Below are 72089 nucleotides of genomic sequence, written 5' to 3'. Positions count from 1 at the left end.
GCTTCCACAGCATATGGAGATTCCCAGGCTAGGGGTCTAATCGGAGTTGTAGCCACCAGCCTACGCCAGAGCCACAGCAACGTGGGATCCGAGCCGCGTCTGTGACCTACACCACAGCTCACGGCAACGCCGGATCGTTAACCCACTGAGCAAGGGCAGGGATCAAACCTGCAACCTCATGGTTCCTAGTCGGATTCGTTAACCACTGCGCCACGACGGGAACTCCCGAAGGTGTTTTTGAAATTCAGTTAACAGTTACCATTTTTTTTCTTGAAGTCATTTGGTTGTTCTTGCAAAATAACCGGAAGCTTCTACCTTTTCATATTGTTAATAAGTTAGTTTATTTTAGAAGCTGTGTGTATAAGGATGGAATATCCTGCTTCCAAATGTTGAAAGTAAGCAGATATGTTCATTTTTATAGGTGGCCCACTTACATAATTTTTGGCCTCCAAAAATCACATAACTCTGGAGAAATTTCCACTATCCTTTTTCAGTATAAACTCCTGCTCTCCAAAGTGTGAGTTTATTTTGAAAAGCTATGACTCTCATACTTTTTGACAACATAAACTTTGGCTCCAAAAGACAAGTGTATTTATTTTTCCCAAATATTTTTTTAGGTATCTTTTACTGATGCTGCCTTCATCATGGAAAAGGTCAGCAGATTTACAACACTGTATGTTTATTTTATTTTATTTATTTATTTATTGGTTGTTTTTTTTAGGGCTGCACCCACACATATGAAGATTCCCAGGCGAGGGGTCCATTTGGAGCTACAGCTGCTGGCCTATGCCACAGCCATAGCCACGCGGGATCCGAGCCGCATCTGGGTCCTACACCATAGCTCACGGCAGCGCCAGATCCTTAACCCGCTGAGTGAGGCCAGGGATCGGACCGGCAACCTCATGATTCCTAGTCAGATTCGTTTCCGCTGTGCCACGACGGAAACTCCAGAACATTGTATGTTTATAAAAGAAAAATTTATAACGTGTTAAGGTTGATGATTCATTTAAATACTTTGCCAAAAGGAAACTGTGTTTACTTTATCTAGTATTGATCACAAGATAAGCTCTATTTCCCATCCCCAGTTATTCTACATGTAGGAAGGGATTTGTATTCAAATATATAAAACAAAAAACCTTCATTGGGGCCTATGGATGAAATATATCTCATTTCCACTAGTGTAATTTTAAGCTGGTAGTGTGCTGTTAACTGTTTAACAATCAGCCATGTGAAAAGAAGAAAAGACGCTGGGGTTAAATATTTTTCACCATGGTCAAGTTCAAGCTACCAACACTGATTACAGATTTGGGAAGAGGCGCACAGCCGCCAACCTTTACTAACAAGTCCATCACCCAGAGGCAAGAGACATAAATGAGCTCCAGAATACATATAATAGCAAAGTGTAGTCAAATAATTAGAAAGTGATGACCGTGCTTAAGTATGTGTTGCTTTTGTTTTTTAAATATTTTATTAATAATGGCATATCAACCAGCTCTTAAAACTCTTCAGAATTTAATAATATGGGCTCATGACGCATTTATAATCCTGTTTCACACACCACTTTGACCTGTTTATGCTAAAAGAGCAGGGTCCTGCCTGAATATCTGTGTGTGCACCTGTGTGTTGTGTGCATGTTTGTGTGTGTGTTCCAAGCTGTTACTGGTGTTTACTTCTGAACAAATATTTTATGACACATTTCTGATTTTTTAAAATATATTAAAAATTAAATATTTAATTTAATTAAACATTAAATATTTTTCTGACAAATAATTGGTCAGGTTCTGACAAAAATGTTAATAATCTGTTTGGAAGTTACACTATGTGTATAGATTAAGAATAATGGGCATCTTTTCACTATTTGCTTCTAAGCTATAGTTGAGCCTATCTCCCCACTTATTCAAGTCTTTTCTTTGTGCCTCAATAAATCTCTGAAGTTTTCCTCCTCTTGGTCTTTCTAAAGAGTGCTATTTGGTAATACATAGTTCTGGTTACCATGGTTGAGAGAAATTATTTTTTTCCCTTTTATTTCCAAGTTGGTTATTGATGTTATACAGAAAAACCACTGATATTATATACAATAGCCATTGCTTTTTTAATATGTTTATCATGTAAGCAGAGTTCTTATTGAAAAATGTCTTGGAGTTCCTGTTGTGGCTCAATGGATTATGAACTCAACTAGTATCCATGAGAATGCAGGTTTAATCCCTGGCCTCGCTCAGTAGTTTAAGGATCCGGCATTGCCGTGAGCTGTGGTGTAGGTCACAGATGCAGCTTGGTGTGTTTGTGGTGTAGGCCGGCAGATGAAGCTCCAATTCAATCCATAGCCTGGGAACTTCCATATGCTGCAGGTGCAGCCCTAAAAAGCAAAGAGAAAGAAAGAAAGAGAGAGAGAGGGAGGGAGGGAGGGAGGGAGGGAGGAAAGAAGGAAGGAAAGAGAGAAAGAGGGAAAGAGGGAAAGAGAAAGAGAGAAAGAGAGAGTTCCTGTCGTGGCGCAATGGTTAATGAATCCGACTAGGAACTATGAGGTTGCAGGTTCAATCCCTGGCCTTGCTCAGTGGGTTAACAATCCGGTTGCCGTGAGCTGTGCTGTAGGTCGCAGACGCGGCTTGGATGCAGCGTTGCTGTGGCTGTGGCTCTGGCGTAGGCCGGTGGCTACAGCTCCAATTAGACCCCTAGCCTGGGAACCTTCATATGCTGTGGGAGCGGCTCAAGAAAAGACAGGAAAAGAAAAAAAAAAAAAAAAAAGGAAGGAAGGAAAATGTCTTTGACTTCTAAACAGTATGTAGCTGGGCTCTGGATTCCATGATCAGAATTTCAAGCAGCCTCCAGAATCCAGTGGTTCAGGTTGGAATCTTGGCTCCACACATCCACCCACCCACCACTGTAACCTCCTGGAACTTTAACCTCCTGAAACTTTGTTTCTTTCCCTGTAAAATAGCAGCAATAATAAATGTGCTTCACAGGAATCTTGTGAAGATTAATGATATACACGTCACTTAGTAGAGGGCCCCGCAGGCAGGAAGTACTTGGAGTATAAAAGTTATTTTATATTCTTGAGCCACTTGTATTTGCCATGTAGATCAGCACACCTTTAAACAGTAGTATTTGCACAGTCCTCCTTAACAACATTGACATCCTCTTCTCTCTCTTTTTTTTTAACCAAAGATTACTGGGTTCTTTTTATTTTCCTATTGAATTGAATTGGTCAAAAAAAATTTTATACTTAAATTTCTCATTTAATATATATCTTGGAGGTAATTCTAAGACATGTAATTTTAGGACTTAGATGCTGCCCTATCTTATTTATTTATTTATTTATTTTTCTGCTGTACAGCATGGGGACCAAGCTACACATACATGTATACATACTATTTCCTCCCATTGTTGTGTTGCAATGTAAGTATCTAGACATAGTTCTCAATGCTACCCAGCAGGATCTCATTGTAAATCCATTCCGATATCAGTAGTTTGCATCCATTAACCCCAAGCTCCCGATCCCTCCCACTCCCTCCCTCCCACTCCCCCCCTCCACCCCAGGCAGCCACAAGTCTATTCTCCAAGTCTATGATTTTCTTTTCTGTGGAAACATTCATTTGTGCTGTATATTAGATTCCAGTTATAAGTGATATCATATGGTATTTATCTTTCTCTTTCTGACTTATTTCACTCAGTATGAGAGTCTCTAGTTCCATCCATGTTGCTGCAAATGGCATTATGTCATTCTTTTTTATGGCTGAGTAGTATTCCATTGTATATATATACACCACATCTTCCTAATCCAATCATCTGTTGATGGACATTGGGGTTGTTTCCAGTTCTTGGCTATTGTGAATAGAGCTGCAATGAACATGCGGGTGCATGTGTTTTTTTTAAGGAAAGTTTTGTCTGGATATATGCCCAAGAGTGGGATTGCTGGGTCATATGGTAGTTCTATGTATAGATATCTAAGGTACCTCCATACTGTTCTCCACAGTGGCTGTACCAGCTTACATTCCCACCAACAGTGCAGGAGGGTTCCCTTTTCTCCACAACCCCTCCAGAACTTATGGACTTATTAATGATGGCCATTCTTAGTGGTGTGAGATGGTATTTCATGGTAAATTTGACTTGCATTTCTCTAATAATCAGGGATGTTGAGCGTTTTTTCATGTGCTTGTTGGCCATCTGTATATCTTCCTTGGAGAATAGTCTATTCATGTCTTTTGCCCATTTTTCCATTGATTGATTGGCTTTTTTTGCTGTTGAGTTGTATAAGTTGCTTGTATATCCTAGAGATTAAGCCTTTGTCCGTTGCATCATTTGAAATTATTTTCTCCCATTCTGTCTTTTTGTTTTCTTTTTGGTTTCCTTTGCTGTGCAAAAGCTTGTCAGTTTGATTAGGTCCCATTGGTTTATTTTTGCTCTTATTTCTGTAGCTTTGGGAGACTGGCCTGAGAAAATATTCATAAGGTTGATGTCAGAGAGTCTTTTGCCTATGTTCTCTTCAAGGAGTTTGATGGTGTCTTGTCATATTTAAGCTTTTCAGCCATTTTGAGTTTTTTTTTGTGCATGGTGTGAGGGTGTGTTCTAGTTTCATTGATTTGCATGCAGCTGTCCAGTTTTCCCAGCAATTCTTGCTAAATAGACTTCCTTTCTTCCATTTTATGCTCTTGCCTCCTTTATCAAAGATTAGTTGACCATAGGTGTCAGAATTTATTTCTGGGTTCTCTATTCTGTTCCATTGGTCTGTATGTCTGTTTTGGTACCAGTACGACACTGTTTTGATAAAACTGTCACTGTATGCAGATGACATGATACTATACATAGAAAACCCTAAGGACGCAACCCCAAAACTACTTGAACTGATTAACAAATTCAGCAAAGTAGAAGGATATAAAATTAACATTCAGAAATCAGTCGCATTTCTTTATACTAACAATGAAATATTAGAAAAGGAATACAAAAATACAATACCTTTTAAAATTGCACCCCAAAAAAATCAAATACCTGGGAATACACCTGACCGAGGAGGTAAAGGACTTATATGCTGAGAACTATAAAACATTAATCAAGGAAATTAAAGAAGATGTAAAGAAATGGAAAGATATTCCATGTTCATGGATTGGAAAAATCAATATTGTAAAAATGGCCATACTACCCAAAGCAATCTACAGAGTCAATGCAATCCCTATCAAATTACCCATGACATTTTTCACAGAACTAGAACAAATAATCCAAAAATTTACATGGAACCACAAAAGACCCAGAATTGCCAAAGCAATCCTGAGAAACAAAAACCAAGCAGGAGGCATAACTCTCCCAGACCTCAAGCAATATTACAAAGCCACAGTCATCAAAACAGTGTGGTACTGGTATCAAAAATTTGAAAATGTTAAATAATATTTGTATTATTGGCCTCTCAAGTCTTATTCTTGACTGTGCTAAGTAATGATTCAGCTTTCCACTGTTAAGTATGATGATGACTGTCCATTTAAGAAAGATGTCATTGATCTTATTTGTTTAAAAAGTTTTCTTGACTTCCTTATTTATTTACTAAGGTTTTTATTTTATTTTATTTTATTTTATTTTATTTTATTTTATTTTATTTTATTTTATTTGTCCTTTTGCCTTTTCTAGGGCCGCTCCTGCAGCATATGGAGATTCCCAGGCTAGGGGTCCAATCAGAGCCATAGCCACTGGTCTATGCCAGAGCCGCAGCAACGCGGGATCCGAGCCTCGTCTGCAACCTACACCACAGCTCACGGCAACGCTGGATCCTTAACCCACTGAGCAAGGTTAGGGATCAAACCTGCAACCTCATGGTTCCTAGTCAGATTTGTTAACCACTGAACCACGACGGGAACTCCTATTCACTAAGGTTTTTAAAGGAATATGTAAAAACTAGGTAGAAGATAATTTTTCTTTTTGGGCTATTAATGAAATGAATTATTATAAAATATTTTGATTCTTTTATTATTGCAGTTACTCAGGTAATTGATTATATTTTCATTGTAAAAATGTTAAACAGTACAGAACCATACAGAAAAGATAAAAGTTCCATTCTTTGGCCCCTCATATCTATATTGACCCTATTTCATCCCCAAAGTTATAACCTCAAATTATCTTCTATAGAACAATCTTCTTTATAATAGTTTACATACACATGTGTAGATGTGTATATAATTCTATTTTTTACATGAATGGGATCATTCTATAATATGATTTAGCCCACAAGGTTTTTGTTTGTTTCATTTTTTTCACTTAATGTGTCAAAGATTTTTCTGTTTCAGTATGTAGAGAGTAACACATTCTTTTTTAACAGCTGCCTCTTATTCTTTAGTATGGAAGTAACACTGTGATTTAGTCATTCCCTTACTGATGAATATTTAGGTTGTTTCTCTCTCTCTCTCTCTTTTAATTAAAAAACCCTGATATGGTCAACATTCTTGCAGACATCCTTGTGCCTATATGAGAATATTTCTTTAAGACACAGATAACTGTAAAAGGTAATGCTAAGTGACAGATCAGATAATTTCCAAATTTAATACATTATGTCAAGTTACCCTTCCTAAAAGCTGTATCAACTTTACTTCCTCCAATAACTTCTGATATTTTTCCATTATTGATTGTGCTATGTCTGCACTTGTAGAAAATTAAAAACCTCTACTTGTATTACTTTATTCTTCTGATGTGCTATTGAATTCAATTTGTTAGTATTTTTTTAGAATTCTTGAGACTATATTCATATCAAGATTGCAGTAGATTTCTACTACGAGTCTTGATATTAATTTTTAAAATGTTTTCTTTCTTTTTTTTTCTTTTTATGGTTGCACCTGCAGCATATGGAAGTTCTCTAGGGGTCAAATCAGAGCTGCAGCTGCAGGCCTACGCCACAGCCATAGCAACACTGGGTACTTAACCCTCTGAATGAGAACAGGGATTGAACCTGCATTCTCACAGAGACAATGACGGCTCCTTCAGCTGCTGAGCCACAATAAATGTGATATCAAGATCATGCTAGTTTAGTAAAATTAAGTGACATGATGCTCCACCTTTTTCTACACTCTTGAACAGTCCAGATCCCTTGGCAGTTATGTGCTCCATGAAGTCCTAATGGAATTAGCTTATAAAATCTAAGCATATTCTGTGAAGGCTTTGACGAGTTTTAAAATGTCTTTTATAGTCATGGGCATATTGATGTTTTCTTAGTCCTTAATAAAGTTTGATCATTTATGTGTTTAGAAAATCATTCATTGGAGTTCCCATAGTGGTGCAGTGGTTAACGAATCCGACTAGGAACCATGAGGTTGCGGGTTGGGTCCCTGCCCTTGCTCAGTGGGTTGACGATCCGGCGTTGCCGTGAGCTGTGGTGTAGGTTGCAGATGCGGCTCAGATCCCGCGTTGCTGTGGCTCTGGTGTAGGCTGGTGGCTACGGCTCCGATCAGACACATAGCCTGGGAACCTCCATATGCCGCGGGAGCGGCCCAAGAAATAGCAAAAGACAAAAAAAAAAAAAAAAAAAAAGAAAAGAAAAGAAAATCATTCATTTTACCCAGATTTTACAATATTTAGCTCTGAGTTCAACATAATAATCTACATATAAAACTTGTAAATCTGTCCTTTATCTATGATTATGTTCTTTTCCTCACTCAATACTGTTTTTTCCTCTTTTTTTTCCTTGATTAGCTTTGCAAAAAAATATTCTTTTTCTTGTGTTTGAAACAAATCTGTCTGACTTACCTAGCAAACTTACTGAGTTTCTCTTTTCTAAAAACTATTCTGCTTTAATCTTGATCAATTCCTTCTTCCTACTTTTCTTAGTCATATTTTCTTGGCTCTCTTTTGAACTTCTAGTTGAACAGTTTATTTAGATTCCTTTTTTCTTGTTTAATTATAAAAGCCTTTAAAGCTCCTAATTGTTCTACTTGTGCAACCTTGACCTTCTCACTTAGGTAATGTTCTTGTTAGTATTGTTTTCAAAATAATCTGTAATCGCAGTTTTGATTTCTCTTTAATCCAAAAGTTATGTAGGAGAGTGGGCTTCTCCCCGCCGCCTTCTTTTTAAGGATTTGGCACTAACATTTAGTTTCTCTGCATTTTGGTCCAAGATTGTAGCCTGCATGATTTCTTCTGCTTGGAATATGTTAAAATTTTTCTTGTGGACTAATAGCTGATCACTCTTAGCAAATGTTCCATGAGCTTGGAACAGAGGATAGATTTCTCTTCAGGGAACAAAGTGTGACATATATCTGTAGTTGGGAAAATATTTTGATAACAACCTGATTCAATTCGGTCCTCTGAATTGCCGAATAGAATTTTTAACTCAGAGAAAAGTTGTTTTTTTTTTTTTTTTTAAAGAGACATGCTTTCTTGAGCTTTCAGAAGAAGGAGAAGGAGGGACACAAAGGAGGAAGAGGAGGAGAAGGAAGGAAGTTAGGCTGCTCAGATTCCAGAAACTAGAGCTTAAGTATCAAGAGTCAAATTTGGAGGACTTGATAAACATAGGGGTTCATACTCTGGTTCATAGACTTGAGAAGACACAAGAAATGATAGAAAACAAGTTTTCTACACTGCAAGAGATAGTGTATGAGGCAGGAAGGAAGAGGATTGGAGAAAAGTAAGAAAGTGAGATATGGGTGAGTGTTTCTTAGGGGGACGCCGGTCCTGCCCCTTCTTAATGTTCAAACACTGAAAAGGGAAAGGAAGGATTCAGGCATGAGGGTGTGAAGAAAGCCTGCTTCTTCCCTGAGCCCCAGGAGGAAGGAAGTCTCCAAGTGTTCTATGCCAATACAGGGTGACCACCCCAAGGTAGAATGGGGAAGCACTGACCTAGACAAATCAAGGACCCCAGGGCAGCTCCAGTGACAACAAAGTGGGCTGGTGGGAGAGTTCGCCAGGGAGGGGTGCAGGAACCAGCATTAGACAGCCAAGGACTGGGTGCTCCAAAGTCACAGCCAGACCTTGGAGCCCTGCCAGAGCTGAAGTGAGGCCCCAGGCTCCTGGGAATCCTTGGGCACAGGCCAGGCCAGGAAGACAGGCTAGCTGTGACCCTTGGTTGCCAAGGAAGGAAGCCATCACCAAAGACCAAGCAGGACAATGCTATGCAGTAAAGGCCAGCCTTGTCTCACATCCCCAAAGCTATGATGTCACCTGAGCTTTTTAAACCCAAAAGAAATCCAGAGATATGCGAAAGGCAACCTTGGTAGAGACAAATTTCCTGCACATTTAGTATGTCTGGGATGGAATGTGAGTCATGGTCAGTAGCCTCTTACAGTTGCTCTCAGTTGCCACTTTGTAGTCATGACGTCATTGCCATTATCTACTTGTGTGTGAAGATTAAAAGTACTAGCTTTCTCTATTCACAATGGCCAAGACATGGAAACAACCTAAACGAAATAACCCAAATATTCATCGACAGACGAATGGATTAAGAAGATGTGATACCTATGCACACTCAAATGCTACTCAGCTATACAAAAGAATGAAACAATGCCATTTGCAGCAACACGGATGCAGCCACAGATCATCATGCTAAGCGAAGTCAGTCAGAAAGAGAAAGACAAATACTATTACAATGTCACTTATATGTGGAATCTAAAATATGACACAAATGAACTTACCTATGAAACAGAAACAGATTCACAGATATGGAGAACAGATTTGTGGTTGCCAGGGGAGAGAGGGGTGGGGGAGGGGTGGATTGGGAGTTTGGGATTAGCAGATGCAAACTATTATATACGGAATGGATAAACAGCAAAATCATACTGTATAGGACAGGGAATTCTATTCAATATCCTGTGACAAACCATAATAGAAAAGAACATGAAAAAGAATGTGTACATATATATATATATATATATGAATCACTTCGCTGTACAGCAGAAATTAACACAACGTTGTAAGTCAACTATACCTCAATAAAAAATAATAATAATGCTGTTTGGAAAACGGTGCTGACTCAGGTTTGCCACAAAACTTCAAGTTGTGAAAAACTGCAAAATTAAATGAAGCAAAGTCCATGTGTGCACACACACACACACACACACACACACAGACACACACACACACACAGTAACAGCTTCAAAACCCGCAGATTGATGACTGTCAACAGCTTGGAAGAAAATGTCAAAGTAATAGAGAAGCAGTGACCACTCTTTGGAATAAAGTTTTTTGTAGGAAGGAGTGAGAGAAACAATCAGTTAAATACTCCCCAAATACGAGCCAAAGGTAGATGTTGTCAGTTGGGTTCACCAGGAAGCCAACTCTGACGTGGAGATAACAATGCAGAAATTTTATTAGGAAGAGCCTTGGGTCAAACTATAGAAGTGAACAGAACAAGGCAGAGAGAAAAATTGGTCACAGTGAAGGCCTCAGCCAACCCAGGAGTTCTGAAGCTGAGCTGATCCTTATAGCAGTTCTAAGTTGGGGCAGAGGCCGGGGCTTTCTATCCCCGGGTCAGTCAGCTTTTGTTTATTAATTTTTTGGCCACACCCATGGCCTGTGGAAGTTTCTGAGGTAGGGATCAAACCCACAGCACAGCAGTAACCAGAACCACAGCAGTGACAATGCTGGATCCTTAACTCACTGAGCCACCTGGGAACTCCCCTGATTCAACAGGTTTTTTGTTTGTTTGTTTTGTTCTGTTTTGTCTTTTTGCCTTTTCTAGGACTGCTCCCATGGCATGTGGAGGTTCCCAGGCTAAGGTTCTCATGGGAGCTATAGCCACAGGCCTACGCCACAGCCACAGCCATGCGGGATCCGAGCCGCATCTGCAACCTATACCACAGCTCACGGCAATGCCAGATCCTTAACCCACTGAGCAAGGCCAGGGATCAAACCTGCAAACTCGTAGTTCCTAGTCGGATTCGTTAACCACTGCGCCACGACGGGAACTCCATCAACAGTTTTGTATTAAAACTTAATCTCAATGTCAAAATCACAGTCAGTGGTAGCTAGATTTTCCCCTTCTTTAGATTTACAATCAGTGTGGCATTTAGAAAGCTGTCCCACAGCCTCAGTGTCTCAGAAGAGGCAGAAACAATGGGGATAGGAGATGGTTTGGCTGTGAGGTAGGGGGTTCATGATGATGGGGATCTGGAATTTGGGGAGTAACTTTTGTGGGAAGAGACTCATTCCAAGTGGAAGTAGTGCCTTTCCAAGGATGGAGTTGGAGGCAGAGAAATTCCTAAAGTGAGTGCTTGACTGAGGTAGGAGCATCATAAGCATGGAGGGAGAACCCTTGTGGCTCAGCGGGTTAAAGATTCAGTATTGTCAGTGCTATGGCATGGGTTCCATCCCTGGTCAAGAACTTCTGTATGCTGCACACACAGCCAAAAAAAGAAAAAAGAAAGAACAATAGAGATGCATATTTTGGGTGCTCCTATGCTCAAGTTTCCTTGAATATCTTTTTTTAACCACACCCTCAGCACACAGACGTTCCCAGGCCAGGGATCAAACTCGTGCCACCATAGTGACCTGAGCCACAGCAGTGATAATGTTTGAACCTTAACCCACTAGACCACCAGGGAACTCCAGAATACATCTTTTACTAAACAGAGAAGGGTTCAGAAGTACAACTGAAGGTGAAGACTGACAACCCGTATTTGGTTATGTGATGGATTACATATGGTCACAAATTCTTTGCTAGTCTTCCCGATGAAAGACAGTCCCCTCCTCTTGAAATCAGGAGAATTCTGTTTCCGGTTTTGACCACTAGAATATGGTAAAGATTCCATCACTGTGCAACTTCCAAGGCTAACCCTGGAGGTCCCCATGCAAGCCTCTGGAAAGAGCAAGGTCATTTGCAAAAGCACCAGGGTCCTAGGGATGTGCTCGAAGCCAAACTTAGAGCTGAGTCCAGCCACCCTGAACATAGCTGAACAGAGGACCCTGACTAATTGACATCACCTGGAGCGGAAGGACCATTCTGCTGAGCCCCACCTGAGCTCCTGACCTATGACATAAGGAACTGTGAGCAAACCAAAAGGATTCCATTTGAACCTACTAAATTGGGGGATAGTTAATCATGCAGCAATGGTTAGTTTAGTGACAGAGAACTTTATGGAAACTGTAATTTCAGTGAGTATTCATAAGCCACTTTCATTAGAAATGACTTCTGCAGAGATCCCGTCTTGGCTCAGCAGAAACAAATCTGACTAGTATCCGTGAGGATGCAGGTTCGATCCCTGGCCTCTTTCAGTGGGTTAAGGATCCGGCATTGCCGTGAGCTGTGGTGTAGGTCACAGATGCGATTTGGATCCTGAGTTCCCGTGGCTATGGTGTAGGCTGGCAACTGCAGCTCTGATTCAACCCATAACCTGGGAACCTCCATAGGCAGTGGGTGTGGCCCTAAAAAGAAAGAAAAAAGAAATCCTCTGTAGTTTGAGTGAGAAGTAGCAGAGAGAGACTTCAGGGATGATGACTCAGGAAGTTTGTCTCTTTAAAGGATGGTAATTTTCTGTTTGGTTTCTCAAGACTCTCTGTCATAAAGGAGTGCTGGCATTATTATTAGAGCAGCTAACACAATTGAGCTCATATTTCTATATTCTTTGTCTACATGCTTCTCTCCTCACCAACCCTGCCCCACCAACAAAAACTCCTTCTCAAGGCTTATTCTGCAACTCCTTGGAACTTTTTTCCCTAAATCCAGTGTTGGATAAAAAGGAAGCCAGGATTTGCTGGTGAATGTGGGCTCTGGCATGGAAAAAAAAACTGACTTCTCCTCCCAGTTGCCTCGATCATGTCTGTGGCTTTGAGTGGGCCTCAGATTTCTCATCTTTTAAATGGAGGGTAATTCATCCAGCAAATATTTGTTGGCCCCCTACTATGTGCCATGTACTGTTCTGGGCATTGGAGATACATTGGCAAACAAAATAGACAAAACGCCTGATTTCTTGGAGTTTATGTTCAACTGAGGAGAGATAGATAATACACACAACAAATACATAAATTACGTAAAAGTTCTCATTGTGGTTCCAGCAGGTTAAGGATACAATATAGTATCTGGGAGGATGGGGGTTCAATCCCTGGCCTCACTCAGTGGGTTAATGATCCAGAGTTGCCACAGATGCTGCTCAGATCTGGAGTTACTATGACGGTGATGTAGTCTGGCAGTTGCAGCTCCAATTCAACTCCTACCCCAGGAACATCCATATGCTGAAGATGTGACCATAAAAAGCAAAAAAAAAAAAAATTATATAGCATGATAGAGGGTATTAAGTTCCACCCTCAAAGTAGAACACGGTGAGGAGAAAGACTGGGTGAGGGGAAGTTTGAGGGACTGGGTGACACCATATCTGTTAGGGTAGATCTCATTGAGAGAGTGACATTTACCCCAAGACGTGGAGGGGGAGAGGGGGGTGAGCCACCGGGCTATCTGGGGGAAGAGGGTCCCAGGCAAAGGCGAGAATGAAGGCAAAGGTCTCAACTGGGAATATGCCTGGTCAGTTGCAGGAAAAACAGGAAAATGATTGTGGCTGGTGAGGAGTGAGGGAAGGAGAGATTACTAGGAAATCAGACATGCATTAGGGGTTGGGAGATAAGGGCCTATTTCATAGAGCCTTTAGCCACTGTCAGGTTTAGCTTCACCCTGCCCTGGGAACCATTGGAGGGTTCTGGGCAAAAGAAAGACACACTCTGAGGTACATTTTAACAGGATCCCTCTGGCCTCTAATTTGAGAATAGGCTTATAGAGGACAAGGGGAAAAGCAGGGAGTCTGCAGCGCTAATCCAGGGGAGAGAGAAGAATCCACACCCTGTTGGTTTTGCCTATTCTGAGCTCTGTTGGGTAAATGGCACATCAGATTTGGGGGGAAGGATGTATATGATTTTTCTTATTCTCTTTGACATACCTACCCTGCCCAGGGCCATGGCTGGAGGCTGGACCGTCCCACTGACCTTTCTGGGGGGTTGTGGCTAACGTGATGGAGGTGTCGAGGGAGGGAGGGAGAGTGTTACCTTCCAAGGTTGTTGGCAGCCACCTCCTGACTGGTTGGCCAGGAGACATCTGATCCTGGCTGGAAGTGTATTTTGGGGAATGGCGTGCTCGTGCCCTCTCTGAACAGGAAACTCAGCCAGTCAGTCAATGATGGCTGGTTTTCAAGACGGAACATACCTCTCAACTAGTAGCGCTGGCATGCAGTCCCTTCTGAAAGGATGGAGGGAGAAGCTTACAGCCAAACACACAGCAGGACACGTGGACTGGGAGGAGAGTCAGTTCTCCCAGGTGTTTTGATGCTGCATTGTCACTTCCCTAAATGCAATGCAAGGAGAATCCAGTGCCTGCCACATTCAAGGAAGCAGTTCATGAATGCTAGAAAGAAAAGTGGGAGGTTTGGCCACGGTGCTGGATTCACCCAGAACATACATCAAATACCTTGTGACTCGTCTCATGATCGTCCCCAGACAAACCACTTCACCAAAGGTTCTTCTTGGTTGTGGTTTGCCAATAGAAGCTTGTTACAGTTTATGCTGATCTTCAGGAACCCTGAGGAAACTTGAAGAGTAAAAAGCCATAAGGCCATCTGTCCTATTTTCCATTACCTCTTGTCTACACATGGGACCTTCTCCTCTCCTTCTCCTCTCCTTCTCCCCACCTCAGCCCCAAGACTCTCACGGTCTCTTTCGATCGGCACCCCCTCTGGACAGAGCACTGAGCTCAGCTCTAGAAGGTCAGAGCCGAGTAATTCAAAACCCCTGCCCTTCAATTGCATTTGCTCTAGAAGGCAGAAGGGGCTGCACAGAACCCTAAGGCACTCTGAGTGAGGGCTCCAGCAAATTCCCCAGAGAAGAGCTAGCCTAGCCTCTGTGCTGGGTCTCAGAGCCTGAGGTGAAGAGAGAATTATATTGACAGCAGGGGAAATAATGGCTAATAATTACAAGTGGCTCTCAAAAAGAAACTATTTGAGTATTCATATAAAATTATTGTCAATTTTACTGATAGAAAAGATATGTAGCACACAATTCACAAATAATAATAAAATATACAATACTCCTTATGGCATATCCTATCAGTCAATTCTCACAAAATGCTTTTGCTGATTCTTGCTGAACTATGATATCCAGAACCAACCTGCTAGGTGGCTAGGCTGACACGAATGGATCCCAGTCCATCCTGGTTGGTGTCATTTTTCTCTTTCCCTCCCCCACCTTGACACTGACCAGAACATACCCAGAGATCCTCCCTTTTGTGGCTGAGAACTGTTAAGTTCCCAGCCTTATCAGGTCCAAGTAGAAGGTCAGAAAACAGAGCTGGGCTTTTCCAAACTGCCACACTGGTTGGCACAGGCACACCAAGACATAAGATGTGACCCCAAACAACCCAGGTTCATTATGTCATATTTGTGATAAATTAGCTTTGTGATTTTTTGCATCCCCTCATCCACAGTATTTTGCTTGTGTGCCAATGGGTAAGCACCGTACAATCGCTTCTCGGACTTTTTGGCTAAGGTCAAGTGTAGTAAGCACCGTGCACAAGGAGAAAAGTTATAAAATCTAAAGCTGTCAATCACCTTGTCAATCAAATGATGCAGGACACAGGGAGGGACTCTCCACTGCTCTGAAAGGAAATACTAGCAGCCCTCCCCTCACTGCGGGGCTGCTTTTGGTTTCTAGCCAGACAGCCTGCTCTCTTCTCTCCAGGAGAGTGCTTTAGCTTGCTTGGCTTAATAAAACTCCTGCTGCTTGAAATTGCTCTATGTCCCTTGTTTGAATTCTTTCCTTCAGGGAAAGGACCAAGGAATTGTAACAAATCTACCACTGCAACTCAGATGACTACTGGTTGATATTTTGTTTACTTTAATGAATAAGATAAAAAGTAAGTTGAGAATGCCTGTCAGAACTTCACTCATTGGTCAGTGACATAAGCAACTTCTTTGCTGAATCGGGTCATAGTTTTCAAATATTGGAAGGATATGTTCTTAAGTTTTGGGGCCGTTCACAATATGACAGCTACAGACATGACAAATCTTAGTCTGTATTAACAGCTCTCTATTGTTTTCTTAAGTCTAGACATTTAACACAACAGCAAATCAAGCCGTGATTTGTAGCGTCTGCTAATTTCTGTGGTGTAAATACTCAAGCCACCAATGTGACAAATAGAGGCACAATAACAAGTGGTCATACAGTGTTTCCAGAATATAGATACAATATATATAAACAACCCAAGAGCAAAATAACAGAAAACTGTGTTAAAATCATCAGAAGGTGATCATTTTGAGTATTTATTTCCTATTTTTAATATAACTTATTTAAGTTAATAAAATGTAACGTCTACTAATGGCTGTGTTTAACATCTGTCTTACAAAATTCCCAGAAATTGAAACATTGGCCCAAGCCATCTCCAGCATACTACTGGGCCCAGCACCCAGCAGGAATTCAATAAATGACAAATGGTTTTCTTTCTTTTATTAAAAAACAAAAAATAAGAATTAGCAGAGGCAAACTATTATATATAGAATGAATAAGCAACACGGTCCTGCTGTTTAGCACAAGGAACAACATATATTCAATATCCTGAGATAAACCATCATGGAAAAGAATATGAAAAAGAGGAGTTCCCGTCGTGGTGCAGGGGAAACAAATCCAACTAGGAACCATGAGGTTGCGAGTTCGATCCCTGGCCTCTCTCAGTGGGTTAAGGATCTGGCGTCGCCGTGAGCTGTGGTGTAGGTCACAGACACAGCCTGGATCTGGCATTGCTGTGGCTGTGGCCTAGGCTGACAGCAACAGCTCCAATTCAACCCCTAGCCTGGGAACCTCCACATGCCACAGGTGCGACCCTATAAAGACAAAAAAGACAAAAAAAAAAATGAAAAAGAATATATGCACACAATTGAGTCACTTTGCTGTGCAACAAACATTAACACAACTTTGTAAATCAACTATACTTCAATAAAAAATTTTTTTAACAAAGAATCAAAAAAATAGGAATGGATTAGCTAAGGTGGATAAAATCATGATTGGCATGAGTCCAGGAAGAAAGAGCTTCCCAGAAAGCACTGGCTTGCTGCCTTTTGTCTGAGTGTTTTCAGTGTCATTTCCTTCCGGAAGCGTCAGTTCCACTTGGCTCCATGAGGGAGGAAAGGCCCCGTGGAATGACCCACATATGTCAGGCTCCTCCTGAGCGGCCCAGCATGATGGGCGCCCCAGAGCACACAATGCTGAGGCTTTGTGTCCAGACAAGGGTGCTCACCCCCGCCTGACCTCACACACTGTGTCAAGTGCTCCGGACAGACTGTCTCCAGCGTCTCAGCCATCTTCATCCCCGGCAAGACCTGGAAACATCTGTGACGGCACCACGGAGAGGACTACTAAAGTGTCAATCAGGAAAGCACTCTATCCTTCTGAAACTCATGTGATGAAACCCACGGAGAGGATGCAGCTCACTTGGAAATAACAAATCCATATGTTCCCTGACAGCAGCTTGGGTTCTAAATACAGCTCACCATCTCTGCGAGCTGGTGGGATCGTAACAGCCTCTCTTCAAGACACCTCCTCCAAGCACCGGTGGGCTCGTTCTTGGGATGCAAGAGGGCCAAAGGGTTCCTAGCTGCGATGGGCCTAAGGGTTCTAGAAAATGTGACATCGCCTTTCATTTGAAACCCTAGCAAGGCTTCCTTTGCCTACAGACTGGAGAGTGGGGACAGGTCAAGAGAAACAGAAAGAGCTCAGATAGAGGCATGTCCACAAGCTCAGTGAAGAAAAGGGCAAGAAAAGGGAAAACACTTATTTGTGTTTTATCTTTTAGAGAAAGAATTTAGGAGCACCTTATTCAAATATATACATATATATATGTATGTGTGTGTATATATATATATATATATATATGGCACTGCAAAATAAATTTAACTGAATGATCAGTTGGGACACAGTGTGGATAAGAAAGATGTGGTGAATGCAGGTGTAAGAATAATAGAGCAAGAGCATGGCAGACACAGTTTAATGTGAAAGATATTCACCACAGCTTTGTTGACAATAATAAAAAACTAAATATATGCCATGTGAAGAAACAGAACAAATTACAAGGTGCCTGTTTGATGAGATATATAATAAAATCAGCTTAAGGACATTGGAAAATGCCCACAATATACTTTTTCATAAATAAAACAGAATGTGACAGATTTCCCTGGTAGCTCAGAGGGTTAAAGATCCAGTGGTGTGAATGGATAAGCAATGAGATCCTGCTGCGTGGCACTGGAAACTATATCTAGTCACTTATGTTGGAGCATGATAACGGGAGAAAAAAGAATGTGTATGTGTGTGTGACTGGGTCACTATGCTGTACAGTGGAAAACTGACAAAACACTGTAAACCAGCTATAATGAAAAAAAATCATTAAAAAAAGATAAATAAATAAATAAAAGATCCATGGGTGTTACTGAAGCAACCCAAGCTGTTGCAGTGGTGTGGACTCGATCCCTGGCCTGGGGACTTCCACGGGCCTTGGGCATGGCTTAAAAAACAAACAAACACACACAACCAGAGTGTGTGTTGCTGCAGTAATTTAAGGGAGGAAGGAACAAATCTCAGGCAACATATTCATGTGAAGAAACAGTACTTCTTTCATTTACTTCTTTCTAACTTTCAAGTGGTAGAAATCTCATCTCCTCACTCCCTGGAGTTCTCTCTGGATTCCAAAGATGCCAGGGCATCAGGGCTGACGGTGAAAGGGGAAGAATATTCTCCTCTGTGCTCTGTCTTCTACCTATATTGCACTGGCTCTGACAGCCTCATAGCCACACAATCTTGGATCATCGTGCAACACAGGCCTCTGCTGGGCCATCCTTGTCTAGACAACAAGAACACTTCAAGGCCACCAACTGCCTGCACCATCTCCCAGCCACTCCTGCATGTTCTAGAACCTTCTCTGCTCCTGCCCAGCCTCAGATCATGGAGAAGCATTGGTAGCAAGGGAGCAAGCTCACTTCCTCAGACGTTTCTTCTGATCATTCCCTTGATGTGTGCAAGAATGCCCCAAGTCCTTGCTGACCCTCCAGACTGTCCTGGGCAGGTGGTGCACAGGCTCTCCTCTGCTTCACTCCATCACTATCTCCCAGAGAATTCAGGAGGCAAGTCTCTCCCTTCGACACCCTACCAATGTATAAGCTCAGCTTCCTCATTTGACTCCCGATTTCTAACCTTACAGATCAGTTTTGTTTGGTTTTGACCTTGTATCAATGGAATCCCACAGTAAATACTGTCACAAATCCTGTTTCTCTCATTCAATGTTACATTTATAAGGCTCACCCACATTTTTTAATGTACCAGTAATGTATTCTTTGTCATGACTCTATAGTATCCCTTTTACCTCCAAGGCATTTTGCTTCAAGGATAACATAAGAGAGTCCCAGGGAAGGGGTCACAGCCTAGAATCTTCCTCTACAAATTCAGCTGCATAAAATGACATAATTTTATTTTTATAAAACCATGCCGAATTTCTACTTTAAGCCTCCATTCTAGCAAATCCTCCTTCTCAATTTTCTGAGATACACTTAATTTTCAAAGAAGGCACTTATCAAAGTATGGAAATGGGCAAGCCAATTACACTGACAAATCCATAAATGTCTCATCAATTTCCCATATAGTTTTGGAATGCCGCTCTATACCGGAAGAAGCATGAGTAAATATGCAGTTATATATAGAATAAAATACAGATACGCCCTCAAAATATCTGGAAGCATACTTAGAGTGGCAAATGACCACCCCCTTTTGAAAGATCACTTGGAATTGAGGCTGACTCAGTTAACAGTAGATTCACGCCTCCCATAACCAACCACACACACACACACACACACACACAGAGGTGTTTGAAAAGTGTTAGAAAGTATTCTCACTCTTTGGGTAGGGGCTCATCGTCCCTCCTAGACCATGAACACCTGTACAATGTACCCGGCAGACCTTCCTTCCCCAGTAATCATCCTTCACTCATTCACACACTGGATGACGGTATCATCCAGCTTCTTTTTTTGTCTGATTTTTGTTTTGTTTTCTGGCCACGCCTACAGCATGCATAAGCCATTTGAACAGGAATCAAACCTGAGCCACAGTGGTGATGACACCAGATCCTTAACCTGCTGAGCCACCAGAGTACTCCTGATACCCATCTTCTTATACGACAGCACAGCCACACTGTATTGGCTTATTTCATCGAAACTGTGACACGCTACGTCCTTAACTTACAGTTAGGAATGGGCCCATCAGAAAGCTTTGCCAAGACCAGAAACTGCTTGTGCCTGTTCCTCGTGGATGGCAGGAGACACAAGATGGAAAAATGAGTTGCCATCAACAGCCATCACATCAGTTAGCTATTGCTACATAACAAACAACCCCAGACCACAGTGGGGTCTGGTTCATGCTCCTCTGAGTCGTTTGGAAATCAGTTGTCCTTGGCTAGACTCAGGTGGGACATTCTGTTCCATATGTCTTTTATCCTCCTGCTGCGATAAGTGGACTGGCCATGGAATGCTCTTCTCGTGGAGGAGGGTGGAAGAGAAAGAAGGTAAGTAGAAGCCCCTGAGCCCTCTTGAGAGGGCTGAGAACCCGAACTGTTGTGAGACAATCCCCCATGGGTCTCTCACATTTCTGTAGGTGAAGGTGCTTCCTGCACTTTGTTCCAGACTTTGTATAGCAAACAGCCCTGGAGGCTAGAGATAATGTTATCCTGCAGAGAAGGGGCTGGTTTGCTTACAGCATTGGAAGATCAAGATAGAGTTTCTTCTGGAGCAAAGGGCAGGCAAGCTTACTGTTAGTATCATAAAGATAAGGTCTCCCTCTGGGAGAGAGGTCAGGCAGGCTTGTGGTTCATTTGTAAAGATTTGGGTTCCCTAAGCTTGGGGTTCTTCAGTTTGACACAACCTGCTGCTTGTGTAGCATCCATCTGGACCCTTGGCATTGTCTCAGTGAGACTTGGGGGTGGGGGCAACAGGAACAAATGCAAACGTGAAGTTCATGCTGCTGCCTGCTGTGCCCTGGGTAATAAAGTCCTTCTCTCCAGCAACAGAAATTTCATGTCTTCCAATAGCCAAGGCATAGAAGCAAAATAAGTGTCCATTAATAGATGAATGGAAAAAGGATATGGTGTATACCGCTGAGCCATAAAAAAGACCAAAATAATGCCATTTGCATCTACATGGATGGACCAAGAGATTATCATGTGAAGATTATCAAGTGAAGTAAGTCAGATCGAGAAAGACAAATATCATATGGTATCCCTTACATGTGGAATCTTAAAAATATATATATACAAATGAATTTATTCCCAAAACAAAAAGAGACTCACAGACCTAGAAAACAAGCAAACTTATGGCTACCAAAGAGCAAAGGGGGATGGGGGAGGGATAAATTAGGAAGTTGGGATTAACATGTACACACTACTATACATAAAACAGATAAACAACGAGGATCTACTGTATAGCATAGGGAACTATACTCAATTTTTTGTAATGACCTATAAGAGAAACAGACCTGAAAAAAAGGTTTTATATATATAATATGTATAACTGATTCACTGTTCTGTATACCTGAAACTATCATGATATTGTAAAGCAACTATACTTCAATAGAGAGAAAGCAAGAAAGAAGAAGAGGGGAAGGAAAGAAGGAAGTTGAACAAAGAGTAGTGCCAATATCTGAGAACTGGTTTCTTTTTTTCCTGCAAGGGTGGAAGCTCAAGCAGTGGGGTGTGTTCTCCTGCTTCAGAAAAGCCCGATTTCCTCGCTAGGCTTGGGCTGGTTTCCCCACTCAGGATTCGCCATCGGAAGAGGAATGTCGGTGCTGAGTTGACTCTGAAAAAGGAAAAGCCCTGGCCAACTCAAGGGAAGGAACACTGCCATTTCCAAGTTTTATTGATCATGGGCAGAGGGTTCCAGCCCAGGGAGTGGCCCAGAGAGTCTGCCAGGAAGGAAGTGCCAAAGGTCTAATGGCCAACAAACGGCACAACGATCAGTAACCGTGTCCCCTGTGCCACCCAAATAAACTGCTTTCACTCAAAGCCTTGCCACAGAGGCTGCTTCTGGGGGGTCCAAATGAAGACAGGAAGATGGCTCAGATCCTTCTCTTCTGTAGAGACTCTTACCTTTCTGATGAAATGAGCTCACAAGCTGGGCACCTTAAACACAGCAATTCATTGCCTGACAGTCCAAGATCAATGCCTCACCCCCAGCTGCCGGCAGTTTGCTGGCAAACTTCAATGTTCCTTGACCTGCAGGTGTATCACCCTGCTCTCTGCCCTGATGTGCCCCCTGGTACTCCCCCAGCATGCGTGTCTGTGTCCAAATCTCGCCTTGTGTAAGGACACCAGTCACATTGGATTAGGGGCCCACCCTGCTCCTGGATGGCCTCATTATCATGTAACTAATTGCATCCACAGTGACCCTATTTCCATATAAGGTCCTGGAGTTAGGACTTCAACCTATGGATTGGGGGATGGTTTGGGAGGAGCCCAAGCCCTGACGGTGAATCAGGGAGAAGTGTGGGATCATAGCCAAGGCTGGGAAATGAAACGGACTGGTTTTGAATTTTGACTGTGCCACTTCCTTGCTCAGTGACCTTGGGCAACCTACCTAACCTCTCTAAATTTTAGTTGCCTCCTGATATGGGTTCCAGCTGTCACAATGGTAGCAGCTTCCTCAGAGAACTGTGGGAGGATTAAATTCAGGGCTGACTATGAATACAAAGTAATTGGGAATAAATAACTCCTCGTATCGTTCATAGCTCGTTGCCCACTTGGCACTTCTCTCCTGGCAGACTCTCTCTGGGCCGCTCCCCCGGCTGGAACCCTCTTTCCACCATCAATAAAACTTGGAAGCGGCAGTGTTCCTTCTCCTGGGTCTTCCAAGAATTACCAGGGCTTTTCTATTTTCGGAGTCAAGTGATAGTTCTGACCTTCCTCTCCTGATGGCTGAGCCTGTGTGGGGAAGCCGGGGCCAAGGGGCATGGAAAGTGAAGCTTCCCGTCACAGGTGTGCCGGGAACTGGCACCGCCAGGGCAACTGGGGCTTAACCCTGGGGAGAAGCTGCAGGAAACAGGTACATCACCTGCCTCAGAGTCATCCAGGGAGGGGTGGAGGAGCCAGAGTGTTTATCAAATTCCCTCAATCCTGGCTGAGAGCTACTCCCAAGGAAGGTTAACGGTGATCTCCTGATGCTTCTGGCCTACAGTGTGGGCAGACAGAGAGGCCTCCCAGAGCTTCAAAGAAGGCCCTCAGGCAGGAGTTGCCAATACTGGCTGTTGAAATTCGGCCTGAGGCATAATGAAGGCCCTAAGGTTTTTTTTTTTTCCTTTGTTTGTTTGCTTTGTTTTTCTTTATAGGGGCCCACCTGTGGCCAGTGGAAGTCCCAAGCTTAGTGTTGAATTGGAGCTTCAGCTGCCAGCCTACACCGCAGCCATAGCAACAGCAGATGAGAGCCATGTCTGCGACCTTGTGGCGATGTTAGATCCTTAACCCACTGAGCCATGCCAAGGATCAAACTCTAATCCTCAGGGACACTATGTCGGGCCCTTAACCTGCTGAGCCATAATGGGAACTCCAAGCTCTAGGTTATGGTAGAGACACTCATACAGATTTTTCTCCTGGTCCAGTGCGTTGGTAAGCCAAGGTATGGAGAAAACTGAAGTTGAGCTTGAAGAGTGAATGATCCAGGGAGCAACAGCAGAAGAGCCACCAAGTTAAAATAAACACTTCAAGAATGCATTCATACCTTATCAGCAAGAGCACTGCTGCCATAACGGCAAATTCATTATCCGAATTGTCCGGGGAACTCCATGTAGATTTAGGAGAATTAATGTAATAAGCTCAGGGTGATGGACCCTTACTCACTGAAGGCAAAATCAGAGCTTGATATTATATCTGGGTGAATAAAGAGGCCTGGGCTAATTACAGGTGAGCAACCATCTTTTCTTTCTTTTTTTTTTTTTTTTTTTTTTGCTTTTTAGGGCTGCACTTGCGGCACATGGAAGTTACCAGGCCAGGGGTTGAATCAGAGCTGCAGCTGCCAGCCTACACGACAGCCACGGCAACTCTGGATCCAAGCCGAGTCTGTGACCTACACCACAGCTCACGGCAATGCTAGATGCTTAACCCACTGAACGAGGCCAGGGATTGAACCTGCATCCTCATGGATCCTAGACCCGTTTGTTAACTGCTGAGCCATGATGAAAACTCCCTGGGTAGCTGTCTTTATTATTTCTGGCATCCAGGGAAGTGCTCTGCTCACAATTTTCAGACCTGTGTTCGAATCCTTTCTTCAGGGCCTGCAGTGCCCTTTGATCTGTCCAGGGCCCGATCAAGTTCACCAGTCCTTGCTCATTGACCCTGCAGAAGGCACTTCATCTGGCCTTCCCCTCAGCACCCCTGTCTGCTCTGGAGGGTCAGCACGACCCATGTCTGGTTTGTCAGCCAGAGGTTGCCATACGGTCCAGCTAAGATGGGAAAGCCCTTCATACTAGCCCTATGTGTTATATTTTATGTATTTGAAAATCTGTTCTGGAGTTTGAGCCTTTAAGTGGCTCAGCAGGTTAAGCATTCAATGTTGTCGCTGCTGTGGCTCAGGTTAATGCTATGGTGGTATACAATCCCTGGCCCGAGAACTTCTTCATGCTTCAGGCATGGCCACCTCCACCCCCCCACCCCCCAAAAAAAAGAAAAAGAAAATCTATTCTGCAAAGGATTCCAGAGGCTCCCCTAGATTGCCAAAAGGATCCATGGATCAAGACCAAGACCACTCGTTCGACTATTACATTTAGAATGGATAAAAAAACAAGGTCCTACTGTATAACACAGGATATTAAATCTCTGGGACAGACCATGATGGGAAAGAATATAAATAAGAATGTAGATATGTGTATAACTGAATCACTTGGCTGTATAGCAGAAATTGGCACGTTGTTAATCAACTATACTTTTATAAAAAAATTAAATTAAAAAAAAAACCCTGTATGTAAGACTATAAGTACAAACAGCTTTCTGCTACTTTCAAGTAAAAGTTCTTTTTCTTTTGCCTCCTCCCCACCCCAGCCTAGCCTTTTTCTTCCAGTTTTGGGGAGCTTAGGTTGTCGTGACCTCGCAGAGGCTGCCAGGAAGACCCATGAGGGTACACTCAGAGCTCATTAGGGCCAGACCAGGCTGAGCCCCAAGGGACACGGAAGAAGGAGAACTGGTTCATATCTGATTCCTCCATCTCACATCAAATCCACCACATGCCTGAACTGTGGGGACACTCTTCCAGATGACCTGAGGGCATCCAAGCTGCTTTTCCATTTCATTTCAGCTTTCTTCTTTCCTCCCGGCAAGCGCAGCATTTTTCACAGGATCAGACAAGCTTTTGCAATGAGGTGCACAGGGTTGCTTTCCTCCTTGGCAAACACTGCCAGGCTTCTCCTTGCTTGGTTCTAGGAGATGCTAATAAGCGCTGTACATGGGGACCTAATTTGCATACTTTATAGATTATTTGTGGTTTGTAACTAATGGGGATCAAAGCTGGTGAAGATAACCCCACCGCGCCCACACCTGCAGGGGCCTGGATTACCCAGTCTGCTCCTCCAGGCTGGGTGAAAACAGGTTTATCAGGCCAGGGGCCGGGATGCCCCAGGAAATGGAATTAACACACTTCCCCCAACTCCTGTGTGACACAAAGGAAGCCCTTCCCCTGCGCCCGCTAGGGAGGAGGGCTGTGTGACACAAGGGCGCTGTGTGATTTAGTCCCAGTAGGAGATTTTTGCTGGCACCCCTACCCCCAAGCCATGCAATCACAAGCACACTGGCATTAGAATTCTGAAGAGGTTTTTTGGTTTTGTTCAGGGATTTTTTTTTTTTTTCTTCCCTCAAATCATAGCCTTTAAGTGCTCTTTGTGTTTATAATTAGCCATAAGCCCGGGATGGCTCAATTCGCATCCCCACGCAGGCGCCCGTCCCCCTGGCTGGCCCAAGTGCTGTTAATTAGCCCTGCAAAGATCAGCAAGCCTGATTGGCAGCCGCTTTTTGCAAAAGGCTCCCAGCCCTCTCGGCAACAAAGAAAACCCGTCTTAGCATCTTGGCATTATAACTGTCATCTGGATTCCTTGCTTTTTCCTCTCTGCCACTGCTGCGGATTTCATGGATACATTTATTTATTCTGCAATCTTAGCACTGATGTTTTGGTAGAAATTTCTAAGTCTTGCAGTTGAGAAAGAATGTCATGTTTGAGATTTGTCACAACTCTAAGAAGGGACAGAATGGGGACAGGACAATTCATTTTTAGATTAAGAAAAGGGTTTACAGTTTGGGAAACTGTCGGTATCACTAGAGCTAAACAAAGACATCCCCTATGGCCCAGCAATTCCACTCCCAGGTAATTCCCACAGAAGCATGCTTCCCCCTGCAAAATACTAAGATATGCCTTGTTCAGCCTCAAACTGGAAACCGCCCAAATGTCCATCAACGATACCGTGATTTTTTAAATTATTGTGAATTCACACAGTGGAACCCTATACAGCAGTGAGAATACAAACTACAACTGCATGTACAATATGGATGGATCTCAGAAATAGAAAGCTGAGGAGTTCCCTGGTGGACTAGGGGTTACAGACCTGGTATTGTCACTGCAGTGGGCCCAGGTTCAGTCCCTGGCCCTGGATCTTCCACGTGCTCCTGGCAAGGCCAAAAAAAAAGAAAAAAGAAAAAAAAATCAGTAAATGTTTAATTGAGTGTCTACAAAATCTAACATATATCAAGTAATTCAGTGTTTCTCAAACATTAATGACGATACAAAACATCTGGGGATCTTATTTGAATACAGATTTTGATTCTGTCCTTCTGGGGTGGAGCCTGAGAGTCTGCATTTCTCACAAGCTCCCAAGAGATATCAGGCTTCCCAGTTCATGGGCCACACTTTGAACAGCAAAGAAATAGTGAACTGCAGCTCAGCTTAATCCTCACACAGTTATAAATATAATAGAGACCAAAAACAAAAGGTGAAGATTTTATATTTACTTTCATAGTTGTTGTTTTGACTGAGCCAAAGACCTGGCTGGCCCCGATCAGCATGCCATCCTTATACCAAAGAAGGCAGCCGGGGATTTTTTCCACATATGTAGCTTGGCATATGGCTTTGAGAGGATTTGAACTCTTAATTAGAAGCTTCCCTTTGCCCAGAAATTATGGTGCAGCTGAGTGATAAGAATGAAATCAGCCAAGTCTGTTCTCAGGTTCCCAGAAACACAGAAAATAATCAGCCTGAACATGAAGCCTTGAAAGCCAGGGCTGAGATGGGGCTCACCAACCTGGTCCCTGAGGTCAGAGTCTCCTGCCCTCTCTCATTGCCAGATGTCACAAGGAAACCAGCTTCTGCTTTGCTCTGTTCTCCCAAGCTGAGGCCCCATGGCCCATACCTGGAGGAACAGTCCTGACCTTAGGTGAGAAGCATGGGGGGCAGTGTTCACTCAATATTCAATGATATACACCGAGCATATAGCATATGACAGGCAGGTGCTACACTGGGCGCTGGGCATATGCTAGTGAATAAAACAGATGCGGTTCCCACTGCCATGGAGACTGCAGCTCAGTGGAGGAGATGGATGATACATTCACAGGGACATTACAAATGCTGCACTTGCTCATGCCTTGGGGGCCTTTGCATGACTTGTCTTTTTCACATCACTCTTTTTTGTTTGTTTATTTGCTTTTTGGCTGTGCCCTCGGCATGTGGAAGTTCCCGGGCCAGGCATCAAACATGAGCCACAGCAGTGATAATGCCAGATCCTTGATCCACTGAGCCACCAGGGAACTCCTCACATTGCTCTTTAATAGTTTTGTCGTTAGATGTCAGCTTAAACTTAACCTCCTCATCTTCCCTGTTGCCCAATCACTCGAATACATTCCTCCTACTATGTTCTCTGTGTAGCACTTACTATTATCAGATATTTTCTTACATATTTATCGGTTTTTTATTCTCTCTCTCGGCCATAGAAAGTCAACTCCAGAAGAATGATCTTATCTCTCTTGTTCATTGCTAAATCTGGAGTCCCTAAAACAGCACCCAGCATGTACAAGGTGCTCGGGAAATTCAAATGAATAAAATGAACAAATGATGACATAAAGTTTAAGTGTTTCTGTGGCTCTGGCGTAGGCCGACAGCTGTAGCTCCAATTAGACCCCTAGCCTGGGAACCTCCATATGCCTCAGGTGTGGCCCTAAAAAGACAAAAAGACAGAAATAAATAAATAAAGTTGGCACCTCACCTTTCACCATTAAAAAAAAAAAAAAAAAAAAAAGATTTTCTGGAGTTCCTGTTGTGGTGCAGCAGAAACAAATCCAACTAGTATCCATGAGGATGTGGGTTCGATCCTTGGCCTCGCTCATTGAGCCAGGGATCTGGCGTTGCCGTGAGCTGTGGTGTAGATTGCAGATGCAGCTCAGAACCCAAGTTGCTGTGGCTGTGGTGTAGGCTGGCAACTGCAGCTCTGATTTGACTCCTAGCCTGGGAACTTCATATGCTATGAATGCAGCCCTAAAAAAAAGCCAAAAAAAAAATTTTTTTATTTTTGTGCAGATTAGCTGGTGATTTTACTTTCTCTTCCCCACCAAAAAAATAAAAGTGATCATTTGCACATTTTTTAAAAAGGACAAATACATACTACAGCCAATCACATCTGCTCCTCGTGAAAAAAAACTGGGTCGTCAGAGAAGGTTGACATGACTCCAGTCAGAAGCAATGCAAGTGGACATTTTAGTCAGGGGCGGGGTTAATCCAGGTCAAAATATATGATATACCATAGCCATTTGGAAATCTTCAGATTGGTGTACAGGCCCACATTACAACCGTCACAATCCCAGGTGGGCATGATTGACTTGAGGAGATCCCACCAAAATGCCAGAATTCATCCTCAAGCCTTTCAAAGTCATTGTCCATCTGGCCATCCTGGCATGGAAGAGGAGCTGTGCTGGACAGCCTCCGGGTGTCCAAAGACAAACAAGACAACAGTCTGACCTCGAGGTATTCAGACGCATTAAAAGAGACTGAGGAGTTCCCGTCATGGCTCAGTGGTTAACGAATCCGACTAGGAACCATGAGGTTGTGGGTTCGATCCTTGGCCTTGCTCAGTGGGTTAAGGATCTGGCATTGCCGTGACCTGTGGTGTAGGTCGCAGATGATGCTCGGATCCCACATTGCTGGCATAGGCTGGCAGCTACAGCTCCGATTAGGCCCCTAGCCTGGGAATCTCCATATGCTGTGGGTGCGGCCCTGGAAAAGACAAAGATAAAAAATAAAAATAAAAAAATGTAAAAATTAAAAAAAAAATTTTATAAAAAAAAAAAAAAGAGAGACTGAGCCCAAAATCAGAAATTATGTACTGAGAGTCACACAGTGATGGAGTTAGACAGAGGAACGCATTTAATACAGTGTGAGAGGGTCAGGCTGGGGGGCTGCCTGGAGAAGGTATCCTCCATTTTAAATGTTAAGGAAGGTAATGGGGACAGCTAGGCAAAAAAAAGACAAGAAGGGGTATGGGCACAGAGGGGAGAAACAGCTTGAACAATCAGAGAATGGTGGGCCCCTGGGGTTGCTGCAGCAGGGAGAGGGAGGGGGGAGGGGGGAGTTAGCCTGGCAGCAGGACCTGTTTGGACCCAAGTTCTGATGCTTAGATCCTCTCTTGTTCCTTCTATCCTCCACCCAGGACTTGGAACCTGCTGTGTAAGAGCCGGGATGCAGATTTGTGAAGAGCAGGTGAGCACATCTGTCACTCTTGTTCATTTCTTTGGGAAGAATTTTTTGCCTCCCTTGGAGAGTCTGAAACTAAGCATTTTTTTCTTGTGCTTCTTTTGCCCCAAGAACTACCTGCTTTTAAAAGGTCAGCAAATGACCACTCACTTTGAAAAACTGCAGTAAAGAAATCTAGGAAATTTCCATGGTTTGGACAACAGGAAAGAAGAGCAGCTTCCTCTCACGAGTGGGCAACAGTTGCGCCCACCCTGCAATTAGACAGAAGGACAGTCAGTCATTTAGAGGAGGAGGTTCACATTTCACGGAACCTGGGTTTTTTTTTCTGGTTTATTAGAAACCTCAGAGACCCAAATTCTTTTTTTTTTTTTTTTTTTTTTTTTTTTTTTTTTGCCTCTTTCACAGTGAAAATGTAAATGTTTCTTGTGATTTCATCGGCTTTGTTAATCAAAAAGGTTGGCCACTAAAATAGGATCTCTGATACTGTAAACTTGAAAGAGCAACTCTGGGAGAAGCCTTGCAGGGTAGATTTCCAGCTACCCTCCCAGGCTGCTCCCCAAGGGGCAGATGAAATTCCTTTTAACATGAACTGCTCAGCAAGAAATGTCTTGCCTGTATTTAAACCCATACACAGAGTTCCCCTGCAGTCCTCAAATCTGTCTGTCACGCTGGATTTACACACATTCACATCCATGGAGGCTTAGAGCCTTGGAAGCAGTGCTCCAGGGTGGGGGCAATTGCTACTGAGACGTTGGGGAGAGAGGTGTCAGGGAGACCTCAGGTGAATGTATGGCTTCTCCTGTCACCTGCTGCCCCTACAGCTGTCAGGGGCTGGGGGACTGAGGGCAGGGAGGAGAGAGCATGCAGAGAGGGCAGGATTAATACCAGGATCATAGCCATCAGAAAGGGAAAGAAGTCCCTCTGGTCCCACAGCAACATGACCCTCAGAGCTGATGACAAATTCTGGGATGAAATGGAAGTCTGAGAGATTGATCTTACAGTAGGGTTGCCAGATTTAGCAACTTAAAATGCAGAATTTGAAATCAAATTTAGACTTCGGGGGGGGGGGGAGTGGGATGGACTGGGAGAGTTTGGGGTTAGTATATGCAAACTATTACATTTAGAATGGATAGGCAATGAGGTCTTACCATACAGCACAGGGAACTGTGTCTAATCTCTTGGGACAGAACATGATAAAAGATAGTATGAGAAAAAAATACATATACAAGTCATATATATGTGACTGGGTCATTTTGCTGTACAGCAGAAATTGAGACAACCTTATAAATTAACCATAATTTGATAATTTTTTAAAAAAAATTTATACTTCAGGAAAAAAAATTTAGTATAAGTATATACCAAGCATTGAGTGGGATATACTTATACTAAAAAAAAAAAATTTTTTCCCCCCTCATTGTTTACCTGAAATTCTAATGTAACTGGATGTCCTGCATTTTATTTGGCAACTCTAACTCATAGGTCTCCAGCTCACCAGTTCCTCTACCTGGTGTCCCAGCCCACCTCTGCCCCTGGTGTTTTCTTTTCCCTTTCCTCCTCTTCTGGTCCTCTTTCTTCCTCTCATTCTTCCACGTTAATACAAGAGATGATCAGGGATTTCCTGCTGTGGCTCAGCAGTAACAAACCTGACTAGTATCCATGAGGATGCAGGTTCAATCTCTGGCCACATTCAGTGGGTTAAGGATCCAGCATTGCTATGAGCTCGGATCTGGGTGTTGCTATGGCTGTGGTGTAGACCAACAGCTAGAGCTCCAATTCGACCCTTAGCCTGGGATCTTCCATATGCTGCAGGTATGGCCCTAAAAAAAATAAAAATAAAAAAGACAAAAAAAAAAAATGCTAGAGGATCTGACAACAGGTCCCAAATGACTGAAGCTCATTCAATACCTACCTGTTCTCTCACCTCCCTTTGCAGGTTTATTTGTGGTTGTCCAAAGTTTGAAGACGCCATTCCCTGCTAAAATTTCTCCAAGTAATATACAACCAAGGAGGGGAGATACAGGGACAAGCAGCCCTTCTGAAATGCTGGAAAATGTGGGCCGTTGGCACCAGGCCCCCTACTTTGTCAGCACTTCCCTGCAGCCTCCGGATCCACTGTGGCCACCCAAGCCCATGGCCATTCAGGAGCTATCATCTAGGGAGCACGGAGAAAATATTGGAAAGAGGAGGCAGAGACCAAGCACCCAGCTATTGGAGGGTGAGACCCAGGATCGTGGTAATTGTGTTTATTCGAGTGTCAGAGTTTGTATGTGGGTGATAATTAAGTGGTAGGTGGTATCAGGGAAAACTTAACATGGAGGCTGATGATAGATACTAGCGACCCAAACTAATGAGAAGAGAAAAGTTAAATGGATTTGGCTGTGTCAAAGTAACACTAATTACAGTCATTTCGGTGAGCTTTCTACATGGATGCCTAATTACCATATGGTGCCATAATACTTATGTGTATCATTATATATGCCTTAAATTAACTTCTTTATAAAGTGTAATTTGATTTACAGGAGACTCAATATGAGTTGAATTGAGCCTTCACTGTTTTTTACTCATGCAGGATGGATCTCTGCTGCTCTGAGTCCAGGGCAGCCATGGGTTGAGTCCTAGTGAGGAGGCAGCTTCTGAAAAGGCCCCCAGTGACCCTCCACTTCCTGGTGTTCATGTCTTTTGTAATCTACCCCATTTGGGTACATTGGGGCTACTGACCTCCTTCTAACAAACAGAACACAGCAAAAGTGATGGGCTGTCACTTCTGAGATTGGGTATAAAATGCCTGTGCCTTCTGCTCTCCTTGTTGTCACTCACTCTTTCTTGCTCCAGGAAAAGCCAGCTGCCGTGTTGCAAGCTGCCCTAAGCACACTATGCACATGAAGGCACACATGGCAGGGACCCTGGCCGGACCTCTGACCAAAAGCCAGTAAAAACCTGAAACTTAAGGAGAGCCATGGGGAGTTCCCATCATGACTCAGTGGTTACCAAACCTGACTAGTACCTATGAGGCCGCAGGTTCAATCCTTAGCCTCGCTCAGTGGATTAAGGAGCTGGCATTGCCATGAACTGTGGTGTAAGTCGCAGATGCAACTCAGATTCCATGTTGCTGTGGCTGTGGCTACAGCTCCGATTCATCCCTAGCCTGGGAACCTCCATATGCCATGGGTTTGGCCCTAGAAAGACAAATATAAAAAGGAAGGAAGGAAGGAAGGTAGAAAGAGCGAGCCATGGGAGTGAGCTTGGAAAAGGACCTACCCCCAGCTGAGCCTTAAGATTCAGGCAGCCCAGAGTTCCCGGATTATGGCTCAGCGGAAACGAATCTGACTAGTATCCATGAGGCCATAGGTTTGATCCCTGGCCTCGCTCAGTGGGTTAAGGATCTGGCATTGCCGTGAGCCATGGTGTAGGTCGCAGAGGCAGCTCAGATCTGGCGTTGCTGTGGCTTTGGCATAGGCCAGCCGTTACAGCTCCAGTTTGACCCCTAACTTGGGATCCTCGATATACCATGGGTTTAGCCCTAAAAAGGAAAAAAAAAAAAAAAAGATCCAGGCAGCCTTTGTGTTAGCTTCATGCAAACTTGTGAGAAGCTCAGAACCAAAGGCTTGCTGACCCATGGAAACTGAGATAATAATTATTATTATTAATAAAAATTTATTAATAATAAATGTTAGTTGTTTTGCACAGCTTAACTTTGGTGTAATTTGTATGCAGCGACGGATTTAAAAAACAATCTCTTCCTGAGGGCTGAGCTTATGTGCTGTCATTGACAGAGTGGTTGAAAGTCTATCTGCTGTACTTGACAAGGCAGACAGACACAGCAACATAGAAGAAGGCTACAATGTATGTAGTGACAGGTGGGTGGAAGCTGGGGAAGAAGAAAAACAAGGAAACTGATGGTTTATTGCATCTACATTGCCAAGTTCTGGAGTTCCCACTGTGGCTCAGCATTAACAGCCCAGTTAGTATCCATGAGGATGCAGGTTTGATTCCTGGCCTTTCTCAGTGGGTTAAGGATCCAGCATTGCTGTGCCTGTGGTGTAGGCCAGCATCTGTAGCTCCAATTCGACCCCTAGCCTGGAAATTTCCATATGCCCCAGGTGCGGCCCTTAAAAAAAAAAAAAAAAAAAAAAAAAAAAGGACTGGCAAGTTCTCAGGAAATCTGGCAATGCAGCTCTAACAATGCTCTTGCCCGTCACTGAACATTCCTGAAATCCTGCTATCATACATAACTCTGATTCCTGTTTGCAAACTGAATACCCAACCACACGCCAGGCCCCAGAATTGTTGGCTTGCCTCTTCCTTTGATTTGTGTTCTTGCCCAGGTCACAGACCACTTCTGTCTGAGAGTCATCAGATATGAACTCTTTAGGAAAGGATGTCTCTTCTCTTGAATCCAAGCCTTCCGTTCTGTCCTCAACTGTGTGATACTGGGGGTGGCACTTCATGGACCAAACCTGGCTTTGTCAGTGGCATGCTGCTGGGAACTGCCCATAGGGGGCGGTAGAGGGCGTTGCAGGGCTGCAGGCAACGGAGCTGCTCCCTTAGTTTTCTTCCCGTTAGTCCTCCAAGTCATACTCCGCTCACCCCAGCTGCACCAGTCCCTGCAGCAGCAACTGAATCCAGTTTCTTATCGATTTGTTGGAATTCTCTATAAATTTTAATGTGTCCCCCAAGACAGGAGTACTAGGAATTACTTGAACCTTGAGAAATATTTTCAAGGATGGAGTTTAAAATTACCAAACCAAACCAAGCAACCTAGAAAGAAAAGGGGGGAGGGAGTGGGATGGACTGGGAGTTTGGAGTTAATAGATGCAAACTATTACATTTAGCATGGATAAGCAATGAGGTCCTACTGTCCAGCACAGGGAACTATATCCAATCTCTTGGGATAGAACATGATGGAAGATAGTATGAGAAAAAGAATGTATATATACATATATATGTGTGTGTGTGTGTGTGTGGGTGTGTGTATGACTGAGTCGCTTTGTGGTAAAGCTGAAATTGACACAACACTGTAAATCCACTAAAATTCTGAAAAAATTTTTAAAAGAAACATAAGAGAAACCAGTTAACCTCATTAGTAGAAAAACAACAACAACAACAAAAACCACAAAAAAATACCCTGGAAAGTATTTTTAAAATAACAAAAAGATTAACAACATATTACATAGGCTCTTTGACTTCTTGGCTAAAAATTCCCAGGATCAGAGATCCAACAGAACTTAGGACTCTATTGCCAGTAAGATGCTGTTTACATAAATCCACAGTGCATAGAGGTTCTATTTCATATTTTCTTTCTACTGAAAGGAAATGCATCATTTAACTTGAGCAATGGCTTCCCTTTTAAACATTTCCTAGATTAGTCCAATGAATTACTGTTCTTCCTAGTAGTGAATTTATATTGCACTAAGAAAAGACAGACTCCTTTAACCCCTGAAGAGTCACATTTCTTTCACTTGGGTCACTTGATAGGGCCATTATAGACTCAGATAAGACATGTGGGACTCTGTTTAATATCTGGCAATTTTCTTGTGCCTCTTCACTTATTAAAAGAATGTGTCCGTTAGCAGTCATTAGTACGTTCTGTCAAGATAGGGGCTAAATTATCCTCAACAGCGTAAGAGAATGCTTTTTCAAGAAAAATAATGGCCCTAATTGCTCAGTGGAATAGATACGGCTTTCTTTGTCATAACCTCTTCTCCTCCCTGCAGAATCGGACACTGCTCACCTCGGTCAAAGATCCAGGCCATTTCCTTGCTACCCTGTGAGTCAGCCCTCGCTCCAGCCTGTGGCCTTTCTGGTGGTGGGCTGCTATCCCCAGGAATAAACAGAGCTCCTCAGCCCATCTCAGGGAGGGGCCTCAGCCTGATTCCTCCTGCCCTCTAAACCATCAGGGGAGAAAGAGGAAATGAGGCGCTCACCGAGCAAACCATCTCATTTGGAGAGACTCTTTTAGCAACAGGAGCACATCACGTTAGCGAAATAATCACCGCCTTGGAACTCCACACTGACACCGATCTCCTTTCTGACCTTTCATTTGAAACATATGCTCTATGGAAAATGTGGTTCACAGGAGAGGGGTTGTAGATGGTTGTGGGGGGGGGGAGGTACCTTTTCATGATTAAAACAAATTTTCAATGCCACTTATTTATGTGAAACCATGAAGTTCAGTGACAAAATTCTACCTCCAGAATACGTGTACATTCAGGCTTTGTCTTTTTCTTACTCCTTCCCTCAGTCACTCTCACAGGCATTAATAATTACATCTCTAACAGGGAAAATACCTTCAGATGAAAAGAGCAGAATACCAACTAACAGACAAATAACAGAGACCTTACTGTCACAAGAAGTCTGGAGGTTGGCAAATCCAGACTGTGTTCAGTAGATCAACGAAACAACCAGTGCCCAAACTTTTTACCATCTTTCTACTTTGTCTCCATCAGCGTGTCTGCCACACACCTCAAAATGCTGCTCTAGCAATCCCATTCCCTCCTGACAGGTCACAAGCAGGAAGGAAGGAGATGCAGGCAAAGCAGGCCTTTTCTTCATGGAAAAAGGAAATCCTTCCCAGGAGCCTCTGAGTCTCATTGGCCAGAACCAGGTCACATGGCTCACCCCTGGGCCAATCAAAGGGAAGTGAGGTACCACATCTGGACTCAGGCCAATCATGATTTATCATCTCTGTCAGGACCCTGGCAACCCAAGCACAGGTGGGATGCTTCTGTAAAGGGAACAACAGCTCCCAGATCCTTATTTCCAGCCCTGATTGTTTTCTCCTCTGATTGCATCCTTCCAACTGCCTTGTGGGCAGCACTCTCATTGTTCTGTCCCTTGAAACTCAATCTGTTAGGAAAAAAAAAATTCCTTTTCCTATCTCTAACACTGGCTCCTTTTTCTGCATTTCTTGATTTTCCAGTGGTAGTTTCATTCATCCATCCATCCATCATGGAGGCTGCAACTCTCAAAATCACTACTGATGCTCTCTTTTTGGCTGGACTTCCTCATCCCGTTGGTCCCCAGAGCAGTTGAATCTTCATTTTCCTAACATCTCCCATGCTGGCTCACCATTTCTGCTCTTCTTTCCATTTCTTCAGTCACACTGTTCCAGATGAACACTGACACCTTCATTTCATCTGAAATGGGCCCCAGCCTCTAGGGCCATGCACTCTGTCACCAGACTCACCTTCTGAAAGCCTGCCGTCTTCATCTCTCCCTGATCTAGGATGAGGCTTCCGTATTGCTACAGGAGGAAACCCCACAACTCTTAGTTTCGATTTTACAATTCTCTGAACATTACCTTTTGAAAAGGATTCACCATTATTTTCTGCTCCAGCCAGACTGGCTGAGTCTTTGGTCCCTGAAGTATTCTTTAGGCTTTCCCATCACCACACATTCATCCACACTATTCCCCCAGATAAGAATGTATTTCTGCTTTCTCTCTTCTCCCAAATCCTACCTGGCCAACTCAGGTCTCACTGCTGAAATCTTCTTAAGTATCCTAGTGTTTTCTCCTCTTAAATCCTACATGCCTGTGGACTCATGAATCAATTTTTTAAAAGAAACTTTAGGGTTCAATAATTCAGCAAGTGTAACTCTGCTATCGCTATATTGCCAGTGTTTGATTGTGTGCCACAATTCACGTAAATAATGATATAATACCCATTGTTCAATATTGAGGAATATTTTTTAAAGATTCCATTCTGATTATTGAACTTCAGAAAATTCAGAGTCCTGGAGTTCCTGCTGTGCAGCAGTGGGTTAAGGATCCAGCTTGTCTCTGTGGAGGTGCCGGTTCAATCCCTGGCACAGCCCAGTGGGTTAAGGACCCAGTGTTGCTGCAGCTGCAGAGTTTGCAGCACCAGCTTGGATTCCATCCCTGACCGTGGAACTTACATATGCCTTGAGGACCTCTGAGAAAGGAGAGAGAGAGAGAGAGAGAGAGAGAGAGAGAGAGAGAGAGAGAGAGAGAGAGAGAGAGAAAGAAAGAAAGAAAGAAAGAAAGAAAGAAAGAAAGAAAGAAAGAAAGAAAGAAAGAAAGAAAGAAAGGAAGGAAAGAAGGAAAGAAGGAAAGAAGGAAAGAAAGAAAGAAAGAGAAAGGAAGGAAGGAAGGAAGAAAAAGTTGAGTCTTTTTAAAGATAAAGGTGGTAGCACTATTAAAAAAAAAAAAACTGCATAGGAGTTCCCGGTAACTCAGTGCTTAATGGACCTGACTAGGATCCATGAATATGCAGGTTCAATCCCTGGCCTTGCTTAGGGGGTTAAGGATCTGGCGTTGCCATGAGCTGTGGTGTAAGTCACAGATGTGGCTTGGATCTGGCGTGGCTGTGGCTGTGGTGTAAGCTGGTGGCTACAGCTCCGATTCGACCCCTAGCCTGGGAACCTCCATCTGCCATGGGTGCAGGCCTAAAAAGACAAAAAGCTCCCCCCCCCAAAAAAAAAACCTGCAGCAGATTCTTCAAGAGACTGCTAGTGAATCTATGCAATCTGATGTCATCTATCAGTGGAAAGACCTTTCATTCATTCATTCATTCATTCATAGTCAGGAGACTGCGATTTTATTGCCTGACAACTGTCACCAGAATTCTTGGCAGGAGAACTTTCTATATTTAGGAAGATATTTTGACAAATTGCTTGGGGATGGAGAGTGAGATTCAGGCAGAATTTGATTACACACACTGTGTGTGTCAGGGTGCCATGCTCATTTCTAGGGGATTAAAGGATGTATCTTCTTAACCATTTCCTCGTAAAGAAATGCCAAACCACTTAAACGAAAATAGCATAGTTATCAAGACAGATGTTATGTAGAAAACCAGAAGACACACAGAACTGTATTCTCTTCAAATATTTCACAAGAACTACAGTAAAAGAGAGGAGGCTTTGGACTTAGCTGTTAAGATTAGTGAAGGTGGATCTGATACCAAGTTGACCATAGGGCTTCTCTGAAGGAATGTGTCCAAGTATCACTTTCTGTTGGTATCTAGGACTTTTCCACTTATTCTGGTTTTGCCACTTAGAAGTTTGTCAAAACTCTCTGAACTTTCTTTCTTTCTTTCTTCCTTTTTGTCTTTTTAGGGCTGCGCCTGCGGCACATGGAGGTTCCCAAGCTAGGGGTTGAATTGGAGCTGTAGCCACTGACCTACACCACAGCCACAGCAAGGCCAGATCAGAGCTGTTTCTGCAACCTACACAGAGTTCACGGCAATGCTGGATCCTTAACCCGCTGAGCAAGGCCAGGGATTGAACCCACAACCTCATGGATTCAGGTCAGATTTGTTTCTGCTCAGCCACGACAGGCACTCCTCTCAGAACTTCTTTCTTTCTTTCTTTCTTTTTTTTTTTTATCTTTTCGCCATTTCTTGGGCCACTCCCGTGGCATATGGAGGTTCCCAGGCTAGGGATCAAATTGGAGCTGTAGCCACCAGCCTACGCCACAGCCGCAGCAATGTGGGGATCGGAGCTGCATCTGCAACCTACACCACAGCTCACAGAAATGCCGGATCCTTAACGCACTGAGCAAGGCCATGGATGGAACCCAAAACCTCATGGTTCCTAGTTGGATTCGTTAACCACTGATCCACGATGGGAACTCCAGAACTTATTTCTTCATTTGAAAAATAAAAGAGGTAAGTCTACACTATCTCCAAGCCTGGTCCATATGTTAGTTTTCTATAGGTGCACATATATTTATCCTTCATAAGACTGAGTTCTCATTTTTTGTTTCACCTTTCTTTGGTAATATTGTCTATATTGGTAGTAATGCTTTTGACTGCAAGTAAAAGAAAACTCTATTTCAACTGGCCTATACCCTAGGGGAGATTTATTGTTTCATGCAACTGAAAAAGCCCATTAGGTGTAGTTCTGTAAGGTTCCCTTCACCCCAGTCTGCCTCTCTATGATTTGTTTGCCCCCCTCCTCTTTTGTGGGTTGGCAGCAAACTCAGGCTGACAGCAAGGTGACTATAGCATTTCCTGGCCTTGCAGTCTGACCATAACAATGTCCATAAGAAGAGGGGTCATCTCATCCAGCAGCTCCACTCTTAGGATCAGAAACATTCCTGACCAGAAACTCCTAACCAAACCTTTCTTTTTGTCTCATTGGCTGGAATTTGGTCATGTGCCCACTTCTAAACCAATCCCTTTGGCCTGAGACACGCCACACACTGATTATCTAAGCTCCAGATTCTTAAGCCAAATCTCTGACAAGGGAGTAGGATTACTCATGGATCAATCAAGCCCACATTGCAACCGGAGGTGGAGTCAGCTTCCCTAAACCTCAGCCTGGGGACACAGTATCCCTGAGCAAAAAGCAGGATGCTGCCAGAACTAGACAAGAGGAAATGGATGCTGGGAAGGCATCTTCAAAACTTGTTCTGTACAAAACTTCATCCTGGAGGTCTCAGTAAGATTCGGCCATGTCTGATAACCAAAGGCTGTAATGCTCACAGAGTTCAAGTCTGCCAGATCTTTATCTAACAAAGTCTAAGAATGTCCACAAGGAAATGGGAAACATGTAAACAATCAGAGTTGTGTGGGTAACTGGATACCAGCATACGTGAAACCAATTGTTTCCAGTCCATATGGGATACAAATCATCTTGATTACATGAAAAAAAAAAAAAAAAACCCTCAAGAACCCAAACTGCTCCAGTGTTTCATCAGAGGAAAACAATAGGAGCTGAAAAAACATTCTTTCTTCAAACAGAAAAACACGTAAAATTTTGAAAAGGAACAATCAGAAGTGAAGTGGTCTTTAATTGCTTTTTTCCCCCCAAGCCTGGTCCAACATAAAAAGAGCTGGAAAATATACTCTCTTCAGGTAGAAAAATACACATAATGTTGGAAAATATCAGAGACGGAGCAGTTTTTCATGGCCAATCATTAATATTCATTTTTACTCTGCCACCAAGGTTATACTCAAAATTTACTTAATGCTTTCAAAGTACTGTTTATCAGTTGGGTGGGTATGGTGGACAGTCTGTCTCTTCTAGCTTTGGGCTCAAATTGACTTAGAAGCACAGTTGAGCCATTCTTCCAACAAACATCTATTGAGGGCCTCTGACGTGCCAGGCTGCCCTGTGCTCATAGCACCGTCACGTGGTTAGCAAGCTGCCCTCCTTCCCTTTCAGAGGAAGGGGGTTCCTTGGAGGCAGTCATCCAATGTCCCTGGTGACATTAGACCTTCATTTTGAGGAGACTTGATCCTTCCTCTGCCCTCAGCTCAGATGGGTCCCTGACTTATTGGGCTCCCACTACCAAGAAAGGGCTGTACAGAGTGCTGCGTGGGAAGGTAAGAGGGAAATTACTGCCATAGCTCTTGCTCCGGAGAACCTGACAACCTTCCTGGAGATCGAGCTTCCCCAGGAAAGAAAGAAAAGCACTTACATATCGAAAGTTTGAGGAATTGAGACCCAAAGGGTAGACAGTGCAGAAGGGTGGTATGTCTGTTTAATTCCCAGGTTAGCACGGGGTGCGTGCAGGATGGAAAGGGAGGCTGCGCGAATAGAGAACAGTAGGAATGAGTGAGTAAAGGCTACATCGTAGGAGGCTTTGGAAATCAGGGTTAGAATTAGACCCAGTGAGCTACAGAAAAGGGAAATGATCTGTGTCTCAAAAGAAGCGGTGTGGTGTATAGTACGTGTTCTGAGCCTATAACTGTGTATCTGTTTGTCTCTAAGAATGAAGTTACCAAGCTCACCCCGTAACGGAGACCACATTAACTGGATGTTAACATGAACACACACATGCACACACATGCACTCATACAACTCTGGGGAAAACTGGAAATGTTGGTCCTGACAGATTGAATATTTCACCCAGGGTTTTCCAATCTTTTAGGACATAAGGACCTCTTTTTCTGATGGTAAACATACTTGGACACCTGTGCTACTCTCACCACTTGTTTATTAAAATCTGTTGTTTGAGAACATATGTAGTCCCACAGAGCCCCTGCTGTACGTATAAGCCTTTATGAACTCGAGGTAAAATAAGGCCTTCTAGACCGATCAATTAGAAAATGGTGCCACTTCTTTTCAGGGCTGGCTCAGCCCCAATGGGGGATGACTGGTCCATGGAAGAGAGTTTGGGTTGGTTTACAGCCCTCGTATGAGCCCCCTCAACTGGGCGCCCTTGGCCAGAGAACAACCATAGGGAGGCCTGATAACCACAAGACACTATGGGTTCAGTAAGGCTTTAAAATAGATTGTCTTTCGTTCATAACAATGGTATGGGGATGAACTTGAAAAATAGTCATTCTTTATCCTACGGACAAAGCTTTGGGAGTTGAAAGGGAATCACATACTTCTTGCCATGACTTTACTCCTCCCCAAGGGGTCTGCAGTCCATAGAGAGTGGTTCAGGCCACTCAAGGTTGTGTCAGTGGCCACAAGGGGGCAATAATCAGGAGTGGTCAACGTCCCTCTCTGGCCAAAACTCACTTCACAGCTGCAGAACAAGAATGAGAATTGGGGAAGAAGGTAGATGGCACTTAGCACTTTGCCCTAACACACAGATCACAGGATTTAGTGCTAAATAAATCCCTTTACATTTTGTTCACACATTTTAGTGTGTGTGTGAAAAACAAAATGCCTACAAATGAATAATCTTAAAATTCTGAGTTATTAATAACCCTTAGTTTTAGCCATGAGTTAATTTTTTCACTCAAGTGTTCAGCATAACCAAAATATGCCACCTTAAATGTTGCTTCAGTGTATCAAGTTTTCCCCTCAAAAGGCATAGATTCCACAGATGGACATTGGAACACTGTCCTGTCTCTCTTCAGATCCAGCCAAACACTGAGGTCAAGGAAAAAGCGAAATACTCCTTTCTATCTGTCTACTGTTCTCTTGAGACTATACCATCCTTTGTCACAATGCCTTGTGTTTATATAAGGTATTCATTTTTAAGCCTTCTTATTAAACCACAAATCATAAGCCACAGAACAATTTTTTTAAGTTAAAATGAATTTTGTGTTCACAATAAGCTTATGGGCTAACAGGGCAAGCATTATACTTTTACCTGCTTGAGATATTGGGAATATTGAGCGACAGAGATGATGTTCTCAAATTATTAGCAGAACCAGTCAATGCAAAGCTCTCTCCCACTACATGAAGCGGCTTTATATAGGGCAAGGCTAATTCACAAATACCATATTTTTCAACACTTTAGTTAACCCATATCAGTGGTGTAATGGTACTGTTTTTTTTTTTAGTATTTATTTTATTGAAATTTTGTTGATTTACAATGTTGTGTTAATTGCTGCTGCACAGAAAAGTGATTCAGATATATATATATATATATAATTTTGTTTATTCCCATGTATTTTTCCATTATGGTTTATCACCGGCTATTGAATATATCCTATTTCCTGTGCTATGCGTTAGGGCCTTGTTGTTTATCCTTCCTCTATACAGTAGTTTGCTTCTACTAGTCCTAAACTCCAAATCCATCCCTTCCCCACCACACCTTGGCAACCACAAGTCTGTTCTCCATGTCTGTGAGTCTGTTTCTGTTTTGTAGACAAGTTCATTTCTGTCATATTTTAGATTCCACATATAAAGGATAGCATATGGTATTTGTCTTTAGTTTTCTGACTTACTTTGCTTAGTATGGTAATGTCCTGGCATTATTTCATTCTTTTTATCACTAAGTAATATTTCATTGTAAATACCACATCTTCTTTATCTATTCATCTGTTGATGGACATTTAGGTTTTTTTCCTATGTTTTGGCTATTTTGAATAGTGCTGCTATGAACATAGGGGTTGCGTATATTTTTTTAAATTATAGTTTGTTCTGGATATATGCCCAGGAATGGGATTGCTAGATCATGCGGCAACTCTGTTTTTAGCAGGGGTGGGGTTGTTGGGTTTTTTTGGTTTGTTGTGGGGTTTTTTTTGTTTGTTTGTTTGTTTTTTGTAAATGGCTACACCCACAGCATATGGAAGTTTCTGGGCCAGGGATTGAATCTGAGCCCCACAACTGTGACCTATGTCACAGCTGTGGCCACGCTGGATGCTTTAACCCACTGCTGGGCTGAGGATCAAACTTATGCCTCTGCAACAAACTGAGCCCCTCCAGTTGGATTCTTAACCCATTGCGCCACAGCAGGAATTTGTATTTTTAGTTTTTTAGGGAAACTCCATACTGTTTTCCACAGTGGCTGCCTCAATTTACGTTCCCACCAACACTGTAAAAGTAGTCCCTTTTCTCTGTACCCTCTCCGAAATTTTTTACTTGTAAACTTTTTTTTTTTTTTTGGCTGGGCTCATGGCATGTGGAAATTCTTGGGCCAGGAATCAAACCCATGCTACAGTTGTTGGATCCTTAATCTGCTGCGCCTCCAGGCAACTTCCATTTGTAGACTTCTTAATTATGGCCACGCTGACCACTGTGAGGTGGTACCTCATTGTAGTTTTGATTTGCATTTTTCTAATAATTAGCAACAATGAGCATCTTTTCACGTGCTTATTGGCCATCTGTATATCTTCTTTGGAGAAATGTCTATTTAGGTTTTCTGCTCATTTTTCACTTGGGTTGTTTGTTCGTGAGTTGTATGAGCTATTTGTGTATTTTGGAAATAAAGCCCTTGTTGGTCACATCATTTGCAAATATTTTCTCCCATTCTGTAGGTTGTCTTTTTTGTTTTGTTTATGGTTTCCTTTGCTGTGCAAATCTTGTACATTTAATTAGGTCCCATTTGTTTGTTTTTGCTTTTATTTCTATTGCCTTGGGAGACTGACCTAAGAAAACAGAGGTACAATTTATGGGAGAGAATGTTTTGCCTATGATCTCTTCTAGTTTTATGGTGTCAAGTCTTACATTAAAATCTTTAAGCCATTTTGACTTTATTTGTGTGTATGGTGGGACAGTGTGTTCTAATTTCATTGACTTACATGTGGCTGTGTAACTTTTCCAACACCACTTGATAAAAAGACTTTCTTTTCCCCACTGTATATCTTGCCTCCTTTGTCAAAGAGTAATTATCAGAGTTCCCATCATGGCTCAGCAGTAACAAACCCTACTAGTGTCCATGAGGATGCGAATTCTATCTCTGGCTCCGCTCAGTGGGTTAAGGATTCAGCATTGCCATGAGCTTTGTTGTAGGTCACAGAAGTGGCTCAGATCCCACATTGCTGTGGCTGTGGCTGTGGCATAGGCTGGCAGCTATAGCTCCAATTCGACCTCTAGCCTGAGAACTTCCATATGCCACAGGTGCAGTCCTAAAAACACACACACACACACACACACACACACACACACACACACAAAAGTAATTGTCCACAGGTGTGTGGGTTTATTTCTGGGCTCTCCATTCTGTTCCACTGATTCATATGTCTATTTTTGTGTCAATACTGTGCTGTTTTGATTTCTGCAGATTTATAGTATTGTCTGAGGTCTGGGTGGGTTATACGTCCTGCTTTATTATTTTTCCTAGGAACTGCTTTGGCAATTCTAGGTCTTCAATGGTTCCATATAAATTTTAGGATGATTTGTTCTAGTTCTGTGAAAAATATCATGGGTAATTTGATAGGGATCACTTTAAATCTGTGGATGGTTTGGGTAATATGGCCATTTTAACAATATTAAATCTTCTAATCCAGGAGTATGGGAATCATGCCTTTTCTTGAATCAACTTCAATTTCCTTTATTAATATTTTGTATTTCTCCACATACAAGTCTTTCACCTCCTTAGTGAGCTTTATTCCTAAGTATTTTATTTTTTATGTGATTTTAAAAGGGATTACTTGCTTTCCCTCTCTGAAATTTCATTGTTAGTATAAAAAATGCAACCGATTTCTGTATGTTAATCTTGTATTGTGCTACCTTGCTGAATTCGCTTATCAGTTCTAGTAGTTTTTATGTGGAGTCCTTAGGATTTTCTATATAAAGTATCATGTCATTTGGGTATAATGATGATTTTACCTTTTCCCAATTTGAATACCTCATTTCTTTTTCTTGTCTGATTGCTGTGGCTAGAACTTCCAATAATATGTTGAATAGAAGTAGTGAGAGTGGGCATCCTTGTCTTGTTCCAGATTTTAGCAGGAAGGCTTTCACCATTGGGTATTATATTGGCTGTGGGTATGTTACAAATAGCTTTCTAAGTTGTGATATTTTCCCTCTACCCCCAATTTGTAAGAACTTTTATCATAAATGGATGTTGACTTTTATCGAATGTTTTTTTCTATATGTATTGAGATGATCATGTGATTTGTGTCTTTTCTTTTGCTGTTGTGATATATCACATTGATTCATCTGTGTATGCTCAACCATCCTTGTGACCCTGGGATAAATTCAACTGGTTGTACTGTATGATCTCTTTTATGCATTATTGGATTCAGTTTGTATTTTGTTGAGAATTTTTGCATCTATATTTATCAAATATATTGGCTTCTAATTTTCTTTTTTGATAGTGTCTTTGCCTTGTTTTGTTATCATGGTGATGGTGGCTTCATAGAATGTCTTTGGGAGTCTTCCTTCCTCTTCAATCTCTTGGAAGCATTTAAGAAGGATCAATATAAGTTCTTCCTTTTATGTTTGGTACAATTTGCCTGTGAAGCCATGTAGTCCTGAACTTATGTTTGTAGGGAGGTTTTTGTTTTTTGTTTTTTGTTTTTTGTTTTTTGTCTTTTTTTGCTATTTCTTGGGCTGCTCCCGTGGCATATGGACGTTCCCAGGCTAGGGGTTGACTCGGAGCTGCAGCCACTGTCCTACGCCAGAGCCACAGCAACGCAGGATCCGAGCCTCGTCTGCAACCTACACCACAGCTCACGGCAACACCAGATTGTTAACCCACTGAGCAAGGGCAGGGACCGAACCCGCAACCTCATGGTTCCTAGTCGGATTCGTTAACCACTGCGCCACAATGGGAACTCCTTTTTTTTTTTTTTAATTAGAGTTTCTATTTCATTTCTAATGATTGGTCTGCTCAAATTATCTGTTTCTTCTTGATTCTGTTTCTGTGTGTTTCTAGAAAGGTGTCTATTTTTTCTAGGTTGTTGAATTTATTGGTATAAAGTTGTTCCTAGTATTCTCTTGTGGTTTTTTATTTCTGTGGTACCAATTGTGATTTCTCCTCTTTCATTTCTTGCTTTGTTTATTTGGGTCCTCTCTCTTTTCTTCTTGGTGAGCCTGGCCAGAGGTCTATCAACATTATTTACCCTTTCAAAGAACCAGCTCTTGGTTTTATTGATTTTTTTTCTAATTTTTTAAAAATCTCTATTTTATGTATTCTCTATTTTATGTGTGTCTCTAATCTTTATTACCTCCTTCCTTCTGCTGAGTTTAGGTTTTGTCTGTTCTAATTTTCCAATTCTTCTAAGTGGTAGGTTAGGTTATTTGAGATTTTTCTGGTTTCTTAAAGAAGGCCTGTATCACTATGAACTTCCCTCTAAGAATGGCTTTTGCTGCCTCCCATAGGTTTTGTACGGTTGTGTTATTGTCATTTGCCTCAAAGTATATTTAATTTCTTCTTTGATTTCATTAATGACCTGTTGGTTTTTTAGTAGCATGTTGTTTAGTCTCCATGTAATTTTTTTTTTCTCATTTCCTTTTCTGTGGTTGGTATCTAGCTTCATGCTGTTGTGATCAGAAAAGATGCTTGAAATTTCTATCCTTTTGAATTGTTGGGGCTTCTGTTGTGCCCTAGTATGCAGTCAATGCTTAAAAAAATGTCCCATGTGCACTTGAAAAGAATATGAGTTCTGGGTTTGGGGGGGTGAAAATATCAAAATATAGCTGTTCTGTTGTATCATTTAGGGTATCTGTTTCCTTACTGATTTCCTGTCTAGAAGATCTGTCCATTGATGTGACTAGTGGTATTAAAGTCTCCTACTATTATTGTATTCCTATCAATTTCTCCCTTTATGTTTCCCTTATTGTTTTATATATTTGTATACTCCTATATTGGGTGTATATTTGTTGATGAGTGTAATATCTTCTCCTTGAATTAATCCTTTTATCATAGTGTCCTTCTTTATCTTTCTTCATAGCCTTTGTTTTAAAGTCTATTTTGTTTGATATGGGTATTGCAACACCTACTTTCTTGTCATTTTCATTTTCATGAATGTTACATTTGTTTTTAAATATAATTTATTTAATTGCAAGGTTCTATAATTTAATTTTTAATAATGGCTGTATTTAATAAGCAGTTCGCCAAATTCCTGAAAATTGAACTGGTCTCTCACCAGTCTGTAGGAACAAACACTGCATGCCTCTGACCCAAGTTTTCCTTTCAAGTGCTTTGAAATTTAAAATAAAATAAATATCACCCCCCCAGGGGACACAGTTAGTTGTGGGCCTTATTCAAGGCTATCCTCAACTAACACACATATTTTGAGAACTTTTGGATTGTACAGGTTAATGAATAGCCATTTGTGGATGGTCTGGGCTAAAACTCAAAGTCCTGGAGCCAGTGGGCTAAGGTGCAATTAAGGTATAAATTGACTGAGCATTGTTCATGCCACCTTCCTGAAGCACAGAACAAAGAAAATCCACCCTCCTATTGCAGAAAAAGAGAGTACTTCGAGTCTGAATTATTCAGCTCAGCTGTTGACCAAACTCAACTGGATAATTATACAAGTCTTACTTTGTCTAGTCCTATATTGGCCTAAGCCTTAGGTTTGGGACATAAAATGTTGGTACTGGGAAAGATACTAAACAATCAAGCCCACCTCATTATTTTACAGGTAAGGAAATTGAACAGACCCAGAACTAGAGTAAGGTGAAGGAGACACTTGCGGCGGGGGGGTGGAGGGGGGCAAAATTGAAGGGGGCAATATTCTCAGGATGGAGTAAGTACAGTCAGCCCTGAGCTACCTCCTTAAATTCTTTGCCCTCATTTGACTCATTCATGTTCTTGTCCTGAAACTGCTCCCAAAAGGCCAAATTCACCTGACTAGTTGGCATCAGAGCTGAAACTAACATGGATCCTCTAACCCCTGATCTGGCACTTTCCCCTACAGCAGGCTGCCTGCAGCTTTTCTGGCTCTTCTGAGGAAAAACCTTCAAAGCTAAGAAGTAAGTTTCCTACAAAGCTGGGCCAGTGCTTCTCAATCTAATCTTATATATCCTGAGGGAGTTTTAAACATTCTAACTCCTGGGTTCCCCTCTCTGAGATTTTAAATCAATTCCAGGATTGGCCCTGGAAACATTTTTGTTTCTTTGCTTTTAAAGCTCCTCTATGATTATTATATGCAGCCAAGTTTGAGAACCCTGCATAATAACAATATCAACAAAAATAATAACTGTGCTAGTAAACAATCGAGTTAATTGAGGAGCAGGTTGTATTTATGCTAGGGTGTTGAACAGTTGTGTTTGTGTCTTTTTCCATCATTATTGTTAATTCAGTATATTCTCTGTATCCATAAAGCACTATCTTGTTTAAAAAACAAAATCAAAACTAAAATCAGTGGGGAGCATCTCAGCCTGGCTTAAGACATTGGGCAGGATTTCTGAGAACTGACTGTTAAATTACTGCCATAATTAAAAATTAAATTATCTGGGGGGGAATAAATTAGGAATTTGGAATTAACATATACATACTACTATACATAAAATAAACAACACGGACTTACTGTATAGCAGAGCAAACTATATGCAATATCTTGTAATAACCTATGATGTAAAAGAACCTGAAAAAGTTTTTATATATACATATATGAATATATATGTATGTGTATATAACTGAATCGTTTTGTTGTTACCTGAAAGTAACACAACATTGTAAATCAAGTATACTTCAATTTTTAAAAACGAAAGTACATAAACTTATGCCTAAATAAATATTTTTAAAAAGATAATAACTACTCAAAATTTCCACTTCCCAATTATTTACTACACTTCACTATTTTCTATGCTTTTTTTTTTTTTTTTTTTTTTTTGGCCGCATCTACTGCACCATATGCAAGTACCAGGCCATGAATCAGGAATCAAATCCAAGCCACAGCTGTGACCTAAGTTTCAGCTTCAGCAATGCTGGATCCTTAACCCACTGTGCCACAGCAGGAACTCCCTTATGCTCTTGAGTTTATTTACATCTATTGTATATGGATGGCAGAAACCCTATAAAACGACGTGCTACTGCCCATCTCTCCCCAAGATCATATTCAGTGATATCAAGTTGGTAGCTTAAAATAGACCATGTGAAAGTATTTACATAACAGAAATGAGCAATTTCTACAAACAGGGAACCCCCATCCTCCCAAAGTCCCTCCCCCATCTCTTCTTATACATTTGCCATCTTGCCACTGGTTATATTTCCCACAAAAGCTTCCAATAAGCAATCTTTCTTCAGCGGCAGGGGTGGGGGGGAACAACCCAGAATTCTCCAGAAAGCAGAATCCTCTTCTCTCAGTTTCTAATGTTCACTTGTGTAAATTCCAGGTGGACAAAACCACCAGTGAATTAACTGGATTTTTCTTTCTCTCCCCCCAGTGGTTTGCTAGTGTGCCGACAGCTGGTGTTTAACGCCATCAATCAAATGGGTTTCGACACCACCGCTGATGGCTTGTCCCCCAACCACCACCCTGCAGCCTCTTCCACTGGGTTCTTCTGAGGAAAAGTTTAGATTTGTGAAAATCACTCATAATTATTTAACTGGGTCAGCAGCTGAGCTCGTTGCAAAACATGCGTCTGGATAGGAAACGTGGGTATAAACTGCCAGACTTTAAAGAATTTTTAAAAACAATGTATATGGTAAATGTGGAAGAGTAGGATTATTCCCTTTGAAAGCTGCAGTGCCAGCCAGATTCTTCTCCAGATCCCGTTCCTGCTCTGCTCTCAGATGACGCAATTCCTCTCTCCACTGGAGTGCATTATGTTCTCCTTAAAGACTCCAGCTAATGGAATGCTGAGAAAATCAATCCCTTCTTATTATGCAGGCCTGCTATTTGGTAAATGGAAAGCAAATTCTTTCTTCTTCTAAGTAGGCAGAAATAAGCCCTGGGGGACACCTTGATTTTATCCTCCACATGTCCTAAATGAGAGTCCAACACACTATATCTGTGCGTAAGATGTATTTAATTCAAAAAGACCAGGTCCGGAGTTCCTGTCTTGGTGCAGCAGAAACGAATCCGACTGTGAACCATGAGGTTGCGGGTTCGATCCCTGGCCTCTCTCAGTGGGTTAAGGATCCCACATTGCTGGGAACTGTAGTGTAGGTTGCAGATGTAGCTCCAATCTGGCGTTGTTGTGGCTGTAGTGTAGGCCGGCAACAACAGCTCCAAATAGACCCCTAGCCTGGGAACTTCCATGTGCCATGGGTGCAGCCCTAAAAAGACCAAAAAAAAAAAAAAAAAAAAGGCCCAGGTCCATATCCACTCACAACTCAATGGAGAGACAACTCTCTTGCTCTCTCCCACTCTACCCTCCCCTTTCTTCTCTGAAGAGGACACATATCATGTAGTGCTTTTCTAAGAGATATATTGCCATCTAACATCCACAACAATACCTACCACTTATTAGGCATTTACTAGGTGCCAGCTATCATTTTTTTCACAACTTCATAAGGTAGACTGTATTTTTATCCCTATTCTACTGTTGAGCAAACTAGGTGAGATCAGTGGACCAAGGTCACTGTGGAGCAGAGAGTGGTTTTAAACCCAGCTCTCTTTGACTCTACACCTAGGGCCACAAAACACTGTTCCATGCTGGAGGTCAAGTCTCAGGACAGAACCAAGTGAAAGCTGTGGCCCATTCCAGGCTTACCATAAAAATCGTTGCCAAGAGTAAGAATGTACTGCCTTGCAAGAAGGTAATAAGCCCCTGGCGTTGAAAGTATTCCAAGAGAAATGGGAAGAACACTTCCTAAGGTAGGCTTCCCAGGACAGCTGGCTTCTTGTTCAGGGAAGAATAACTGATCAAATCTGCTGCTTCCCAGAGCTAGTTGTTCACCAGGGAAACAGACAACATATTTTTGGTCAGAAAGCAGATTTGGGGAGTTCCCATTATGGCTCAGTGGTAGCGAACCTGACTAGTATCCATAAGGCCTAGCTCAGTAAGTTAAGGATCTGATGTTACCATGAGCTGTGGTGCAGGTGGCAGAGGAGGCTAGGATCCCAGGTTGCTGTGGCTGTGGCGTAGGCCAGCAGCTATAGCTCCAATACAGTCCCTAGCCTGGGAACCTCCATATGCCTGGAATGCAGCCCTAAGAAGCCAAAAATAAATAAATAAATAACATTTCAGAAAAGTCACTTTGAGCCTGAGCTAATGATGATTCTTTTCTTTTTTCATATTATTGTTGTTTTTAATAGCAGCATCAACATTAGAGCACTAAATGCACAGCAAAGTTGATATAGGTGCTGCATTTACAATGTTTTCCAAGTATTTCCAAATAGATTTGAAATACAGAAACAACTTTTAAAAATCTGGAATAAAAGTTCAGCTGTATAGAAATCACATACCCCCACCCCACCCCAATATATCATGTCATTTCTATTTATTGACATGATTATGATATGCATTTTTTAAAAAGCACAACAATTGGAGTTCCTGTTGTAGCTCAGCGGGTTAAGAGCCCAATACAGTGTCCAGGAGGATTTGGGGTTGATCTCTGGCCTCAATCAGTGGGTTAAGGATTGGTCATTGCCACAAGCTATGGCATAGGTCACAGGTGTGTCTGGGATCCAGTGTTGCTGTAGCTGTGGCATAGGCCAGCAGCTGCAGCTCCAATTCTACCCCTAGCCTGGGAACTTGTTAATGCTGCAGGTGCAGCCCTAAAAAGAAAACAAACAAACAAACAATATACTATAAACTATAATAGTTTGCACCTTGGTTTGAAATCTGTTATCTTTACCAGTATAGTCTGGGTCCAAGTCCTGAGACAGCTTCTCTCTCAACTCCACTGCCTGTACACCATCCTGTCTGCACCCCATCTCCCCAGGAGACATAGTGGCTTCTCATTCTCTCCCTGCTACCAGGTTCCTGCATCTCGCCATCCCTCCTCAATTCAGGGATGTTCATTACTCCTCCTCCAGGACCTACCTCCTCCAGGACCTACCTCCTTGTTAGTCTGTAATAGACCCATCTCTCATGATCTCATCCTCCTCAGAATTCCTCTGCCCTTAATGATCTGCCATTTGGCAATATCTAGGGAGAAGGTAATAGGTAAGAAAACAATGCAAATTTTAGAAAGGCAAACAGATGGGATTCAAATCCCAGCTGAGTCACTTTCCAGTATGTGATCTCAGACTCATCCACTCTGGGCCTAGTTTCTTCATATTAAAATTTTTTTTAAAAATGTTCAGTATACCTCATAAATCACTGTAAGCATCCTAAGTTAATGTTTACAGAATGACCATCATTTAAAAAAATCTATAGGGAGTTCCCGTCGTGCGCAGTAGTTAACGAACCCAACTAGTATCCATGAGGATGTGGGTTTGATCCCTGGCCTTGCTCAGTGGGTTAAGGATCCAGTGTTGCCATGAGCTGTGGTGTTGGTTGCAAACACGGCTCAGATCCCACGTTGCTATGGCTGTGGCATAGGCCAGTGGCTACAGCTCCGATTCAACCCCTAGCCTGGGAACTTCCATATGCCATGGGTGCAGCCCTAAAAAGACAAAAGACAAATGTGTGTGTGTGTGTGTGTGTGTGTGTGTGTATACACACAAATAACAAGTGCTGCAGAGGGTGTGGAGGAAAGGGAACCCTCCTAATTGTTGGTGGGAATGTAAATTGGTGCAGTCACTATAGAAAATAGCATGGAGGTTCCTCAAAAAACTGAAAATAGAGATACCATATGATCTGGCAATCCCACTCCTGGGTGTATATCTGGACATAACTATAATTTGAAAATATACATGTACCCAGTGTTCATACAGCACTATTCACAGTAGCCAAGACATGGAAACAACTTAAATGTCCACCAACCAATGAATGGAGAAAGAAGATGTGGCACGTATATACGATGGAATACGATTCAGCCATAAAAAGAATGAAGTAACGCCATCTGTAGCAGCATGAGTGGACCTAGAGATCATCATACTAAGTGAAGTTCAGAAACAGAAAGACAAATGCCAGATGATACCACTTAGCTGTGGATTCTAAAATGTAATACAAAGCAACTTATCTATGAAACAGAAACAGACTTATAGACATAGAGAACAAACTTGTGGTTGCCAAGGGAGTGGGGTAGGGAGAGAAAGACTGGGAATTTGGGATTGGCAAATGCAAAGTATTATATCTGTGATGGATAAACAATAAGGTCCTACTGTATAGCACAGGGAACTATATTCAATCTCCTGTGATAAACCATAATGGAAAAGAATGTGAAAAATAATGTATATGTAGGGATAACTGAATCACTGTACTATACAAAAGAAATGAACACAACATTGTAAATCAACTATATTTCAATAAAATAAATATTTTTTAAAAGTTAATATGGGATTTCCCACTGCGGTAATGTGGCTTAAGGATCTGACATTGCCGCAGCTGTGGCACAGGTCATAGCAAAAGCTCAGATTCGATCACTGGCCTGGTGAACCTCCATATGCTGTGGCTGGGGCCAAAAAAAAAAAAAAGAGCTAATATCTACAAAGCACCCAATATGCATTAGGTACTTAATAAATGCTGATTCCTTCCCTAACTACTTTCCCTCATCCATAATTCCACTGTCTGAATTGGCACTGTTTCCTTTCCCTACTGCCTTATTATACTAAAATGTTATTTATAAATATATATTAGTAATACATTTATTCCCAGCCCTATCAACCCAGGTTAGAACACAAGATAATGGGAACCCCTTTCTCATTATATGTCTACTTGGATGTGCATCAAAATCACCCCACAATTGTCCACATTAATTTGTAAAACTTATTTGGCTGTTTTAAAACATAATCTACAGTAGAAGAGGATAATACAATGGGCCTTTGTATGCCTGCTATCCAGTTCCAATAGTTGTCTATTTTTAGCCAGTTGTTTTATCTACTCCCTACTCTTAATTTTTTTCTGAAGTATTTTACAGCAAATTTCACACCTCATATTGCTCCGCTCAGAAATGATTCAGTAGCTATCCCTACTATGGGAAGACTTGTCTTAGTTTGCCAGGGCTGCCATAACAAAATGCTGTACACTCAGTGTCCTAAACAATAGAAATTCATTTTCTCACAGTTCTGGAGGCTGGAAGTCCAAAATCAAGGTGCCAGCAGGTTTGGTTTCTCTGGAGGCCTCTCTTCATGGCTTTTTGCTGTGTCTTCACATGGCTTTTCTTCTGTGCCATGTTTCTCTCCCTCTTCTTAAAAGGACTCCAGTCTTACTGGATCAGGGCTCCACCCTTACGCCTTATTTAACCTTAATTAGCTCTTTAAAGGCCCAGACTCCAAATACAAGTCACATTAGGAGTTAGGGCTTTGACATATGAATTTGGAGGAGAGATAATTTGGTCCACAAAAGGACTTCTTAAAAAACAGGATTATGTTTACATTATTACATTATTATGCCTAAAAATAATACCAACAATTGCTTAATACTATCTAATATCCTGTTCACGTTCAAACTTCTCTAGTTGCCCCCCAGTAGATTTTTTCTAACATTTGGTTTGTTTAAATTAAGATTCAAAAGGTGGAACAAATGCAAATTCTCAGGCCCCATCCCAGAGCAGTGATTAAACTCCTACTTTGCTGCCTCTGAAGGTCATGGAGATTTTTATTGTTATTTCATCCCCAATGGAAGTTTGACCATAAATTTTTTTTGTCTTATTTATTTATTTATTTATTTTTTTATGGCCGCACCAGCAGCACATGGAGGTTCCCAGGTGAGGGGTCAAATCAAAGCTGTAGCTGCTGGCCTATGCCACAGCCACAGCAATGCCAGATCCAAGCCACATCTGAGACCTATACCACAGCTCATGGCAACACTGGATCTTTAACCCAGAGAGCGAGGCCAGGGATAGAACTTGTGTCCACATGGATGCTAATCAGTTTTGTTAACTGCTGAGCCATGATGGGAACTCCCGACCATAAACATTTTAGCAAGAATATGCCAGCATCGATAGATTTCCATCAAGAAAGTAATTCCTAGAACAAATGTCATTAAGGGATGAAATTCATTCATCAGTTTTCCCTACAGTACAATTTGTTTCCAGTTTTTACCATTTTTATTGGTATTGATTCTTTTTCTGTTTAAAATCTCACAATGAAATTTGATTCACTCTCAGGTTTTCATCCAGATCAAATACAACCAATCCTGACATCAACCTTTGTGAGTTTGATTTTGTGGCCATTATTTATACCAAATCCAACTTTTTCCAATCTGATTAGGACATCTACATACGTCAAGGTTTGATTCTTCAGTTAATTTTCAGTCAGTAGCCACTTTTTCCCCCTGTATGTAGTGTTAGCTCTGGTCCATCTTATTTCATGTTGATTATTTCTACCAGTTATATTCATTTTTACTTTGAGAAAAGGCTGAGAACTTGGATTCATTTCTCTACTTATCCATGAAAAAAAGTGTTCTGTATCTAAGAGATAGCAAGGGAGATGGAGTGTGGGAGTCGCTGAGAGGGAAAGACGCACAGGCAGAGGGAGGCAGAGACAGCTTGGGAAGGAAGCCACAGCTGTCTCGGGATGGTGTTTGCTGAGTGTTCTGCGGGGTCTGAAGGTGCTGGAGGTCAGGATGGTTTTAATCGTAAACAATGTGGAGGCGGCAGTATGGTTGGCAAGCACAGGTTAAGCAAATAGTTGCAGGACTTCAAATCCTGGGAAGTTAAACACAGAGCTGTCATCCTGTCGCTCCCACCCTCTCCCCCTTTTATGGCTCTTTCTACTGTCTTCCTATCCTTTCCAATCAGGGGCTGAACTTGAGCCCTCTGCTCTTCTTGACCTTCAGATCGACTGCTGCCTCCCTCGAATCGCCATCCCTCCCTGTCCATGGCCCATAAGGTTCCATGGCAGAGGTGACCTTCCACTTGGTTTCATCAGTGCCTAGCACAGCGCCCTGCATGCAGCGGGTGTTCAAACACCCTCTGTTGGCTGGTTTATCTTAAAGCATCACCCTTACGATGTAAACTCCCATAAGCTAGGCCACTGTTAACAAATCCAAACACATCGAACACGACCTACACTTCCTGGGGGGTGGGGGGGAGTGGGTGGATGGATCCAGATTCGGCAATTCTGAACTGTTGGGAGGCCTCTCAATCTGTCTACAGAATTGAAGCTTGAAAAGTTTTATTTTTTGCCGACGTTCCCCAGCAAATGCCTGCTGCGCGCCCACACACTTAGCCAGCAAGAACAAAAGATGAGCTGCTGCAAGAACTATTCCCTCTGGGACCAATCATCGCAGGAGCAGCCTCCCTGGAGCTTTCTGTCCAGCCCAGCCTCCCAGGGCCTCTGGTCCAGGCTCCCAGCTGCCTCCAGCTGAAGCCCCAGAGGAGGGGGACTTCCGGAGAAGGTGCAGGGAACGGCTACAAATAGTTGCCCCTGGGGAGAGCGAGGGCTTGTGGGGACCTTGTGGGGTCTGGAGGAGGGTCACCCAGATGCAGCCAACTGAGAGACAAGCTGTTGGGAGGGGACTTCAGGGCTGAGTTTTCAAGAATATTTTAAATGGCTTGGAGTGGCTGTGCCCCAAAGTAAACTGTGTGATTACAGTGTTAAAGTGTTAACAAAAGAAAACAGAAGAGCAGGAGTTCCCATTGTGGCTCAGCAGGTTAAGAACACAACATAGACTCCGTGAGGATTCGGGTTCAATTCCCAGCCTCCTCAGTGGGTTCAGGATCCCGTGTTGGCACAAGCTGTGGCCTAGGTCATAGATGTGGCTCGGATCTGGTGTTGCTGTGGCTATGGCGTAGGCTGGCAGCTGCAGCTCCAATTTGACCTCTGACCCAGGAACTTCCATATGCCACAGGTATGGCCCTAAAAAGAAAGAAAGAAAACAGGAGAGCGAGAGTAGGATACTGGCCTTCAAGAGAATATAGGACAATAACAACAAGGTCCCACTGTAGAACGCAGGGATAAACCATAATGGAAAAGAATGTATATATATAACAGATATATACAGCAAAAGAAGAGAATAGGAGAGGGAGAAGGGCTGGACTCGATAGTTGGAATCACCTGAGGGGGCTTTAAAAAGTCAGAGGCCCCACCCCAACCCCCAGGGACTGATGTAATTGGTCTGTGGTAGGATCTGGGCATCCACTTTTTTAAAAGCTCCCCAGGGGCTTCTAATGTGCTGCCTTTTGAGACCAACTGGGCTAGATTGCAGACAGAAAAGGAAACCTGATCTCCCTGGGTCTTTCGTGGTCCAGTAGCGCAAAGGAGAAGGCCCTTGGACCTGACCTCCAGTGTTATATGGCAGGCTTCAGGGCTTGGGGCTGAGAGCTGGGCATGTGCATCTGGAGGGTCCAAATGCTGCTTCTGGGCTGACCACCAGCCACTGTGAGACCTTGGCCATCGAGGGTGGCAGCTAGAGAACACCCGGGCTCACCAGTTCACCTGGTGCAAGGCTCGCCACTTCCTGCCTTCAGTCCCCTTATAAAATCTCCAGCTCTAAAACATTCCAAATCTTGACTTTCATTAAAATAGCCCAGCCACTTCTAGCTCCACAGTTTTTTTTTTCCCCCATGAATTATTCAATCTTAGGAGTTGAATGTTGAAAATAACACGTTGGAGTTGTCCTCATTAGGAAGCTTTTAGCGGCAAATCGCCCAGCTTCCATATTTACAAAGCCTGATCTCTGCAGAGTTGGGGGCATGAACGCAGTCAATCATTTACAAAGCCTTTAGAGCGTGCCACGTGGAAATAAAGTAACAAACACCCACAGAATAAACAGAGGTGATGTAACAAAGGGAGTCACAGGGAACAGCTGTGGATGGCGCAGAAGCGTCCCCAGCCTTGGGCAAACCTCCCAGCCTCCACATTGGTCACATTCATGAATGTCTGTTTCACACTCACCCTGTAGAAGGGGGTTAAACAGATGATTCTCACCCTTGAGGACCCCCAGTCTGGGGGACTGCAGCAGACATTGATAGGGGACTGAATAAAAGTCAGCATGTGCTGCTGACTTTAACTCTGGCTTTCTCCTTGACTTTTCACCACCAAACAGGAAATTCAGAACAAGCAGAAGGTGGGACCAGGTGAGAGACGCCCCTTGGAGGGGCCCAGAGTCTCTGCCTGTGGGACACCATGACATCATCACAGATGTAGCCGCATTCCAGACAAAACGGAAATGAGCCATGGTGACTGCTTCTAGAGATGGGATTGTTATGGTGAGGAAATGAAAACCGAGTAATTTGTATAATTTGCAATAGTCAAAAATACATTGTAACACCAGAGGAAAGATATTTCTAGAGAACAGAATCGAGATCAGATCCATTTGCTTAATTTTCAAAATCATTCGCTGTCTCTCTCTCTTTTAACTGCTTCCTGCTTCCACCCAAGGCAGTGAGGAAGTTATATCTGGTGACAGCGCAAGAATCAGCAGACAATAATACCTGGGAGTTTTCACAGCATATGTCAAGGAGGTGAGGAATTTCAAATGTTAAGGCATTTATGATGTCATTTTACTGTGCTTTAGAGCTGCTATAACGCAAACCAGTAATTCCAACCTCTAGTGTATATGTGTGAATCTTGTGTCAAGTTTGCTGTAAGACTGATTGCTGGGCCCTCTGCCAGGGTTTCTCATTCAGTAGGTCTGGGCTGGGGCCAGAGAATTTGCATTTCTGACAAGCTCCCAGGTGATGCTGATGCTGCCGATTAGGGATGCACTTTGAGAACCACTGAAATTAACATCTTGTGTTATTGGAAATGCTGTTCACAGCAGCATATACAGTGCACTGGGGGACTCTGAGCTGTGCTCCTGCCCTTCTGTCTTCTCTCTCTTCTGGTCAGTTCACGTTCGGACTTAGTTCTCGAAAAAACTAAGCTACGTGGCCAACCCGCTGTAGAGAAATATGTCCCTTCTTGGCCACCATCATCTTAAATTATCATTAGCTCAGTGAGGTGCTGTTGTAAAAAAAAAAAATCTGAATCTTGGCTTATCCATGCAGATTATCCTTCCCTCCAGTTTCTTCAAAAGCAAGTAAGATATTTTTAAGAACTTGCCCCTGCCTAAGATTTTATGAAGCAATGGTTTTAAGAAGCACTGTCCATTTGTTTTGGAGGGAGAAAGAAAGTCTTTTTTTTTTTTTTTTTTTTTTTTGGCCTCACCCTCGGAATGTGCAGAAGTTCCCAGGGCCAGAAATGGAGCCCAAGCCACAGCAGTGATAACCGGCCAGATCCTTAACCCACCAAGGAACTCCGAAAATCACTTTTATAAGAGCATCCGCTTACCTGTGTCCTAAGTCTCATTTAATTCTCCTGTGGCCATTTGAGTTGATGCCTTTTAGAGCTGAAGACTCAGAAGTTCAGAGAGTTTAGGTCATTTGCCCACATCATGCAGCCAATGACTGATGGAGCGGGGTTGGAACTCTGAGCCATCCTCACTCTGTCCAGGCTAAGGCAGGCTTTCCTGCCACGGGGGCCAAGTGAGAGTGGTGCCAGGGGCAATGCTTCTTCCCACAGACTGCTCTTCCATTTCCGAACACCACTGCTGCTGGGTGTTTGCACCCAAGGGGGAGGCTTGGCAACAGGCTCCCTTGTTTATAGATCTGGAATCCCACACACATGAAAAGTGAATGCAGAGCCAAGGGGCGGGTTGGAGGGCCAGACCCAAGCTTGGATGGCACAACTGTCAACACAGCAAAAATACTACAGGCAAAGGCAAAAACATTCCAAAGATACAATCAGCCATTTTCTTCTAGCTAGCACCAGAGCTCTTGACCCTCTGTTTGAATAGGCTTTTATTTCCCTAAAAAAATATATATAAAAAAATTTTTAATTAAAAGAAAACTTGCTTTATTTGTGGTTCTCCTAATGACAAGGTCACAATGTTCACGGGGATGATAGGAGAAAAGCTTTCAGTGACATGGGCAGGTCTTGCCAGTCTTAACATCTAGTAATTCAAAATCACAGGCCCAAGTGACACTCGGGGAGGAAAACAGATCTCTTGCCCAAATCTGATCATTTGTGAGAAGGAAGTGAGAGCCATCAGCTGCCACTTATTACCAGGGGTCCCTTAGGGACCCTCTGGTTTTTCATAAGCAGGTTTAAATGATTTGCCGTCAGGAAGTCCAGCTCAGTCAGCCTCAGAGGTGGCTGGAAACTGAACCACGGGACTTCTTGGTGAACTGAAGCCAGAATCATGAGCAGCAGATGCTGAAGAGGGATTTAAGTGATGGCCTACTCTTTGAAGGAACCCACACAAAAGCCAATGCATGAACTATGAGGTTTAGCGGGCAGAAGAGTATAATGGACTAGCCCAGAGCTTCTCAAGCTTTAATGTGCTAATAAATCACCCTGAGATCTCTGTTAAATGCAGATTCATTTTTCCCCCTTTGGCGGCACCCACAACATGTAGAAGTTCCCAGGCCAGGGATTAAACCCAAGCCAGAGCATTTACCCAAGCTGCCTCAGTGACAGTGCTGAGTCCTTAACCCACCAGGCCATCAGGGAACTCTGCAGATTCCATTTCCTTAGGTCTGAAGTGGGGCTGAGATTTTGCATTTCTAACAAGCTTCCAGGTGACACCAATGTTGTCCATCCACAGACTACACTCCAAATAGCAGGACTTTGCCGAACTTTCCATACAGACTCTTGAGTAGTCAGTCTTAAAGGAATCAATTTCCAGATCCTCAGAGCCCATTTTACTCTTTCTAAAATCTGTCTAAGAAATCGTGAGAGCATGGATTTGGAGAACAGACTTGTGGTTGCCAAGGAGGGAGGGGGAAGGAGTGGGATAGAATGGGAATCTTGGGTAAATAGATGCAAACTATTGCCTTTGGAGTGGATAAGCAATGGGATTCTGCTGTATAGCACTGGGAACTATATCTAGTCACTTGTGATGGAGCTTGATGGAGGATAATGTGAGAAAAAGAATGTATATATGTACGTGTGACTGGGTCACTTTGCTGTACAGTAGAAAATTGACAGAACACTGTAAACCAACTGTAATGGAAAAAATAAAAATCATTTTAAAAAATAAAATAAAACAAATTAAGAAAAATACTGGGCAAATATATTTACAAAAAGGAAGAAAGAAAGAAAGAAAGAAAGAAAGAAAGAAAGAAAAAGAAATCGTGAGAGCAAACCTGCACGATCCCTTTTATAAGAGATTTCTTCCCACTTTTCTTTCCTCCTCCTTTCCATGTCAAACCTTGTAATGGTGCTTTGATTTAGAGTGCAAAACACACCTGGTTCCCAAGCAAAGTAACAATTGGAAATACTGGTGTTATTGCTGAGAAAGTGACTCACTGTAATAACTGGTTACAAATAGTTTCACAAATCAAATGATGTTTATTCATTGCTCTAAACAAAGTTGAAGATGTGAATTATCCACTGATAGTTATTTTTAAATAATTTTGAGGAAAAAAATCCCTGTGATTTTTTTAGCATTTTTTTTAGCACTCAAAAAGAATTCAAAGAATTAAATGACATTTTTTTGGCCACACTCAATGTATGCAGAAGTTCTGGGACCAGGGATCAAACCCTCACCACAGCAGTTACAATGCCAAATCCTTAATCCACTGAGCCAACAGGGAACTCCTTAAATGACATTTCTATAACAAAACTTCCAATCCCACTACTTAAATATGAACAAAATTTCTCAGCATTTACATTGATTAAAAAAAGAAAAAATAGGGTGAGTATTGATTTTGTGAAAAGAAAATCAAAATGGAGTTGGTATCACTAAGAGAGCTCTCTAATACAGAGCTGGAGGCCATTGGAGGAAGTGAGGCTTACACACAACTCAGCCTGGAGAGAATCTTAACTGTGCCCACTTATTTTCTTAATGCAGGTATCCAGAATACTGCCCAATGTTCCAGAAACTCAAGTTACTTATCGGGCCCCTACCCTAAAATAAGTGATGACAGCCCATCCCTTAAGGATAAATATTTCCTCTCCTGCATCAGAGTCTGTCATAATTCCTCCCAGACAACTGACAACCTTGTGGCTTTTGCCTTTATAAGCCCCCAACTCTCTTCTCTGCAACAGTCTTTCAGTTTTACCACAGTCTGTGTCTCCTGAACTGCAAATTTTAAGACCACAAACTATTCTTTGCAGATTATTGTTAGACACGGCTGAATCCTGTTCCGTATTAGCAGTAAGTAATAGACAACATGGATATATTACCTAATTGTTCTTTTAAAAGTAGAGCAAAGAAAATTAAAGAAAAATTGATCTATCTCAAGGGATCCATTTCCAATAAAAATTGTGTTCAATAATCATTACTACCAAAATGTATATTTGTGTTTTCATCAATTGCATACCATTAACCATTGTATGACTAGATCCAGAAGAAATGTTTTTAACACTTAGAGACCTGGACTAATGGACTCTAAGTTTACATGCATTATTTTTTGTTGTAGACTAATATGACATGAAGTATGTTTCATAATAGTAAAGTTCTGTCAGGTAAAGGAATGAAAATATGAATCAAGAAAGAGTGATGCAAATTTAAGAAGAGCTTATTTTATCTACTACTTCTAAAAGAATGATGTTAAATAACCATGGTACATAGATTCCATTGGAAGCATTTTTTTTAGTTATACAAAAGTTTTCTTTATTTATATGGCCACACCTACAGCATATATGGAAGTTCCTGGGCCAGGGATTGAATCCAAGTTGCAGCTGCCACCTATGCCACAGTTGCAGCAACACCAGATCCTTTAATCCCCTGTGCTAGGCTGGAGATCAAACCCATGCCTCTGCAGCAAACCAAGCTGCTGCAGTCGGATTCTTAGCCCACTGGACCATAGCAGAAACTCCTAAAAGTCTTGTTTTAAATGTCAATATTTTAAGAAACTTTATTCTTGAGTATTTTAAATAGATGATTACATCAAATTACTATAGAACCTAGATTCCACTGGAAACATTTTTTAAATTATTTTCAAATGTTTCAAAGGTTTTAAAATGTCAATATTTATAATAAACAGGAAATTACATTCTTTTTTTTTTTTTTTTTTTTTTTTTTTTTTTGCCTGTGCAGCACGTGGAAGTTCCTGGGCCAGGGATCAAACCCGTGACATGGCAGTGACCTGAGTCACTACGGTGACAATGCCATATTCTTAACCAGCTGAGCCACATAAGAACTCGTCTTTACAACTTCTTAAACTTATGAAAAAGTTTAGATGTAAACATAAAAATTATGAGCTATGCATAGTTTTTCAATTTTTTTTTTGGAGTTCACACAAAAAAGTGAAAAATTTGAAGACCAAATGTCATGGCAGAATACTTCCCTCAGACTTTAGGAGGATATCTTTGGTATGTTGGTAACCAAGCAGTTTTTATTCAGTTTACTTTTTAAAAAAATCAAAATTTTTATAGTTGATTTACAATGTTATGTTTCAGGTATATAGCAAAGTGATTCAGTTATACACACACATACACACACATATTGTTTTCATATTCTTTTCCCTTATAGATTATTAAAAAATATTGAGTATAGTTCCCTGTACTATATAGTTTATCTATTTTATATACAGTAATGTGTATATGTTAATCCCAAACTCCTAATTTATCTCTACATAGCCTCCTTTTCCCTTTGGTAACCATAAGTTTGTTTTCTATGTCTGTAGGTCTATTTCTCTTTTGTATATTAGTTCATTTGTATCTCTTTTTTTTTAGATTCTACATATAAGCAATATCATATGTCTTTGTCTGGCTTAACTTCACTTAGTGAGATGGTTTCTAGGTTCACCCATGTTGCTGCAAATGGCATTGTTTCATTTTTTAATGGCTGAGTAATATTCCACTCTATATACACCACATCTTCTTTACCCATTCATTAGTTGATGGACATTTAGTTTTCTTCCATAGTTTGATTTTTATTTTTTTTTATTTTATTTTATTTTTTTTGTCTTTTGTCTTTTTTTTTGTTGTTGTTGCTGTTGTTGCTATTTCTTGGGCCGCTCCCGCGGCATATGGAGGTTCCCAGGCTAGGGGTTGAATTGGAGCTGCAGCCACTGGCCTACGCCAGAGCCACAGCAATGCGAGATCCGAGCCGCGTCTGCAACCTACACCACAGCTCACGGCAATGCCAGATCGTTAACCCACTGAGCAAGGGCAGGGACCGAACCCGCAACCTCATGGTTCCTAGTCGGATTCGTTAACCACTGCGCCACGACGGGAACTCCATTATTTATTTTATTTTATTTTATTTTTTTTGCATAGTTTGATTTTTAGATAATTGATTCCACTCAAATTATGGGTTATTCATTTATTTATTTGTTTGGTTTTTGTTTTCTTTTTTGGCAGGAGGAGATAAGAGGGATGGGCAGTTGATAGAGAAGATAACAGAGAATGTTGGACTGGTGTCTCCAAGAGATATTACTTCCTTGGGTTATCAAATATATAGTTAACAATTCCATTCATTGCCTCATCTCTTATCTCCATTTCTACCTTATTTCATACTTCCAAAAATGTATAAGGTAATAATAATAATAATATGAATCCTCATGGATCTACTACTCTGCTCAAGAAAAAGAACATTCCCAGTTCTGTTGAAGTCTGTCCCCACCTTCACACCATTCTTGTGAACTTCCTTCTCCAGAGTAAGCACAACTCTGTAGAGTTGAGTATATGATTCCATCACTTTAAAAAAATAATTTTCCATACTTCTAGCAACATACAGTTTAGTTTTGCCTGGTTTTGTACTTACATAAATGTTACTATACTGTATACATTCTTTTGCAACCTGATTTTTTCACTTGATGTTTTGTTAGAAAAAACCATTCTGGGAGTTCCTGTTGTTCAGCAGTAACGAACCTGACTAGCTAGTAACCATGAGGATGCAGGTTTGACCCATGGCCTCACTCAAAGGATTAAGTATCTGGCATTGCCATGAGCTGTGGTGTAGGTTGCAGACACATCTCGGATCTGTCATTGCTGTGACTGTGGCATAGGCTGGCAGCTGCAGCTCCAATTCAACCCCTAGCCTGGGAATTTCCATATGCCATGGGCACAGCCATAAAAAGCGGAAAAAAAAAAAAAGAAGAAGAAGAAAGATAAAAAAGGAAAAATACATTAATGCATTCATATTGGTACACATAGCTAAAGTTCATTCACTGGAGTAAGATATCTTATAAGTCTGGCAGAAATGATATATTCTTCTTTTGGTAGCCATTTAAATTGTCTCTTACTGTTTTGCTACTACTAAGTAGATGCTGCTGTGAACATTTTTTTACATGCTTTGGTTGCACACGTGTAAGAACTGACCTAGGGGTAAGTGTGTTGTATATGCGTGTGTCTGTGTGTATGTGTGTGTGTGTGTGTACATCCCTGGGAATTGCTAGGTAACAACATTGTATGTGTATGTTCAACTTTACTAGATAATGCCAATTATTTTCAAAGTGGTTGAAATAATTTAGATTCTAACAAACAGTATAAACAAAGATACCCTACTCCAGAAGAAAAAGAGGAGGTCACATCAAGAGGTAGGAGGGGTGATTTCGTGATATAAACAACCCCATACCTCCCAGGTGGGAAGCTCCACAGACTGAAAACTAACTGGTTCACAGAGACTCACCTACAGGAGTGAGAGTTCTGAGACCCACATCAAACCCTCACGTGCAGGGATCTGGCACTGGGAGAAAGAGCCCCTGGAGCATCTGGCATTGAAGGCCAGTGGGGCTTGTGCACAGGACTCCACGGGACTGGGGAAATGGAAACCCCATTCTTAAAAGGTGCACACAGACTTTCACGTGCACTGGATCCCAGGGCAGAGTGAGGTCTCCGTAGGAATCTGGGTCAAACCTGACTGCAGTTCTTGGAGGACATCCTGGGAAAACAGGAGTGAATGTGGCTTGTAGTGAGGGAGGGACATTGAAGGCAAAGCTCTCAGGAATATTCAGCAGCTGCCTTTCTCTGGAGGTGGCCATTTTGGGAAAATCTGGCCCCACCCATCAGTCAGTGCTGAGAAACCCCAGGGCAAACACCAACCCAGGTGGGATCACAGCCCCACCCCTCAGTAAACAGGCTACCTAAAGACCCCTCAGGCACACAGCTGCCTCTAATCCCATCCAGAGACTAAGCCCCACCCACCAGAGGGATAGGAATCAGCTCCACCTACCAGTGGGCAGGCATCAGTCCCTCCCATCAGGAAGCCTACAGCAAGCCCCTGTACCAACTTCTGCCACAAAGGGGGCAGGCACCAGAAGTAAGAGAGGCTACAATCCTATTATCAGTAAAAAGGTCACCACACCAAAAACCTATAAAAATGAAAACACAGAGAACTATAACTCAGATGAGGGAGAAAGGAAAAACCCCAGAAAATCAGCTAAGCAATGAGGAGATTCTCAGCCTCCAGGAAAAAGACTTTAGACTGTCGATGCTGAAGATGATGCAAGACATTGGAAATAAACTGGAGGCAAAGATGGATAACTTACAGGAAACACTGACCAAAGAGATACAAGATATAAAACTTAAACAAGAAGAGATGCAAAATACAATAACTGAAATAAAAAATTCACTAGAAGCAGCTAACAGCAGAATACAGGAGGCAGAAGAATGAATAAGCGAGGTGGAGGACAGATTAGTGGAAATTATGGACTAATGAAAAGAATATTGAAAAGACTGAAAACAAATGAAGAGAGTCTCAGAGAACTCTGGGGCAACGTTAAACGCACCAACATCCGTATTATAGGGGTGCCAGAAGGAGAAGAGAGAGAGAAGGGGACAGAAAAAATATTCCAAGAGATAATAGCTGAAAACTTCCCTAACATGGGAAAGGAACCACTCACTCAACTTCAGGAAGCACAATGAGTACCATACAAAATAAACCCAAGGAGGAACACTCCAAGGCACATATTAATCAAAATAACCAAAATTAAAGACAAAGAGAAAATCTTGAAAGCAGCTACGGAAAAGAAACAAATAACATACAAGGGAACCCCAATAAGGTTATTGGCAAATTTTTCAGCAGAAACTCTGCAGGCCAGGAGGGAGTGGCATGACATACTTAATGTGATGAAAGGGAAAAACCTCCAACCAAGATTACCTTACCCAGCAAGGGTCTCATTCAGATTTGAAGGAGAAATCAAAACCTTCACAGATAAGCAAAAGTTGAGAGAATTCAGCAACACTAAACCAGCCTTAGAACAAATACTAAAGGAACTTCGGTAGGCAGAAAAGAAAAGACAGCAACAGGAAAAAAAAAACTCCACAAATGACAAGGCTCACCAGTAAAGGTATATATACACTAAAGATATGAAATCATCCATGCACAATTATGCCACCAAAATCAGAAATCATGAGAAGAGGTGGGTACAAATGCAGGACACTGGAGATGCACTTGCAATGAAGAGACCAACAACTTAAAACAATCTCATATACATATAGACTCATATCAAAACTTCAGAATAACTGCAAACCAAAAATCTACAATTTATACACAAAGAATCTCTGAAGAAGAAATATATCTCATAGTAAATAAGTGCATAATCCACCATGAAGGGGGTCATTTGACATCATTCTTGGAATACTGAAGTCTTCTTAGATCTGATTCTGATTTCCTCTCCATCAAAGAATTTATGATAATTATAATTAAATAATGCAACTGTACAATTAAATAGTATAGTTCTATAATTGTATTATTAATAACCATTTCTCTCCATGGTACAATGTAAGGTCTATAATGTCTTGTTTATCACATCACCTAGAACGGTGTAATGCATTTATTGAAGAATCAATAAGATGTAACAAATTGTGAGGACATATGTAGATAGTTACACTGTTTTTTAACCAATTTATGCATTTTATATTTTACTTATTTTCAGAGGGTGTATTATTCTTGTCATTTTTACCAGTTAAGTTGTTCTTTTTATTATGCTATATAAAATATTTAATGGTATATAAGGCTTTCTTCTTTATAAATTTTAGTTGCATAACATACACAATTTTAATATAATGCTAATTTTTAAAGAAAAATTGAAATGTAATAGATAGTACTAAATAGTAAAGATGAAAGCCATACAAAATGGGGAGTTCCCGTCGTGGCGCAGTGGTTAACGAATCCGACTAGGAACCATGAGGTTGCGGGTCCGGTCCCTGCCCTTGCTCAGTGGGTTAACGATCCGGCGTTGCCGTGAGCTGTGGTGTAGGTTGCAGACGCGGCTCGGATCCCGCGTTGCTGTGGCTCTGGCGTGGGCCGGTGGCTACAGCTCCGTTTGGACCCCTAGCCTGGGAACCTCCATATGCCGCGGGAGCGGCCCAAGAAATAGCAACAACAACAACAACAACAAAAGACAAAAAGACAAAAAAAAGAAAATATGTGTGTATATCATGAGCGCAGTGCCAGGCACAAAATATTTGTTCAACAGTTACTATAACTGGAAGATAGGCTCTCATGGTAGTCAATGACATGTATTTAGAAGCCAGGCTAAAACTGAACTTGACTCTGGTTTCTTCAGTTTATTTGTTATGTGACCTTGGATGAGTTACCTCACTTCTCTGCACTTCAATATCTTCATAGCTTTGCTATAAGAATTCAATGCATTTCAAATGCTGACCACAGTACTTGTCACATGGTAAACAGCTAATAATAATTTTCATTGTGTTGGCTCTTGAAATATCACAAGTTTAACTCTCTTTGGGTCAGCTGACTGCTGCATTATCTGATGTTAGCACCTCTGCATTTCAGGGGGTCACACAATCCCAGAGCCTAGGGATACTTCTCCATTTAGTTGGCAATGGGGCTTACTTTGTCTTCTTTCAGAATGTCTCTTGATAATATGGAGTATTTTTTTCTCCTGGAATTCTTAACTTGTGGTAACTCTACCAAATAAAGCAAAATTAAAAAAAAAAAAGGATTTACAGTTACAGTGACAAAAATTTTAACTGCAAAAAAAGGAAACATCGATGAATTTAATAACGTGATTTTTTTTTTTTTAGTGAAAAAGAAAAACACTGAAGCAAGAGAAACATGACTTCTGATATTTGCTTCTTCATCTATAAAATGAAAACTTGGATAGATTACAAGGATTATTAGAATGTATGCAAGTCACCTTGGACAGTGTCTTGTGCATAGTAGGTCCTCAATCCATGGCAAATGAACGCGTTTGCTGATTCAAAGAGATCCAGACTCTAAGTTGGATAGCAAAACAACCACTATAAAAAGAATGTCTCTTTCTCCTGCATCATGTATTCTGGAGCATGAATTGCAAATTGGTGGTTTCATTTGGATCACCCACGGTATTGAAATATTTTTAATCTGTTGCCAATATTTTAAAACTGGCAGATACGGGAGTTAGTGTTATGGCTCAGCAGGTTAAGAATCTAATGTCGTCTCTCTGAGGATTCAGGTTCAATCCTTGGCCTCACTCAGTGGCTTAAGGATCCATTGTTGCCCCAAGCTGAGTCATAGATCGCAGATGTGGCTTGGATCATGTGTTGCTGTGGCTGTGGTGTAGGCCTGCAGCTGTGGCTCCAATTCCACCCCTAGCCCGGGAACTTCCATATGCTGCAGGTGTGGCCCTAAAAAGAAAAAAAAAGAAAAGAAAATAGATAAATATAATCGACCTCCTTTCCCTTACATAAAGCCCACTCAGATGGCATCATCTGTAATTTTCAGTTTACGTTTCCTTAAAGTAGAGCAACAATACAAAGATGGCTGAGAGGCAATTTGAGAGCAGAGTCCTTCTAATTTTCACAATTTTCATCACAAAGTTGTCTTATTTACATATCACTTAAGAGCAAATTGATTTTACTAACAACAATTCTTTCAAATTTTTTCCACCACACACAAATTGATTTTCATAAAAATAAGAACCCCTTTATTTTGGTCTTTTTAAGGCTGCACCCACGGCTTATGGAAGTTCCCAGGCTAGGAATCAAATCCCAGCCACATGTGTGACCTACATCAGAGCTTGCAGCAATGCGAACTTTAACCCACTGAGAGAGCCTAGTTATCGAACCCACATCCTTATTGATGCTAGTTGGATTCTTAACCCACTGAACCACAATGGGAATTCCAAGAACCCACTATTTTTTGTACTCATCATTTCAAGGGTTAACATAATATTTTATGCAACTGCATGATTAAAAAATAGCGCAACTGGCATAAACAGGTTTGGGAACAAACCCAACTAACTCTATAGCCTACGACATAATCGACATAATCGGTAGGCGTACAAGAGACTGGACTGCCAGCAAGAAGTGTTTAGTGAGATCACTATGTCTAAATCAGCTAACCTGGTAGCCTATTAAGTAGGGGTCAGTTAAAAAAACCTCCTATAAACATTTTTTTCATATCATGTCTTGTGTAACTGTTGGCTTTTAAGCTCTCAAATATAGTTGCAGTCCTCTCTTGCCTATCCCAGATGGCAATGAGCACCCAATGAATAAGTCAGAGAGATGTGGTATATATATATGATGGAATATCATTCAGCCATACGGAAGAATGAAATAATGTCAGTGTGGACGGACCTAGAGATGATCATACTAAGTGAAGTGAGTCAGACAGAGAAAGACAAATATCATGTGATATCACTTATATGTGGAATGTAAAATATGATGCAAAGGAACTTAATTACAAAACAGATTCACAGACATATAAAGCCAACTTATGGTTATCAAAAGGGAAAGGGGAGAGAGATAAAATCAGAAGTTTGGAATTAACATATACACACCATTATGTATAAAAGAGATAAACAACAAAGACCTACTGCATAGCACAGGGAACTTGTAATAACCTATAATGGAAAAGAATCTGAAAAAGAATATACAGACACACACACGTGGTTTTTTTCCTCTAGCTTATCACAAACTCATGTTATAGCTCCAAGCTTGGAATTTACCTCGCTACAGCCATTATGTGCTGCTTCCAGGATCTGCTTCCAGGATCAAATAAAACTGCATCTGTGAAAACACTCCATAAGCTCAAAAACCCTAATCTGCAGGCTAAGCTATTAATATTTTTTCTTTCTTTTTTTTTTTTTTTCTTTCAGGGCCGCACCTGCGGCATATGGAGGTTCCCAGGCTAGGGGTCAAATCGGAGCTACAGATGCCGGCCCGTACCATAGCCACAGCCACAGCCACACAGGATCCAAGCCACATCTGCAACCTACATCACAGCTCATGGCAATGCCAGATCCTTAACCCACTGAGCGAGGCCAGGGACCAAACCCTCAACCTCATCATTCCTAGTTGGATTTGTTTCCACTGCGCCATGATGGGAAGTCCCTAAGTTGTTAGTTCTGTGTGTATTCATCTCACCACCCTACTAGACTGTGGGTTTCATGATGATAGAGATAAAATCACAACATAGCACATGCAAGGCCAGCACGATATGGAGCCAGCATGATAGGGCAAGGACCATTGTGGGGACTGATTCTGTGGGGACATATGTGAGTCTTCCTTGTTGTTTTTATTTGCCAGATAGAAGCACATACGGGAC

General features: G+C 42.0%; 1 long non-coding RNA gene across 2 annotated transcripts; it reads left to right on the top strand.

The window, feature by feature from the left end:
• Nucleotides 1–48118: 48118 nt before the first annotated feature.
• Nucleotides 48119–69676, top strand: LOC102164438 (uncharacterized). 2 transcript variants are annotated; one of them, XR_001300060.3, is made up of 3 exons: nucleotides 48119–48358; nucleotides 48635–48689; nucleotides 69587–69676. It is a non-coding gene; the product is annotated as an uncharacterized LOC102164438 (long non-coding RNA). The 2 variants fall into 2 exon arrangements; XR_014825080.1 differs by lacking the exon at nucleotides 69587–69676 and adding an exon at nucleotides 50106–54045.
• Nucleotides 69677–72089: the final 2413 nt, after the last annotated feature.

This window comes from Sus scrofa, chromosome 13 (genome assembly GCF_054392235.1).
Source record: "Sus scrofa isolate SSC_HxYL_T2T_F1_AM1 chromosome 13, Sscrofa_HxYL_maternal_Yorkshire_Landrace_v2.0, whole genome shotgun sequence".
Taxonomy (NCBI): Eukaryota; Metazoa; Chordata; class Mammalia; order Artiodactyla; family Suidae; genus Sus; species Sus scrofa.
Note: the sequence above shows the minus strand (reverse complement) of the source record. Positions and strands in the feature narration are given on the sequence as shown.